This window comes from Argiope bruennichi, chromosome 4 (genome assembly GCF_947563725.1).
Source record: "Argiope bruennichi chromosome 4, qqArgBrue1.1, whole genome shotgun sequence".
Taxonomy (NCBI): domain Eukaryota; kingdom Metazoa; phylum Arthropoda; class Arachnida; order Araneae; family Araneidae; genus Argiope; species Argiope bruennichi.
The window spans coordinates 56,210,931-56,283,019 of record NC_079154.1 but is presented as its reverse complement, the minus strand read 5'-3'; the positions used below and the strand labels follow the sequence as shown (position 1 = coordinate 56,283,019).

The following is a 72,089-nucleotide window of genomic DNA, read 5'->3' as shown; positions in this document are numbered from 1 at the left end:
AGATAAAGGAATGAGTTTTATCTTATGAAAATCCTTGTTTTTAATTATATATATATATATATATATATATATATATATATATATATATATATATATATATATATATATATATATATATATAATATAATATAAATATGCGTCAATGAATACATTTGTGCCACTATTTCAAATTAACATTTTTTACAAAATCATAATGGTAAAATAAAGAATCAAAATTTTTTTTTGGTAACGTATTTGTTTTAAATACGAACATCATGAAAGGAATTAGAATTATCTATGGAAGCATCTAATATAAAACGCTTACTAATTTATAATCGCAATAATAATCCATTAGAATGATAAAAAATTGCTTTGGAAAAATAATCAAAATCTTTAATCGTGAATTTTTTTTCCTTGAAATCACCGAATATATTTAGAAATCAAAATAAAATTTTAATGATTTTCATATCTTATTTGAATATTATTTTTAAAAATTCTTATTCAGTAGGAATAAAAGATATTCATAGAAACATCTGATATAAAACTCTTCCATATTTTTAATCGCACTTATAATCCGTAAACACGATAAAAGAACAATAACTTTTTTTGGGAGAAAAACAAAGAAATAATTCTTTCAGGTTAGAAATTTTTTTTTGTTTTCTAGCATATTCAGAAATTGAAATAAAAATTTCAATTATTTAAATATTTTAAAAAAAATCCAAAACCAATATTTATTGTCTTATTATTATGTTAAGCTAAGTAAAAGAATCTTTTACTTAGCTTATCTTTTACTTACTGAATCTTTCTCTTCATTTTTTAAGAATGATAATCAACTCATTGTTTCTTGAAATTACAAACATATAATTTTAATAAATTAGCTTTATTCCAAAAGTATACTTCGAAATATAATTTAAAAAAATTTCTTTTGCGAAGAAGATGAAGCCAATGCAGCCTTTCACATAAACCAACACTCGCTATATCCGCAAGTTTAATCATAATGCCGTTAGATGACATATGGTAATAAAAATGCTCTCATCTTTTTGCTTGATAACTTGCACTAAAGTTACACAAATTTTCAATTTTTTTTTTATATAAAAGGCTTTAAATGTCGAAAAAGATCTGATTCATAATTTTTTAAATTATATTTTCATTTCCCAACAATGCGAGTATATATCACGATCGATTGCCATTTTAATGTGATTAGACTTATTCTCCCTGAAATTAGGTTTTAAAACTGCTATCTTATACAACAAAGCTGAAATTGCGTTGCTACAATTCTTTATAATGCATAAGCTCTATAATTGCTGTCACAAATATACAAAAAAATTAAAAAGTACTATTAAAGTAAAAAATAGTACCACATGTATTAAGAATGAATAGAAAGCTGCTATTAAGGTTCTCTATTGTAGTGAGAAAGAAATGATGATGATAGTTTCTTCTTGATTCCAAAATTATTGAAATCTAAACGTTAATCTTTTACGTTTATGTGTATTCATTATGGCATCCTATCATAATTCAGACTGACAAAATCAATACATGAATCCATAGTTCAAAGCAATAGTTTAACATAAATAAAATTCTTAGACCTACGTTTATAATTTTTTTTTTGGAGATTCTTCTCTTCTCGAAGAATAATAACCAATACATAAGAAGGTAGATAAAGGTAGAGAGAACAGAATAGTGCCTACTATGCCTAAATTATGTCTAGTAGTATGGTGATGATGGGATAGAATATATTCTTGTTATTCTGCACAAAATTTCACTATAAATATGCCATTTGGATCGATACTGAATGTGCTTATGTTTTAATATTTTTTTAATAAAATGTAATTAATATTTGAGGATCATACATTCTATTATTTCATTCTCCAAATTTATTTCAGTAGCTGCTTAATTTGTTTGATTTAATGATTAAAGCTATTGATTAGTAATATGAGATATTTGATAAGAAATAGCATTTAATTAAATCAAACTGAGCATCCTAATTTAGTAATTGATTTTTTGGGGGGCGGGATATTGACCTATCCATATTCATAATTCCTGTCATCGGAATTATGATCAAGATCAATTCATCAATAAAACATTTGAATAAGAATCATAACTGAAATTATAAAAAGTATTGTTTTAATATAAACTTAAAATATTTTTAATTTATTAAAAGTAGAGGAAAAACATCATACGGAAGTCACTAAAATGTTTAAAAATTTTTTAATGGCTCTCAAATAGATTTTATATAATTTTCTATCCCGAAATTTTTGAGAAAAAAACATTAGAATTTGGATTAATTTCTAATAAAAAATGAATAAAAATTTGAAAAGTTTAAACCTTTCTTAATGCGTACTTGTAGAAAAAAACTAACCATATAGAAAATATGATATCTCTAACAGTAAGAATGTCTTGAATGATTTTGAATCCTGTCCGTCTCATTATGCATATTGTATGACCTAAATTACAGATAAAATGTCAGCCTATAAACCTTATTTCTTTAATAAGTCATTCATTCTAAAAAGTCGGACACTTCAACTTTTAGATTCATAAAGGTCTGTTACTATGTTATGTAATTAAGTTTCTTGGGGTTAAAAAACGTCAAGGACTAAGCTCACAAGGAAAAAAAATATGTGATGAGTTTACTAAGAGTGAAATAGAAAACTGCTCAGTTATATCTTCAGTAGGTTTTTTTTATTTGATTTTGTAGGATATCATTAAAGTTGAGGCTCTCCGAATAATATAATTTATTATTTCTTGTCTATTCCTCAGAAATGAATAATATTTTTATCTGATTATGAAATTAATGGAATTCTCTCTTCAAATAAGATAAAATGTTAATACATAGCATTTTAATTCAACAATAATTTAATTAATTTCATTTTAATTCTTCAGATATTATTTTTGCATAACCAATATATTTGCTTTAATAAATTTCTTAAAATGAAATTTTCATCTAAATCAATTTTTTTTAAAATCTCTTCTCAAAAACAATCTTTTTTTTTCTGATGAAAAAGAAAGGTAATCAATGGTAAAAGATCAAATATAGTATTTCATTTACGACTAAATCCCAAAGCTGCAGAAACTTTGAGCAAAATAACTATAGAATACTAACTAACATTCAGAATATCCTCTTACATATATATCTTCTAACATTTGCAGACAATTTCTATTGTTTATTTTCAAAACTTAGTTGTATTTCCAATGGAACGTAAAATGTAGATATACCTCAAATTTGTTCTGATCACCAACTCATACCTCCGTGTCCACCCATACCGTATCCTCCACCCATGCCATATCCGCCCATCATGCTATGGCCTCCCATGCTGTGATACACCATCGGCATGGGTATGTACATAGGATGGGAACTCCCGCTTGACTTTTCACTGTTGCTGCCGAGCAGTTTAGCAAGAATTCCTGCCACCAACATGGCTTCCACACCGCTACTGCCACCGTGTCCTTTTTTGCCACCTCCCATCATGCCACCCATCATACTTCCAGCATCCACATTGGACGTAAGAAGGAAGGTCCAAAAGCACATGATAGTGATGGATAACAGGGATTTGCGTCGACCAATGAAGATCATGATTGATATGAATTTGTGCAAATTTCGGTTCCTGAAAAAGGAAAACTTTCGAGATTAGTTTGAACACATCTGATGAATTTCTAATCAAAATAAAAGATTGCTGTGTACAGCCATAAAAAGGGCACATGTTTAAATAAAATATAAAGAATTTAAAATATTTATCATTTATACCCTATACAACCTATACAATAAAGAGCGCCAATAAACAATTAATGAGATAAACTTTTATTGTATTTTTTATAAGCAAGCAACTTTTATAGTTATCTGCTTTTTAATGGATTATACTATTTCAAATCGGAAAAGCGGATTCGTCGGTAACATTTTATAAACTTTGAAACTATAATGTTATTTAAAACAAAATGCTATGGGAACATTAATGGATAAAAAAGGCCGTGGAACTTAAATATAATTTATTATGTATTGCTTATCCAGCAAAAAATAATTTTATTTATATGTCATTGTAAAAATTCAATTGGTAATATTAGATGAAATTCTACAAACGATAAATAATGTTAATTTTAGATTCTAGCTTTCTTTTTTTTTCTCAAGTCAACATTAAGCAATTAAACTGCAAACTAATTTATTATATTCTATCTGCAATTCATGAATATATTTTTTTCACCTTAGTTGAAATTTTAGCTGGAGGGTTTTCTCCTTGATTTTTATTATAGTGACACAGAAAAGCGTTTTGTGTTCCCTTTCGTAGTACAGAGAAGATAAAACGACTGTGCATTTTGGACTCTTCTTATTGACAGATAAAGTCTTATGTTTAATACTAACGATTTTGGTATCATATCATATCAAATTTAATTATTTTTACAGTTATGAAATAATTGAAATAATTTTCCTGCATTTTAGTTAAGAATCTTGCATTCATGGACTTCATGGACTGCGTCGATTATATTTTGTTATAAGATTCGTATCATTCTTTCGTCATTGCTAGCGTCATTGCTTTGTGCTAGTCGCTTCACTTGGCATCTAAATTAGCAGACTTTAAATTCACAGCCGTAATATATTATGTCCATACTATAGCTGGTATGCAAAACTGCTGAATGTCAACATAGTACATATACTTGTCTTCACTATGTCCTGTGAATGTTGATACTATTCCAAGTGTAATAAGACGAAAATTCTCTCGGTAAGGTGAAATTATTGTGGCTGTAAATATGTTTAGAAAGTGTATTCATTCTAATAAATACTCATTCGTCATCTCTCAAGTAAATGGAGTGCTCTATCAGTCGTTTTAAAACTTTCCTATATAAGAGTCAGGAAAGATTCAACTTCTGACTTCAGAATATGATCTTGTAGAATTTTTTGATAACCAGAGCTATAAGTCATGATGCCTGTTTCTAATATTAAAAGTATGACCCTTTTTGATTTTACTATTAAAAAACCAACAAGGGTTCTTCACCAGCTCCCTTCCTATTCTACATACTTGCATTTTGTATTACTACATTTACATATGCAAATACAGGCGGGTAAACGAATCACTAAATTTTAGGCACTTAATTCAAAATTAGATAAAAGGTGCGAATATTATATGCTGAAATTTACTGATCTATTCATCGAACGTATTACATTTATCGATTCATTGAATTGCATCGGGTTATAAATCTATACTAAGATTCTCCGTTGATCTGGGAAAAACAACAAAGAAACTTGCAACATTTAGTTAATTAATTGCTGAAGAATATCTTATTTAATTAAAATATCATATGTGATCATATGATTATTATTAGAGGATAATTTCTTTTTTTGTGTGTGGTTCAAAATTTCATAAATAATTGGCAATTCTAGCAACAAAAGCATATACCAAAATCCATCCATCAAACTCGCTTCTTTTTCGAATTATCGTAATTTAATGAACACGGAAAAACAGACAGAATTCACATGGAATAGTTTCTTTGGAAATAAAATATGTCTATAATATTGAAGTAAGAACAACTGTAGAAATTTCATTCATCTAGTTTGTTTCTCTTTTGAGTTACTGCATTCACAGTGATACTACGCATAGAGGCAAAGTTCCTAAAATGAATTTTTTTTCGGATTCTAGAATGCAGTATGGTTATCTTGAATATGAGGATTCATCAAAATCTCCAGTCAGAAATTTTGAAGATTACATTTCTGTTTTCTTTGTATGCGAAAAAGTTATTAAAGAAATTGGAACAATGAGAGGGAAATTCAATCTTTAAAATAAATTTCTGTTGATATTTCATTCAAATCTCAATAATATAATTTATGTCAATGAACCAGTTATATTAAACAAATTTTTAACCCGCATCCGCACCATTAATTATTCAAGCCATTCTCTTTTAATGAAAGCCTTAGATGAAGGGAAAAAGCAAAAGAATATTTATTTTATGGAGCTGACGTATAAGTTTCCGCCAAAAAAAATTCGTATTTAATTTATAATTCTGTTTCTGAATAGTGAATGAATTTATTTTCCACAGAGGACATTATTAATTCCAACTTATGAATGAATATAAAGTTTGGTCTTAGCTCATTACTAAGACGCATGATTATAAAAAGACTGGAAAACCAATTCGTTTATATAAATTTTAGTAAAGTCAACAAAAAAATGAGTAAATTTTAAGCGGTACAAATTACAAAAACTGAAATAAAGCCATAAAACTCATTTGATGATATTTGCTTTTATTTAAAACGTTGAATGAAGTTGTATTTATTTAAAAAATACTTTTATATATTGTTTTAAAAATGGAATCAAAGCTTATTATTTTTGAGGTTCTTGAGCCTTTTTTCTTGAGATTTAATAGAAAAAGAAAAGTCTCCTTCAAGAATGTTATGTTTCTTAAGAACTAGTTAACTCTTTCTAACGTATTCTAATTGTTTTAAAAATCTCTTAAAATGTCTTAATTTAAAAGTTAGTTCTTTTAAATATTTGTCTTTAAATGAACTGGACGTTAATACTGGTAAATCAACAATCAAATCAAATCAAATGCAAGGAAACAACAAAAAGCCAATAAAAATATAAAACCAGCAAACAAATATTAAATTAATTATGAAATGGTAAAATAAAACTTTAATTGATAACTACTTTCTGAATTGATAGGATTTTATTGGTAGTTTTAGTTGAAACGAAAGTTTGTTTTAAATTCTGTTTTAATAGATATTTACCTGTTAAATTCTGTTTTAATAGATATAGATGTTTTAATAGATATTTTAATAGATATTTATTATCTAGGTAGTTACCATAGATATTTAAAAAATTAAAATGGTTGTATTGATTAATTTTGCATTTATTAGAGAAAAATAATGCATTCTTTTGAAAAGTAATATGAACAGCTAATGGTGAAAGGAAAATAAAGTTGAAGTAGTTCAAAACCTTTCCTAATAATGTTTTTGTAAAAATTAAATTAATTAAAGTTATCCTTTAGAACCAAAATTAATAAGTTAGAAAAATAATATCTAAAATGTGCCATTTTCTGAAGAAAGTTATTTAATAATGTTGAAAAAAAATGATTGAACTGTTAGTTAAAAGTAATAAATAATGTTTTAAAATTTTAAGATTTGACATTTCTTCAATAAAAAAAAATACTATAATGAGAAATTAAATATTTTGTACTTATGTCAATATAAATTTTTTTTATTAGTATTAAAATCTGGTAATGTTCAGTTTATATATATATATATATAAACTAATTAAGATGTTAAAGTATTAAGAAATATAGTTTTTGAAAGAAAATTGCCAATTTTACAATTGAAAGTTATTGAATGCCGATGTCTAGTAGTGTATGATTTCATTCATTCTTATTTTATACATTCAGCAGAAAAAATTAAATAAATATCTTAAGACATTTGTAACAAAGATATTTTCGTAAAGGAAATTGCTATGAAACCTGCTATAAAAACTACTTCCTTAACATATTTAAAAAAATAAAATAATGCATTTTTAAATAAAATAGACATATTATGCAGTTATAATTTTTTAAAAAAAATTGCAAAGCAACATGGTAGGTTCTATTAAAAATTAAAACTAACATTTTGAGAAATACTAACCTTTCTTAATTTTCACTTTACCAACTAAGAGGTATTCGATTGAGGTATATCCCAAGTTGCAAATGAAATCCGACGGTAGAGTTTACAGACAACTTCTTTGGTACACAAAGTTTGAAGTCTGAATGTAATTTGAGCCCAATTTCTGAATATGTAACCCATTTATATACTCATCCCATTTAAATACATTTTCCAGTCATCAGTGATAAATGATGATTTGGCAAGGATCACGTGACTGACAATCTTTTTTTATATTTTTTTCTGATTTTCGAATCATTCTAACGAAAGCGGAAGATGCGCAAAAATCAATAAAACTCCTCACATTTGACACGGAGGAAATTTTGAAGTTGATAGATGTCCATTTCACTTTGGGCTCTCAATATTTATTAGACATGCCGAAGATATTTTTAGGTGGAGGTTTGCGTGTTAATCACTCGTTAAGGCTAGCTTCACTGACATTGGCTAGAAAGAAGACACTCCGAAGAAATTGTCCTCTCTCTTTTTATTTTCAGATCTATTTTGGACGTGAAATTCAAACAGGTAGATGTGAACATAGATTCTATTAATGATTTTAAAGCTGTATTAAATCTACGGGAAGATTTATTTTTATACAAAAGTGAAAGTTTTGATTCAGTCTTAAATATTCAATTAAGGCACAATCTTATATTTCGATTAGTTCAAGGATGCCAAACTGAAATACTTATTTGACCAAATAATAAATATTTAAATTTATGCGAGTCACATTTTTTTAGCCAGCATAAGATGATAATTTCAATTTCTATATAAATATAGGTTTGTTTCGAAGAATGTACAAAAGAAAAAAAAAGGACTTCATGACATTGGGAATCTCTTATTTGCAACCATTTTACTAGCTCTAAGGGATATCATTTTCATGGAAATTAATTTGAAAACTGACTCAAGGTGCATGTTGGCAATTCTGGATTCAATAAGTTATATTTCTTTTCATAAGCGAAAATCATTACTGTCAACGATAAATGCTTCCAAATTAAGTAAATACTCCACCGATTCCATGGATATACTTTTATGCATAAATCTTAAAATAATTTCAAACCAGGTTGGTAAATCTATATAAAATGATTCATCTGAGTCTACTGAATTTTTCCTTCAAATCGGGCCAATCGGACTTGATTATTTACGTATGCTGTTAGTGGAAGAAAAAGTGTTTCGATGTAACACAAAAAATATTTTCACTACAAATAATGTAAAGCGTTTTCAATATTTATTTACAAATAAGGATTAAAAATGAGAAATTTGTATAAAAATTTTATTACATTTAGTTATGTTTGCTGGACATTACTTGTTACAAGCCACATACAACTTTCATGTCCCGAGTTTGATACTCTTTGTTTAACTTCTTCTATTGTTTGGAATTCTTGTTCGCTTTTGTATTGCATAAAAGTTTTTTGAATTTTCATCGTAATTTTAACTCATGATCGTATAGTCCGAATAATAATATTTAATCTGCTAATGCATGTGTCCACCACCGCGTCTGATAATACATCCCTCTACCATGCTATTTAACCATTATTCTTTTTAATTTCAAAGCTATTTGTTTAAATGAAATTAATGCTTTTAACTTTTATTGCAATATTATGATAAAATACTTGGCTTAGATAAAAATTTATTTGCAAATGGAGTTATGGAGTAATGGAATAAAATTCGGAGTTAACTCAAGAAGAAAAAAAAATTCATAAAAAAAACTAATGATTTATTAAAAATTTCCTACAGAATTAAGGAAAAGGCCTATTTATAAAAATAGATAAAATCGCATGAATTGAACGTGGAGTGTGCAATACCCAGTAATGAATAATAAACAATGGTCTCCAGCTATGAGTTTGGCTACATATTTACAGACAATCTACGAACACTACAATTATAGAATAAATAGCTCCAACGTCATGCAAATTATGCAGAATAAAAGTTATATTAAAAAATTTATAGGAACTTAGGAATTTTAATTTAATTGCAAAATTAGTTATTCATATTATTATTCATTAATTAGTTATTCATATTATTATTCATTAATTAGTTATTCATATTATTATGTTTATTTTCTTATGCTGCCATCACTCTGTGAATATTCAGCATTAAATAAATGGGTGCAAACAGAAAAAAAGAAGTTTTGATATGGAATTTGAACATGCTCATTATGATGCTGTTCTCATAATTTTCTTTAGCAAACACTGTTATCATATATAAGACAAGAACAAGAGTTTGAACAATTGATATATGGATTTTTAATTAATTTTATTAAATATAGGATATAAAATAATTTGCATTTCAATTTTCCATATTTTATAAATTTTTACGTGGATGTGTCAGAATTTTTTGTATTTGACTGTAAAACAATAAGCAATTATTTCTAGAAACTTCTGGACAGAATTTTAGAATGATAAATTGATGAAGAGATAAGAATAGTTTATGTAGAGTCATCGCTATTATGTGAAATATTAGTAGATTCATATAAAAAGTAGTGAATACATTTACAATTATTTATACATAAATGAATACAAAATACTTGGATTTGACTAAAACAGCCTAAATTGTCACTGCTAATATATTACATGAAACAAAAGATAAACGTTAGTAATTTCCTTGAACATAGAAGCGAATACATTTGCAATTATTTATACATAAGTATATGTAAAATATGCGACGTCTAAGCTGTCTAATCTAGCTTTATACATATGTAAAACATGCGACGTCTAAGCTGTCTAATCTAGCTTTATACATATGTAAAATATGCGACGTCTAAGCTGTCTAATCTAGCTTGTTTAGTTAAAACTTTCTTTCTTTCTTTTTAAAAATTTGAAATAGAATAGCTAACAGCATAACTCTATAAACACGTTTTAAACATTTTATCTGATATTTTTTTTCATTTTAATTGAAAACTTATAACGTAGGTACAAAAAATATAATTCTTTATTATTTATAAAAAAATTCCTGAATATGATGGGAAGAAAATTTTCTAAAAGTTCTTAAATTAAAATATAATTTAAACAATAAAAGCATGACTTTGATTCTACTTGGTAATAATTATTAATGATTCCTTAATACAGATTATAACAACCCGATTATATTCACATTTTTTAATCTCAAGTTTGGTGAAACCAGCGGGGGTGGTCTTAACGAAACGTTTTCCCATATTCTATAATAAATGTACGTACTGAGCGTATTATTAATCGCATGCTATTGGTGAACAGTAGTTACGAAAGAGCCTAATAGAGTTCGATCGTTAAGAATATTTTTGGAGATTAATCGATGGGATGCGTTTAATACACAAACACTAAAGACTTGAATGCATATTTCAGAATCTTTTTTCTGAGAGATCGGACACGGAATTACAATTGTAATCATAAAATCAAGTACCAAATTTCATATGTTGCATTGCTGTTTTGAGTTTTCGCATTTACATGCTTGCGAAAGGACAGATCGACAAACGGTCAATCCTTTGAGGGATTTGATTCCAAAATTGTTACATATCTACAATTTAGGTGTTAAATCTAAGTATCAAAATTTATTCATCTAACTCTCTTCGTTTTGAAGATACGGTGTTTATTTATATTTGAAACACTGGATAGATAGACTATTTCAAGATGGAGTTCGTTCAAAGTTCGATAGAAATCTATAAATATGGAGTATATACCATGTACTATATTTTCTCTATCTAGCTCAAAGCATGTTTGAGCTTTCTTGTTCATAGACAGACATAATGCTAGAAATGTGTTCGGACTCAGTGAGGTTTCAGACGTGGATATTCGTCTAAATCTCGAGTTCGAATTTTGTGATGATTACAATACTTTCTATCTGCATATTTGAGATAGAGTTACAATACTTTCTATCTGCATATTTGAGATAGAAAGTTACAATACTTTCTATCTGCATATTTGAGATAGAAAGTTACAATACTTTCTATCTGCATATTTGAGATAGAAAGTTACAATACTTTCTATCTGCATATTTGAGATAGAAAGTTACAATACTTTCTATCTGCATATTTCATGTACTGGAAAGTTAAAAGAAATGCATGCGACTTTATATATCTAGTAAAATACAATTTGATTGCAAATGGAATAAAAAGTCAATTTCTTTGTCTTGTTTTTGCTATTTCTGATTGTCAATAAAATTTTATCTTTATATTTAAGATTCTGCTAGTTATTTCCTGTTTTTTAGTATTAACTGAAAAATTAGAAATCATTCTTGTTTTGCTGAAATTAATTTAATGATTTTAATTTTTATAACGTATATGAATGAAGCACATCGTTTTCTATTAAAATTTTATTATATCATATTGTTAAGAATTAAGTAATGAATCTATTAGGATCAATTTTTATTATTTAAGATTTCTGTACTGAATTGTGTTTAAAATTCTTAACACATCTAATCCATAAATGACAAAATAAATACATTTATTGAATGCTTTTAGTTTTTAAGGTATATATAAATGACGAACTCCTCTAGATTAGATTTTAATATATCATATTGATAAGTTTACAGAACATTTCATTTATTATCAAGTTAAACATTTTGATTTTTTAATAAATTGTATTTTGAACTATAATCCTTTAATCGCATCATTGTAATAATTATTTTTATATAATTTTCCTTTTTTTATTAATTATATTTATAGTACGTAGATTTTTAGAAATATGATAATAATTTAAAATCCTTTATCTAAATAATTTTTTTTGCCCGTAGTGATTTTATAACTGAAATAATATTAAAGTGTGGGCCTGATATCTATAAAACTCTAAAAAGTAATTCAACGATTCTTTTCATTAAGTTGTAAATAGTAATAACTCATTTATTAAAATATATGATAGAATTTTATTTTTATTTTATATAAGACCGTTATTCCTATAACACGATTGTTTCCCTTTGAGAGGATATGTTAAAATGTCAATTTATAGAATTGTAATAATGACACTTTTATGAATACACTGTTAAAATTTTGTTTTTATACATTTTATTCAAATATATTATTTTAATATTATTTCCTAATCAATAATATTATTTCAGTATTAAAGAACGATGTTCTTTAATGCAGAAATCATATTCTTGATTGGGTTATAGTTGTTTATATATGCATAAGTAGCCAATGAAGACATCACTGACATTTTTTTCATGAATATGACAATATAAATTTAAATTAATATTATGAAATGAAAAAAAATGCAATTAAAACATGATTCCATTACTATTTTTGGATTAGCGGAGCTTCTAAAAATAAGAAAGCACGCTTAAGAATCATTATATTTTACTTACAAGGTATTTTCTTCAGTACATATATTAAAATAATTAATGAATATGAGAATTTTTACATAAATTTTAAATATTTTAAAAATAAAAGTTTATTTCATTTCAATTTAGTGTTTAACTCCTATAGTTTGCAACGAAACGGTAACGATTCAAGCAAATAATTTATTTTAAATTTAAAAAAATTAAATTGCATTTCCTTATGCTATTAAAACTAATAAATAAAAATATTCGCTCAATGTGATGTAAGTGATCATTTATTTGAAATATATACACCATTATTTACAAAAACGACGCTTCAATTTCACAAATTTCAATCTTTTCTATACAATATCTACACAATAATCACAGGAATCATTGTCTTGATTCATTTCATTCTTAAAAAGCGTTTAAATTTATCATTTCCTTCATCTCCTGCGTCCGTGGTGGTGGATAGGAATGGGGATATGGTGGTGCTCCTCGTGATGATGATGATGCTCGCTGAGAAGTTTGGCGATGATTCCGGCAGCCAAAATTTCCAGAACTCCTCCGCCACCGCCGCCACCACCCATCATACCCATGTGGGCGTTGGCGGGTAACAAACACTGGGATGCAAGAAGGACAAGGGCAAGGACAAAGAGTGGAGATTTCATTTTTCTGTTGAAAAGAAAATACAAGAATCTTGAAGTCAAAAATTGTAAAAATATGTGTAATAAATGCGTATTATCAATTTACTAATGATTAGATTTACTTTATTTACTTAGTCTAATCATTAAATTTTAGACTTAATTTAATTTACATAGATTTACGACGATTGCCAGTAAAGATCTTAGTTCACAGTAATGATGGAAAATTTTAATCTGGCACTATCTCAATTCCCATTTTCAAAAAAATTGAGCAAGTAATTCAAAAGAAAAATTAAAGAGAAGAATCGAAGAAAATAAAAACTAATCAATTAACAACTTTAATTATTTTTAAAATTTAGAGCCATTAATGATTAAAATATCCTTACTATGAACTTTCTCTTTTCCTCCTTCTTCTTCAAAAAATAAATTAATAAAACGCATCGAATAATTTTACGAGAATTTTTTTAACTATTCAAAAAGAATTGAAAAGAAAGTGGAAAGAATAAAAAGTAAATTATTGTGAGGAGAATAATTGAATGGTTAAAACTTTCTACATCATATTTATTTTTTGTTATTTAAAATGAACCAATGTTCAGAAATCCGTATATCAACAGTTTAATTTTCAAAATGTGCTATAATGAGTTATTTTTATAGTAGGCCTAGTGGCAAATGTAATTGCGTTATTGGATTTAGTTTTCAGATTTGAATTTCCACTATAGTTCACTGAGAATAATTTTTTAAATCGAATTACATACAGATAAGTGAATTTGCATGTACTTTTCGAATCTTCAAACTGTATTATAATGATATAGCAACGTAATTTTGATTTTAAGTCTTCAGTCGGATCACGAACCTGCAACTTCGCGATTATAATGAAGAATCTAATCTAAGTTTCTCGATGATATTAAGCTGAATAGCTAACAATCAGCTGCATATTTTGGATATGTTTAGTTAAAGTATTTTTTTTCTGTAGCTATTTTTCTTACTGAATTTGGAGAATTACTTTGCAAGATACTAGATAAAATGGTAGGATTTGTAAAGCATTTTGTATGATTTTTTTTTCTTAATTTGCGGACAATATGTTATAAATATTATTATGTTAAATTTTTCTCAAAAGCGATTTTTTTAAATCATCATTGAAAATAGTGTTTAAATGCTGATATTCGACATAAATTTATTTTCTGAAGTGAGAGTGAAAATTCATTTCAATTTCAGTATAACTCTTCAGAAAAAAATCGTTCGGTTTATTTAACAAATTTTTCTAAAATTCTACTCTCTATATAAAACAAAAATAATCGAATAATACTTTCAGTTTTTTTTATTGTTTTTTATATTTCTTTTTTTAATTCCTCGCTAATTTTAAAATGAAGTGATTTTTTTATATTTTTATTCTAAGAAAAATTTTCGTTTAAATTAACCTTTTATTTAAAATAGATGATATTCAAAAAACAATATTAAATATCATTAAACATATACACCATTATAGGATTTAAATGACAATTTAAAAAAAAATTTATTTGAATTTAAACAGAAAGAACTAGTCTACCACATAGTTTATGAGACAAATCCGTTATTTCACGGATGAATTAAAGCCACACGCTTGGATGCTACTGACACTTATATTTATCAATATCTCCGAGAATTGTGAAAAATAAATGTGATGATATGAGCTTCTCACGCTCCTGTATTGATATTTAGGCCAACTAATAAGGTTGACTATTTTTAAATCTCATTGTTATAATATTGTTAATGTTTCTTATTTTGGAAAGTCTGAGGCAGTTATAAAAAGTTTTAATAATGATGATACGGATGAAATATTTCTTAAATCAATCATGTGTTTAATGATTGTTACTGAATAAATTTAGATAAACTCAAATTGAAACTTTAATTATTGTTATGAATAACAAGAATTTCCTAATTACATGTATAATTTTTTTATTAATGAGGAAATTTGATTTTCAACATAGAATTATCTGTGCTTTCAATTTAAGTATTATTTTACTGCGGAATGAATTTTTATATCAATGGAATTTAAATTTTTTCTAATATTTATTTATTTTTTTGCTATTTATTTATATTTTGTGATTATATCAATTTTGAAAATTTTATCTATCAGGCTATTAACTTAATGAAAAATAGCTATTTTCGAATTCTTATGAATACAGACTGTTTAAAACAAAACAATTTTAATTCGAAATTAGGCTTTCTATTTATCAAGTAAACACATGCATATGTGCAAAAATAATTATTGTAATTTAATTTGATATAAACCATGCATTTTTTTATGAAATTCCTTAGTGTAACTCTGATAAAAGTTTAAGAAATTCGTATTTTTTTTCGTTGAAATGATACAATTTTCCATATTACCATGTATATTTTAATATATCACTGAATTTTATCATAAGAAATCCTTTACATATTAACAAAATAAAAAAATGAAATTTTAAAATAATAATTTTTTTTAAACGTGGTATTGGTAAAATGTTAAATTAAGAAATTTTACCTTGTTTTTGAATTTAATGTATTAAGAGGAAATAAATTTTTAACTAAATGCTGTAACAGAAGAATCATTAATTTTATTTGGGTAAAAATTTATTTATTAATTATTATTATACTTTGAAATACAATGCTAATTTTTTAACATATAAACAATAACAAAAAAATGTTATTTTATCAAAAGTATATTTATATTTTCATAAATAATTTTTCTCAAACGAATGAAATGAAGTTTGGTAATTATTGTGATCTAGATATATTTTAATAAGTATAACTATATGAAAGTTGCAATTATACTAATATAAGTAAAGTTATAGATAATTATTAATAATTTGTCTCATTTTATCGATAGATATGCTTCACAGTAAACATTAAAGAAGTTAAAATTACGACTTGAAAAATTTTACATAAAAATTGAGTTTCATTATCAGTTAATTAGAACGTTGCTGAATAACAATAATTTCGTTTGAATGATCATATTTGAAAACACTATATGTATATCAAAATAAATTATTATACGTATAAAAATATATATTTAAATGCATACATTCTTCATATTTCTTTTAAGTTTTAAACTTTAGACAATAATTTAATTATTATGGACACTCTAAATAATTCCTAAAAATCATAAAAACATTAAAAACTTAAACAAATTTTATTTATCGGAAATATTTTCTTGGTAAAAATTTTACTTTAATTATATTTTATAGCAAACGCTTGATTGAAAAGTAGAGCATCTTTCATATTTTTAAAGAAATACGCTGAATTTTATAGCGTTTTGTTTGAAGTAGTCAAATTTTATGAAAAATCAACAACTCGAGAGACAATATTGTTTAAGTTAAAAAATATATTCTAATATTTTTTCCACTTACTTGGTATGTGTTTCTTCTTCGGATCAAACCTCAAAAGTGAATGATTATGACTGATTCGTTGTGATTTTATGCTGGTGTGAGTGCTATTATATATCCAAAAAATGTCCAAAAGCTTCTTTGGAAAACTGGAATGGGAAGATATTTACAAGAAAAACATCATTTCCGTTTTGGTCACGGAACCATAACGGCGGAAACACCTTGAAGTATTTTTCAATGATCTCATCGCTACACATTACTTGTTTTCCTTAAATGTCTTAACTCTGACAGTGCAAATAATGGCGGTTTAATAACCCATTTTACTTGCATGGACCGACTGAATATTGTTATCAATAATTACTTTTCCGAGCACGACAAATTTGCAATCATAACCTGAATTACGCCGATAGCATAATCAGATATTTTTCCTTCAGCATTGCATTCGCCTTATTTAATTTAATTGGAGTGATTTTTTTTATTCTGAAATTTTCCGTTTGTGGTAAAGAATTGCTGCTTGTGGGAGCGGTTTTGTTTTATTTTAAATCGAAAACTGAATTGTTATATTTTTATAAAAATTATTTTATTTTTATTCGGACTAGCATCAAAGTCTAATAATATCAAAATTTTTTTTTGGTGTATTACCAATTATTCAGATAATTTCTTACCTATAAAATAAAAATAACTCTCGTTATAGGATGCTATTTATATAACATATTTTTTTTATATATTTAATATAGCTAATAGTTCGGTTTGTAACTTAATTAATATTTTGTGGGAAAAAATATCTAATTATTTTGGAAGAATTTTCTATAAAAAATATCAACAACTATTTTTTTGCTCAGAAATTTTCCGGTTGTGATAAAAAAAATTATTATTTGTAAAAGTAGTTTTGTTTTGTTTTAAAATCCATAATTCAATATGGATAATTTTATAAAAAAATGCTTATATTTTTATTCGAAATGATATCAGAATTTAATGATCTTAAAGTTATTTATTGTTTCACAGCCGAAATCATCAAATCATTTCCCGTAAGTTTAAAATAAAAATCTTTATAAGATGTCATATATATAACATGATTTTTGATACATTTAATAAATATATCTCTGTCAATAATTTGGTTTATTATCCAGTTATTAATTTGTTGATTTTATTAAATGAGAAAAAAAAATCTAGATTAAAAATAAAAATTTGGAAAAAAATTAAAATTAATTAACTATCAAAATTAAAGATTGGCGGAAATTTTCTTGTGCAACATTTTTAAATTACTGTGGCAGGAAATCGTTTTATAATAAACATGCGAGATAAAAAAAAATTCCACCATTCCTTATCAAAATTATACAGAATGATGGAAATTTTCTGCCTTTTTAATTATTTTCTCTGGCAGAAAAATATTTTATTATAAATATGTGAGATAGTATATTATTTAATCATTAAATTTTGAACTTACTATAGAAAAAAACATAAGCGGAACTAAAATTTTAATATTAGTCAACTATTAATAGACATTACTTTATTTTCTCCACAATGTAAAAAAAAAAATATGAACGGGAATTGTCATATGACAGGAAAGGATTAAGAAAATAAGTCTCTAAGAAAATTTATGGACAGTTAAAGAAAGGATTAAGAAAGTTTCGTATTGTGGCAAATAGACGCATCACTGAACATATATTATGCTTTAGAATTTGACTTCATACCTATAGTTAAGTCAAAATTTAGTTCTACCGAAAAAATTTGTACAATATTTATTTATAGTTTCAGCTTTTTTATTTTCTTGTATATGTAGTATAGATAAAATATAGTAATCGCCAAAAAATTCGTACTCGAAATTTTGAAAAATATCCACATTTTAGACTTCTCTGAGTTCGAAAAACATATTTTTTGCAAAATGTACAACTACCTGTCTATCTGAGAAAAAGATAACTCAAAAACACTTTGAGTTAGACATATGGAATTTGGTATACAGATATAAAATCAAATTTGTATATTTCTGTCAAATTTTACGAAAAATCTTTTCAATGGAATTCAGTCTGTTTGGCTGTTCGAATATAAGCTAACACGATAGCTAGAAAATGAAGTGAGCTAGGTAGAAAGTATTCGGTAAACAGATTTAATATCTCAAAATCTGAGACCTGTCAAATTGTGAGCCAAATCTGACTACGGGTTAAAATGTCTGTCTGTCTATAATTTCAGAAGCATGTAAACATGGTAATTCAAGAATTCAGTTAATAAGTATATCAAATTTTGAATGAGATTTTGTGACTACAACTGCAATTTTGTGTCAAATTTTTGTTTCAATCGTTTGAATAAGAACGTGTCTAAAACACAAATTCGATTTTCAGGTACTATTAACTACATGAAAGGGATTAATCGCCAAAAAACTCACTAAGAATAATGCGATAGATTTAGTAAAAATGCTTAATTTAAGTCAAAAGTTAATATTTCTTAACTATTGTACGCCAGTGCTATGCAAGGCATTCTCTGGCATGACAAGTTTATTAGAGGGTGTGCGGGAAAATTTTGCGGAGACCACTCCTCTGGTTTATTTGTTTAATTGTTATTTAGCAGTTGATAACGTTAACAAAAATTTACATTTTCTTTTATAATTAATTAAATGCAAATCCTTAAATTACTTCCCGAATTTCAAAAAAATCATCGCAATTATACTTGTTTCTGAGTATATTGAATTTACTTGAAATCATGATAAAAAACGTAAACTTTCTCTTCGAAATGGTATATTATTATTAAATTAAATGAATGTCCTTATGACAGCATGCGAATTTCAAAAATTGCTTTTAGTTTTAATGATTTTTGCATGCATTATTTGAAAGAAAGTAAAGTAAGACTTGGCTGTATTTTTTCTCCACATGAAATGTTGTGTTTAATTATAATAGTTTTTCGACCTATTTGGAATTAGTTCTGCAATAACCATTTCATTTCAAATGTAGGCAGCAGGCACGAACCTTTGTATAATAAGATACCATTCCAACAATTACTATTATGCTGCAAATTATTATTATATAACTTCAATATTATTACGTCAATATATTAGATTAAAAATAAAGATGCTATAGTCCCTTATTTATATTACATATAATGATTCTCTGTACGCCAAACAGATACAGCCATTTATTGTAATAAATCACAAATAAAGCATTCTTTCTTCACATTATAATTAGTACTTTAAATATTAATTCAGAAATTTTGATAACCTAAACTTGCAGATTTCAGAAATTTTTACATGGCAATAAAATGGAAAAATAACTTCTTTTTAACAAATCCAAAATGATTAACAATGCAATAAATAGCAAATAATAATTTAAAATTTTAAAATTATTATTAGTGTACGTTACACCGTTCCTATCTTTTGGAATTTTTATCTATAATAATATATTTTATATCTTTTACTCATTAATCTGCCTTATTATGCAATGGTTGGTTAACATCTTTTTGTCTCTCTGTATGTTATTTGAGAATGGATTTGCAAGAGCTTTTATAAAAACAAAATTTGCCAACAGTATACTTCATATCTTCTGCTTTAGTGAGACTCAATGTGTTTCGAAAAATTATAGAAAAAGCAACATATACTTTTCTTTAAATGTTACCAATATGAATAACATTATTTTATAATTCATTCAATCCATTTTTAATTTTGTTTTACTTTATAATTGGCACGATTTTTCTTTATATTATTAATTGATTCATAAAATATATCTGAAATTTCTTTTTAATATGCAGTTGAATCCAGGTCTATTTACAAAATAAAATCCCAATTGATGTATTTTACTTAAAAATGCTTAATGTTCTTTCAGAAATATTGAGATAATTTTTGTACTTTATATATTTATGAAACTGCGTTAAAAAGTTAAAAAGTAAAAAAAAAAATCCCTAGTGTTGCATTTTTGACATTCTGCTTGCTCATTTTGCAAACAGGTTGCATGGATATTGAAAATTTTTGTATAGCTTTATATATATAGCCACTTGCTTGTGTTTCTATCATTTCACGAAATTTATAACACCAGTTTAACATCAATCGCAAATTCAATTCAAATTTTTTGATTTATTATTGAAATAAAAAAAATATAACAAAAAATTTTCAATGAAAAAGAAAATTTTCAAAATACTCGATAAAATGAGGTTTGTTTTATTTTTGAAGTAAAGAATAACACAATTAAAATTAAATTAAATTATTTAAATCTTTAAAAATTATGTTTATTTATTAATCTGTCTATATAATATATAAACTAAATTATCTAACTTCTTCACCAAATGTTGTTTAAACGTACTTGAAAATATTGTTTACATTATTTTATTTAAAAATATTATATTTATAATAAAAACACATTTTTTAAGAAAGTTTTGTTATTTAAAACATGATAAGCGAAGAATAACAATTGTATCAGAAATCAATCTGGTTGAAATGCAAATAAATGTATGATTATATTACTAGGTTTTTGGAATTATTTGATAAAGGTTTTAAATTTAATTTCGAATGACATACAGAAAAGAAAATTTCGATAAATATTTTAGTGTCAACACATTGATGCATATTTGTGTGGGATGCAGTGAAAATTATGAGGAAGCCTATAAAACATATTAACTAATGTTTAGAAGTTACAATATGTTTCCTCTCTAAAATATGTAAATTAATAATTATTCTTTGCAGCATTTCATTAATATAAAAAAAATTATTCTTAATACTCTTAAATACGAGATTCTGTTTACTGCCGTAAAAGTTGTTTTCGTCGGCAAACAAAAGTTAATTGATTTTAAATGTTTCTTGCTTCACGGTTCAAGTAAACACCATTATCCTCACTAAAATGGTACCCTGCTTCAATGTTACCTTTGCGTAATGAAGGATGTGATTTCCCAAAAGAAGTTTCTTTCCGATCATTTTGTTCCTAAAAGTTACATCATTAAATTTTTCGACTGATGTTCTTAAAAATATGCGTTTGCATGATGTTTTAGTTGTGAATTTATAGATTAAATGACATATAATGATAATTTAAAAACGAATTCCAGAATTTTTGTGATCGTCTTTTGAAAATGTTGGTATGAACACTCTACAGATTATATATTGTCAATTTGATTTGATTTTTTTCTTATAAATTTGATTTAAAAATATTGTTCCATATTTATAAAGATTTTCCCAATAGAATTCTTTTAGAAAATATTATATGTAAACAATTTCTTGTAAATAAGTAATATAGTTTAAATTACGGAGTCACAAGAATTGTCTATTTGCCATTGAAATGAATTTCAAATTTTGGGAAATTATTTTCTGAATTTTAAAATATTATCAATTTAAAATCTGAATTTTCCCTTTCGCTTGGTAAAAACGGAACAGAAAGAATGTGTTTGATGAATTAAGGCAAATAAGAGTACAAAATTAGTTAGTTTAAATTCGAAAATAATTTTTTAAAAAGAAAACATCTTAAAATGATTGTCGATTTTCTTTTTTTCTTGTGGGAATGAAGAAATTTCTTCCTCCCCGTTTTTATCGATTTTCTTTCAAATATATAATAAATTTCGACTACATTACTGCGAAAGCAGCATTAGAAGATGTTATTTTCATGCTTATTTGATAACATTAAATCCACTCCACCAGTCTAATTTTGGAGTTGACTGCGCATATTTCAAGGGTGGGGTAACCAGACAAATTCACAGTCCATATAAAACAATGTGCTATTCAATGTGGATAATATGTAAAATTGCACTTGCTTATTTCTATACATGAATTGATACTTTATATCTTTTAAGATTTGTTAAGGGTATTTTTTGTTTAATATCTTTGCATGGTTGACAGAAGAGAGGATAAAAATTTCGTGGAAATAATACAATTTTCATTCATTTAATGTTAGATAAACAAAACTATTTCTAAACAGTATTTGACAGATAATTTATTAGATAATATATATTAAATATTGACAAATAATATTATTTTAACCTATGGGCATATTAAATTTGTACAGAATATCCGATTAACACAGAAAATAAAGGAATTTTATGCAGCCTTTTTTATATTTATATATATAAAAAATAGGAATGTTTTAACATTGTGGAAAGAAAATATATTTTCTATTCTGTTTTCTAAATATCATTTTGATTTGAAACTTTCCACTTGAAGTTGATCTTGTACTTCAAAATCGATCAAATAATAAACAAATAAAAGGTCTTTTAGATAACTTAAGCTTTTAGTTCTTTGATTAATAAAATATTCAAACTCTTCCTTGACGATTTTAGCATATTTTTTGTTGTCACATTTTTCTCTTTTAATTTCCTAAAAATATCTTGAATGGCCATTTATGGATAGTGGAATTAGAATAAAATTACGAAATATGCAAGAAATGAGTGGGATTCTATGCTTTTTGATATATCTTGGTAATTATTTCTAAAAAAAATAATTAGGCTTAGCAGAGGATTTCACATGGAAATTAACTGGTTTATTTCACCTGGTGATGATAAATGAAAAGAAATAACGCAGTTTTACTTAATCTATTTTCCATATGTTTATAAGCACTTTTTATTTTTTCAATCTGAAATCAAGAACTTTAGCTTTCCTTCACGGAGAAAGGCAGACATTACCTTAAATAGAATAGTATATTATAAAATTTATTTTTGGACGAAACTGGGATAGATTAATAAATTTTTTATAACATTTATGGGAAAAATACCTATATTAGCCTTTATAATATCTATAAATGCTAGTTGATTATTAAAATTTTATAATTTATTGCCAAAATTCAGATTGCTTAGTTATTATCAACCAGATTTTTGAATAATTCAGTATATCAAAATTATTTAAAAATTACTATTGTCTTATCTCAAGAAAAAAAATTCAAATATTAGAAATGCGGTATTCAAGTGCTAATGCGGAATATAAAGATTAATTTAAATCAATTTTTTTGTTTGGACGCAAATTTCTGGTTCGATTATTTATGCACATAGTGTTCAGTATTCAGGAACCTTGTAAAATAGAAGAATTTAAAAGGGTCTTGATAGAGGATAGTACTGATTCGAATATGAAAGTGCTTGTTTAATGCAGACTTTCCTATGTCTTATTTAATGTTCGTTTCTATGGTTTATTCTTTAATGTAGACGTGCTTGTTTAATGGCTTTTTCTTTAATGTAGACGTGCTTGTTTAATGTTCCTTCCTATTCTAATCACAAAAAAGAAAATTAATTTCTTTAGAAGGTTTGATAATATGGAAATGAAAAATTTAATTCAAGATGTATTCTTATTTGTAAGAAAATTTTTATCTGATGAGGGAAAATCAGGCTTTTTGGAAATAAGGAACCATGCCAACATGACGAAACAAACAGGGATTATAATAAAAAATTGTGTGGTGTTTGTAAGTGTTTATTTAATGCACATGTTTTTCCACCATGATGCTACCTTCAATAATAACACAATGATTTAAAATTTTGCTTCGATAACTCAATATTATTCCTTGCTATACCAATTTTTATAAATGGAAAAATTTATATTTTTCCTTAGTAGTTTGTTTGACAATTAAAACACTGAACTTTATGTAATCATTATTTGTAGTAACAGGACGTTTATCACATTTTTGAAGTAATTATTAGTGATATTTAGAATTAAAATCTGATGATCCGCTATAACTTACGTAAAAACTTTTCATTCACTTTAAGAGGAATAAAGTGAAAAGCATTTGACATCTTAGATTTTGAAATGGTTAATCAAAAGTCTCAAAGAACATTTTAGACGGAATCTGATTTATTTAAACTTCTCAATGTGCTTGAATCGATCTAGCTTTGATTTGAAATTATATTTTCTCAAAAATTTTGATATTATTAGCATAACGAGTTATTAAGATATAAAACATTAGTTTAGTTATAATATGCAATGCCATTTCATTTTCATCAAAAGTAATGATTATCTTAACCCAATATATAAAATGCAAGGAACAAAAATGAATGAAGAAATTATAAGTATTAGCTTATAATTTTTGTACTGCAGGCAGAAATAAATAATCATGAATTTCAGAGTTTCACATGAGACCGGCTAGTATATGAGAATTATTCATCCAGGATATCTTCAATGGGTGTTCTATACTTATCTATAAAACATTGATAATGGACTACAAGTGTGTGGGTATTAACTTTAAATGTCTCTCTGAGCAGATATGATCTGAAAAGTACATTTGTAAGGAAGCCGTTGAAAGGTAGATGAAATAGCTTTTTTTTCAATCAACCAAACATTATTCTACTATCAATCTTTAAATACGAATGAAGACATTGCAACTACTGACTTTTAGCAAGATTGAAAGTTTTGTGATAGACTACAAAGTGTTTGAGGAAATGTTTTTTCATTTTAATTTTGTATCATATATCAGAAAAAAATATTTATTATTAGATTCTATGTCACCTTGTAGATACGATAAGAAAGATAACTAATGCCTGTAAACGAAGTATGAAGATGATTTCCTTTCACGATGACCAGATGTTTAAATATGCTTCTACTTTTCCCTCCTTTAAATATATGAGAAAATTTTAATTTATACCATCAATCTATTACATTGTCTTCTAAATGGATTACATTCTTTCGAAATAGCATTTTCTGTTCTAAAATGATGCGAGCCAATTAGTATCAAAAATGTGTTAAAGTCATAAATATATCTTAGTTGCTAATATTCACGCACCTCTTATATTAAAATTGTAATTTAACTGATACTAGATTGGTTTCTTAAAAAATTATAAGAATAGAATAAAAATTGGAGAAAAATATTTACTTCAGCATTGTAACTTGTAAACAGTTTTTTTAAATACTTCTGACTTGACATAATGCAATAGCAATAAAAATGAGAAACATATATTATTTATAATTACAAAAATTTCTTTTATTCTAAAACGTGTATTCTATAAAAGTTAATGTATTTCAAAAATTCAATTAAGTTTCATATTTTAATATCAGTTTCATTTTATTTTAGAAGATGAGAAATATATTATATTTCTCATACCATTAAATTAGTACCATTCGTATACCATTAAATTACTATGGAATTATTACATAACTCAGCAATGAATAGTATCTGATGTACTTTATTAAAGATATATTAAAGAAGTTGGAAACATCAAACTAAACATTTTGATTGCATGCTTTTAGTATCTGAATCATTTATATTAAATTACATCAGATAATATTAAATGATACCAAAATGTAATAGTTTTAGAACTTGTATTGTTTTTTATAAGAAACTGATTAAAAATCTTCTGGATTAAAATCTAAATTCATATTTTGCTTTAAAATTCCTCCTTCCCCAAAAAAGGGGAAAACTGTTATTGATGAGTTTTATCGATTATATTTTATTCTGATTATTCTATTCAAATTGCAATTTTTTAAAGAACTTGTCTTGATTTTTTAAATAAGAAGCTAACTAAAAATCTTAACTGTACACTTAAAATTCATCTAGCGAAAAAAGGGAATTACTGCTCTGGATAAATTTTATCGACTGTATCTTATTTCAATTATTCAACTCAAAAATCAGTAAAAAAATTAAACGGTTTGAATCATGAATAAAAATGGAGAAAATTGATATTTTCGAAAAATTTAACTACTTTAGACTTTTTCCTTACTTACTATTATAGATTAAATGAAAGGTTTTTCTCACCAATGGTGTATTTAAATTGAACTGACCTGCTATAATTATTAAATTTCCCCTTTTTAAAAGAGAATTTAAAGTCGTATAGAGAATTTTATTATTGCATTTAAAAGAAACGAGATTAGAAATATCGAGAACTCCAAGGCAGTTTGTGGATTTCCTTAGAATGGCTTGAGGCCCATTTGATGCGGTTCTTTGCACATCTTCGCAACTGTATGCGTTTTCGTAATTCAATTTCCCTTGAGAATGTCTTTTATGACTTTTCTTAAGCTTTTCGCGTGATGCACTTTTTCTTATTCATTCTCAAAATGTTCCTGCCAATCTAATGACATTGGTTGGGTACGCCGAGAGTGATGAGTTTTATCTGAAGTTTCCTTTCGTTTTACGCGCCAGTGCAGTTCCTTCGTATCTGTAGTGTTTCATTAAAACAACTAAAAAGTTTTGAAGAAATATCATATTAGAAAATGTTAACATTTTCATTAAAATTGATTTTTGAAACTCAGCCTTTACTTAAGTTTCGTTTCATTTTATACATCATTTTCATGTCTAATATTTCATTGGAATTATTGAATAAATTTAGAAGATTTCCTTTCAACTTTTAAATAAAATAAGTGTTGTTTCTATTGCACAGTCCTTAGCTATAGAGCAGAGCTATAACAAATCTATGAAATTATGCACCTTTAAGAAGTCCAATATTAACAATATAATGTCAATAAGATTCTACCTGGAGAGGCCCAGACAAATGAGATTGCGATCAGGTGAAGCCTCTTCCTTAAACCACTTGGGACATACTTCAAAATACTTAGAACCCTTAGAATATTTCATAATTCTTAGGTGCCCACTGAGAAAGCGAGTAAGAGTAGTCTGATTCTGCCTATTACATACAATCAAGAGTCAGAGAGCCCCCCTGGAGCTCCCTAGTCTTATACCAGTTATGTACTGGTGGGAGAAGTCAAGGAGTTTTTATTTCGGCTTTTAGCTCTCGAAAACATTTTCATGCAGGTAAGAATTTCAGTAGGCACAGAGGCATCACTAGCTCCCATTTTAACCATAGTATCCGTAGTTTCATTATCCTCGACGCCAACATGAGGCGACATCCATTGTAGGTGGATTTGAGGAGACAAAGAAATGCATGCTAGGTTTTTGAGTATATTCACTTCCACATTATCCCTCACACTATGCCAGGTGGCCAAGTGTTGAATTGAGATTCTACTGTCTAAAACAATCCAGATTTCATTTTTAAGGGAGTTACTTGAGCAATTCCAATAAAATAACCGAATAAACTTAATAATGTTCGTTCATTTCAAAGTTAGCGTTTGATTGAAGCTATTAGAAAAACTTAGATCAAATTTTTTATTTCAAAATAATAATTAATGGAAGACATTTTGTTATAAAGGATGTATTAGTTTTTGTACTAATGGATTTTTAATATAATATTAGAATGGTTTATAATATTGTAAAAATAAATAAAAAAATCTTTTTTATTTAATAGATTTCCAATTATTTAAAATAAAAGTTCTTTATTGATGATAAATCGTCGTTCTTGTACTAATTCTGAGATATTAAGGAATATACGAAAATTAATCAATTAAGCTTGAAAGTAAAGATGATATAATAGTTTTTTTTTAACAATAAGTAGTTAATTTGAATCGCAGTGAATGAAACAAAATGTAATTAATAAATAACATTTTGCTATAAATCATGTATCCTTTTTCTAACCATTGATTTTTAATAAAATATTTCACTTATTTATAATAATTTGGACAATGATAAAAAATCTTTTTTATTTAATAAATTTCCTATTATTTAAAATAATAGTTCTTTATAGACAATAAATCATCGTTCTAATATTAATGCTGAAATGGTAGGGAACATATGAAAATTAATCAATTTTCAATAAGTAAATAATCATATAAGTAAATTTTCAATAAGTAAAGGCAAAACAATAGTTTTTTTTAAAAAAAAATAAATAGTTAATTTGAATTACAGTGAATGAAAAAAACGTTGTTAACATTAAATTTATAATATATGAATTCTAATCTTTCCACTTTAATATATACATTATTACAAAGTTTCGTTGAGAATCTTCATTATCCTAGATGTCGAACCACTCAATATTGGTAGAAATAATCAAAAGCAAGAGAGAAATGATGAAAAAAATTATAATATTAAGTTAAATAAATAAATAAACTGCTTTTTTAAATTTCATTTTGCAGAAAGTCTTATATTTCTTTCACTATCGTTATAAGAAAAAGAAAAGTACATTTTACGCATGGTGACATTTTAAACTATTGTAACAAAAGTTTTTAAATTAAATTTTTATCTTCTGTTATTATAATGTGCTCTTAAAATTCCATACGTTAAGTTCTAGTTATTTCCTGAAAGTAATATTTAATATATTACTTTTTATGATAGTTTATGAAAATTTAACATGCTTTTCAAACCAGTTTGAGTTTAGATAAAAATGTGATAAAATGATAAATTATCAATAGGGAAAGTATTTATTACAATTTCAGTAAAAGAATTTTTGTAATGAAAATAAATAACCACATTTAAATATTATTTTCAGTTAATTAACGCGATAAAAGTCAATGACATATTTATTATACGAGTTAATTTGAGAGTAGCTTTATTTATAAAAAAATTGTATTTCGAAACTAAGGATATGCGTATACCTTTTATGTAAAATGCACATACATATAGGAATGTTAAAATTATCCATTTTTTTCAGTGAATGAAAAAAATGGATAATTTTTGTTTTGCATTTCATGATTGATGATGATAAAACAGAATTCGGTAGAAATGAATATTATCTTTTTTTGATGATAGAATTTGCTATTAAACCTGAATAAAAATAAATAAAACAGTTTTTCGAAAGATCATTAATTAAGAGGTAAATACTTATTTAAAGGAAGTAAATATGTACTACAAACACATGATTATTTGCATACCTGTTTGGATAATCTCATGTTGGCAGTAAAGCGGATTTGGATTTTCCAAAGTATTCAACTTTAAGTCATCTTATATAGAATCCTGCTTTACTTTTCTAATTCATAATCTTGATGAAATTTTTAAGCAGTTGAGTTGTCCTCAAGTATTTATTCTTCGATTATTAATGAAAATTTTTCAATTTAGTGCCCCTGAACACCTTATTTTTCTTTTTAATGGTTTTTAATCTGTCATAATGTATGGATGTATCAAGGGTCATCCGATAGCTATCGTACCGTATATATCAGCCAAGCAGAATTTTAATGTATTTGTCTTGGGTATGCCTGAATATTTTTGTGTATCAGTAATTAGTATGAATCATAAATAAATAAAAAACGGTTTTAAAATTGCTCTTTGTTAGCGTACCAAAATTTGAATGCTTTAAAGCAGTTCACTAAGTAGAATAGATTATTTTTTTTCCAAAAATATCAAAAATTTTCTTTTTTAGTAATTGATTTCTCATAAACTGATTGAATTTGGCTTCTAAATTTATCCTTTGGGAAATTACATGACTTTTGATATTTGCATAATACATGTTTTATTGCTATTTTACAACATCAAATGCGATTTTCTCAAATTCTAAATTTTGTCAGAAATTTCTCACGGAAATCATGACAAATTAAAATCTTATACACTTTCATTGTTAAAATTTTTGCATTACCAATTTCTTAAAATGCTCTGCAATTTTTGAAAGAGAGAATAATATATTTGTTCATTTAAAAATGTTTTAATGTTCCATAATGTAAAAAAAAAAAAAAAAAAAAAAAAAAAAAAAAACTGAAAATTTCAAGTTACTTGTCTATCGAACGTGGATATATATATTAATATATATATATATTGGATAGAAAGAGAGCTTCTTTCTTATTCAGGAACTATTATTTATTGAGCTATCTTCAATATTTTGAGCAAATCATTTGATATATTTTTAAACTAAAAAGTTTTTGCTTCATACTTCTTTTTAATCTAAAAACTCATATTTTTTAAATTTAAAAAGCTTTCAATATTTAAATAATATATATTTTGGTCATAATGATGTGTTTTCAATATATTTTACCTAAAAATTCCTCATAATTTTGCATCGTTTTTCAATAGAATTCCTCTCGAACGGAATTAATTATTTTCTGTTTTTCGGTTATATATATATATATATATATATATATATATATATATATAATGTCTATAAATATTGTGAATTTTTTCTTAAATTCTTTACCCTGCCTCAACATCAACATGGAATTAAAATTTAGTTGTATTAATGAATAAATTGATAATAAAAAATAAATTGATAATGAAAAGTCTGAAAATTCTAAAAAGGTGCATTGCTGTTTGAAAACAAGTATTTAAAATCTTAATACTCTTGTGCATCAAGAAGTAAGAAAAAATTCGATTAAAATAATTCTTTCTTTATAAAAAAGAAAAAAAATTAAGTTGAATAAATATATACTAACATTTTTTCTAGATTACTAAGAGGATTCAAAAGTCCAAACGATTGATAAAAATACAGAATCAAATAGACGATTGAAATCTGAGGCTACATTGACATCATTGTAGGCGGCCCAGTGAAACACATAGCATTGAGTAAAATAGCTCAGTCACGCAGTGTTGGTCGGAAAAAGGTTGAACTTTTTCAATTGAAGCGTTCCTTAAAACAACGAAAGTGTTATTTTAACGCAGTGTCTAATCCCTAAATAAGAGATTTTTTTTCTTATAGAACAGTATAAAGGGTAAGATATATATTCACAACAATCTAAATATACATAACAGAAATATTACACACTAAAAAAAAACTCGGGTAGTTTCAAACAAATTTCCTCAAAAATATTATGAAAAACGTCAGTTCAAGTGCAAAGGTATACTTTACTTCCAATGAAGCTAAATGAGATGCTATCTTCTTAAAAGGATTTGAAAGCGAAATATTCCTCTATGTACTAATCATTTTCCGTTAAAGAGTTCATTTGTCAAATTATTAATCATTCTACTGTTCTTACCGCATCCTGTGTATGCGAATTCCTCTATTTTGGTATTTATTTAAGTTATTTGTCAAGGATTATTCATAATTTCTCAAAAAACTTTTGATATACTTTTTTTAACGTTTTGATAAGTTTTAAATTTTTCAATAAAACAATACATAACATAGAAATCACATAGTTCTTGATACATACACATATTTTTGAAAACATTTTGTACACACACGCATACATATATATATATATATATATATATATATTGAATTTTTTTAATTTGATATATATATATATATTTCAAAATTTTTGATAAGTTGAACTGAACCAAAATTCTTCTCATGTAGAAGTCAGCAATGTAAGAAGTCATTTTCTCTATTTTATTTTTTTAAAAAAAGAACAAACAGATATTGATTTTCATTTTTTAGAAAGTTACTTTTTTTTTCTATATTTCGATTTAAGCACACATTCCACGAATTATTTAACTATCACGAATTATTGTTTTGTAAATATAGCACACTGAAAACTGTAATTCTTTAATAATTTTTATAGAACTGTCTGTAAATATCTTACTTATTACTTTTCATATTTGATATTATTGTATTTCAGTTGTTGAGAGAGCTTACTTCCAATTATTCTGGGTATACGGAATTGAAACCAAAGCATTAGATGACAAGGTTTATATAACTTTTTGTGTTCGAAACATCTTCTCCAAATATTCTTGGCAAAAAAGTATTTACGTAATATTATGCCACTATATTGTTTCTGTATTTGTTAATACTTCGGTAATACTTTTAATATTTTCGGTATTTGTTAATACTTTTAATATTTTCGGTAAGTAATAATCATTTAATCTGCAAATTTATTTAAATTTTTATTGTATATTAGCGCTTTCTAGAAATGAATTTGAGGAAAAATGAATTTGTTTGAATGTACTGTAATATTATGTAATAAACTGAAATTTTAAAATTAATATAAATAAAATAAAATAACCTACATTTTAGTACAACTAATGTGATTTTAAGAAATATTATTATATATATTTCTTCCTACTCTCCAAAATAAACTAGACTTACAAATATTGAACCACTGCAATTCCTTGAAATTTATTCAATTTTTTTAGGTATCTAAAACGAATCATCTTGGTAACTCTGTATTCGACAATTGTAAATACCTTTTACTTTGGGACTTGCGACTACTACACAATTCGTAAGACGATATATAAGTTTACATCATGCGAACAATTATTCCAGATCAAAATAGCGCCCTAAAATAAGCAATTACATCCAAAAAAAAAACTTTCCATGCAACCGTTTTCCCTAAACATGGAAATTGCGGAACTCCTTGTGGAAATAATAGTTTTAACGCTCCATGACGCAAACGATGTTCGGAAGCGGGGAGATAAAATATGGAGGAGGAAACGTCTAATTGGTCTCAAAACAAGGGAAATCAGTCCCTCACTTTTCTTCTTCAGAGAACTTTTTCCTACTTCCCACCTGTTCCACATGAAAGAGTTTTTTCCTCCTCCCACGATAACGATTTCACACGTTATCGGGTACCCTCTCTCCAAAGACCGTGGACACGCTCCACTGACTACCTGTTGATTTCAGAATCAGTCGACTTAAGGGATTTAGGTGGCATCTGGTACTTCTTTATTTGTACATTAGGTTGCGTCATCTTGGCCGACATTTCACTGCATCAGTGGGGATGAGACACCGGGAGATGAATCTTTTAGAATGAATAGAAACATGTTTATGGATTTTTTTCTTTAAATATTTAAGCCATATGAGTATTTATAAAATGAAATATTGAAAACTATTTTCACTTGTTTTTCGGTGCTTATTATACGCGATGCACTGAGAGAATATTTGTATTCGTCAAAAAGATTTTTATTACTTTTTTATGTAGATTCCTATAGGAAGACTACTTATTGCAATCGTTCTCACAAGAAAACTTTTGGAAATTTTCTTCAGTTCTTCACCTATCATGATCCCTAGAGTATAACTATGCATAACGCTTTGCTCATGCTATCTTGGGACCAAGATAACTAGAGTAATTTTGTTTGGAGTTTAACTGGTTTGGAAAATATTGTTAGAAATGTGAAAATCTCGGACGAGTTCGTAAATTCCCCATATAGGCCCATCTGTTTATTTTCTCTCAAAGAAGTGTACGTTGAGTAGCAATATGATATAGAGACTTTAAAATCAATCGAGTCTGAAGAAAGCTAATTTTGGAACATTATCGCATAGTTCAATGTAGAGATTTTAATGGATATAGAGACTTTAAAATCAATCGAGTCTGTAGAAAGCTAATTTTGGAACATTATCACATAGTTCAATGTAGAGATTTTAATGGATATAGAGACTTTAAAATCAATCGAGTCTGAAAAAAGCTAATTTTGGAACATTATAATCAATGGCTACGAGTCTTTCTTATGTGAGGAAAAAACTGCAATATCTTATTGAGTCGTCACATGATTAGGTTTTCAAAATTTTTAAGATGAAAACATTTGCGAAAGTTCTAAATTTCTATTTTTTGATATTAATTATTCTTCAGCTTTTAATTTAGCTATGTAATGTGGATAAACGATCTATTTTATACTTTCGGGTTTTTAACTGCAGTAGTTCTTACGCTTATTAGTTTGTTCTCATACAAAAAATTACTTTTATTACAATATTTAGTTTTGAAAAAATGCAATATTAAAATTTTTTGCTATTTTTAGAACTATAACTTCTAAGGTAAAATTGGAGATTGTTCTATTATATGACTGAGCTTATCTCTACTAATAATGAAAATGAGTGTCAATGTCTGGGTGTTGATCTTGAGTAGGCATCTACTGCCCGGAATATTTAAAAGAAAACATTTAAGATGAAAATATAAGTAATTAGAAATTACCCAAATTTTCGACGGTTTTCATTGATGAAGTACAGAAATATTATCGGATAAAACTGATTTTCACTCTGCCCCAAAATAAAATAAGTTACTGTTATTAATTTTATTGTTGCACAATTTTTTTTTTCAGAATGTGCAAATTTTTTAATGCAATATTTGTGACTATATTTTTCATCGTTACGACGAAATTTAAATCTTTCTTATTAATTCTAAAAATATTAACCACGTGTGTTCCTTCCATTCATAAGAAATTATGATTTTGTTCTTTTTTTATATTATTTGACATCTTTTTTAAAAAGTCTTACTTCTTATTCTGTTTCATCAATTTTTATGGAATTTTTTTCATGTAACCTTTTAATATATTAGATAAAATATCCAAAATGTTGGAAGGTAATACCGACTTCTCTTTTATTTTTTTAGTATGTTAAAAACGATCTAATGTGCTGTCAGATGTGTTCATGTATTAAAAATAAAATCCGCTGCACCATTTTAATTATTATTTTGTGTAAGAATAAGAAAGGGACATTAAATCTTTAGACAAGTTACAATTAGATGATAAAATATTTTCACACAAAGCATTTGAATTAATTCCGTTTAAGAACTTTACATACATGATAAGCACAACAGATGTGAAGGGATTAAAATAAAACAACTTCAGTGCTTATCATTATTTGATGTTTAAAAACACATCATTGAGGAACCATGACTGCTCCGTCATGCATCAGAAATTTAATTGTAATTAATCACAGTTAATATTCCCTGCATACTAGCTGGCTGTTTGAAATAAAAGTAATTTTTTTATCTATATTTTCTTTAAAAACAGAAATTTAAAGGAAGAGGAAATCGAATTTTGTTATTAGTTTCAACGAGCAAAGAATATTTTTTGCAAAGTTTACTTATTTGAATGCTTTGTTAATACATACAATCATTGTTTTAGATTTTGATTAGATAGTACTTTCCAGACTTCCTGAAAGAATTAATTTATTCGCATTCTAATGATATAGCAGGACTTAAGCTACGAAAATTAGCCTCATAATAATAAATATTCGGAATAATGCAGATTAAACTAAATACTCTAAAAGATAACGAAGTGCTTAACAATTCAAACAAGGAAAACGAAGAAATATGTTTCGAATGGTTTGATGTTTTTATAATTCGGAAGCAACGTAAGAAAGAAAAATCGTCATTTACAATATTTTAATGAAAATGAATTATTACAGAGATTTTTACAGAATCTATGTACAGTGCAGAAATGTATACAAGTATCTACATATAATCAACGATTGAAGCCTATGACTTCAATTTTAAGTATTTACCAACCGTGGCCACCATGCTCTAGTACTGGAACGGGAACAAAATGATGATGGACATGATGCTCTGTAAAGAAATACAAATTATTCTGAATTTTATTTGTAAAATATTAAGGTTTACTTTTGTATAATATATTGCAGAAATTGTATGACTTATAAATATTAATAACTAAATTAAATTCATTATTTCTTTTCAATCACGATTTTCAAATGATAGATTTATAAGCAAATTAAGTCAATGAATTTATATAGCAGGCTATATTTTGGTGCCTGGGAATTTTAACCTGATATTTTTCATATGCGCTCAAAATAGATTTGTTTTTGATTTTCCCTTTCAATGTTTGTTTGTAGGATATGATGAAAATGTTATTCAAGTTATATCAAATTTAAGTTTCAGGCAAATACGTTAAATTAAAAACTCCTTTCTCTAATAAATTGCGTAAAACAATTCAACCGATGAAAACACTTGGGCACAGTATAGAAGGGATTTTGAAATTTTGTTGCATATTATTACTGTTCTATATGACGAATTGTATAGTCACTACCATGTGAAACATTCTCTATACACTCCTTTACTATATTCATTATTGCATGCTGAGAATGTGTTATGATAGAGTCTATGATGTGTCTGGTGACATGAGCATAAAAGAAATTACTTCAGAAAATTTAAATGGAAACACTCGCAACATGCATTAATGGTTACAAACATCTTTACATTGTTTGAAGTAAATTGAATATGTATGGATATTAGTTGTGCGACAAAGGGCAATTATTGCATAAGAAGAAAGGATTTTAAGTTATTTTCGATTTTGGATCCAAGCTTTTCTTATCGTTGTTTTAATTGGTATCATTTATAATCAGTTCAATTGTTTTCAATAACCATTTTATTATTATTTGCTTAATATGATTCGATTTTATGATAAAACCAAGCAATCATATGAGATACAGAGGATATTGAAGAACGAATTACAGTAACGACTTGAGCACAAATGATACTTTAATATTTTTTTGTATTAAAAGTAACTTTATTTTAATTAATTTTAATTTACTTAAATGGGATTATTAATATGAAATTGGTTTTTAAATTGCCCTAAATTTTTATTAAAAATATAAATAAGAAATTTTAATCTTTTCTCTTTCTCATAATTTTGATTGACATCTCCTTTTGTTGTCGAAATAATAATAAAATAATCAGATATGTATAAGTGGTTTTAACTACTTAAACTGGCATTGCTGCTAAAAGTTTTAAAATATTAAAGATATTACTCGATACGTTTGTTAAGCAAAAAATGAATTTATTTAAAAAATACTTTGCATTCTAAAGAAAAAAGAACGCTTTTGTTTTAAATGAGAAAATAAATTAAATGTTTATAATGTAACAGTAAAAATGTATTTTTATATTATTAAATTCTTTTCAAGTTTTATTACATAGCTAATTTGCAACCCCGAATATACGGTTTTAAAGAGACTTTATCAGGTATTATTGCGAATTATTCACTTGGAGTTACGGCATTTTTTTATGCATATGTATTAAAATATAAATGCGTCAAATTTCTTTAAAAACTTTTTAAAGCTAAAATTAAGAGATATATAATCTTTTATAATTTCAAAATATTCCAGTTGACTTAATTTTCAAATTTTCAAATTATTTTTTCCTTATTAACCAATATAAATTTATCTGGAATAAAACTGTGTATGATTTTGTAACTCCAATTAAATGCTAACTTTTTTTAGAAATATTTTTAGGTGCATTTACTTAATTTTCGTAAGAATTTTATGTTTTTTTCGGAAATAAATTAATTTTTTAACGTGCTAAAAAATACGAAATTTAAAATGCGTACCACATTTTTTAAAAATTTTTTATCGAAATCGTTATTATCAATTCTATCTAATTTCTTCAAAAATTAAAACACCTCAAGCATTTTAAAGATATTTAAATTTAATTATCACATCATTTTGAGGAAAGTAATTAATTGTGCTTTTTCTTTCTCTCTCTAAACCTTTGAAATACTCATTTTATTGAATAATATATCTTATAAAATAAAATTTCGATATATCGATATATAATGAAATTTAACATATCGATAATATTTAATATCCGATATATGATAAAATTTCATATATCGATAATATTTAATATCCGATATATGATAAAATTTCATATATCGATAATATTTAATGCATCAATATATAAGAAAATTTAATATATCGATAGTTTGATAATATTCAATGTATCGATAAAATTAAAATGTCATATTTCTGTCCATTTTTACTTATTTCAAAGCCCACTGGCACCTTAATGAGATCCTTTAATGCAAACACAATTAATAATCACCTTTATGCCCTTGCAGAAGTTTCGCGACCGCTCCGGCTGCCAGTAAAGTTGCGATACCTTCACGTGCTCCACCATGGCGTCTCCCGCCTTTGTAGATGAGTAAAGGACCGTGGTGACTCTCGACATTTCTACATACCATAGCTAAAGTGAGCAAAACAGCTAGCAAATGCAGAACCATTCGTTTCCAGGATGCCATGCTATAAAAATAGACAGTAGAGTTAATATTTATCACTACTAGAATATGCGATTTATTTTTGATTATCGAAAAAAGAATTATTGAATATAAACAATAATTGAAAATTCAGCTTAAATAACGAGATTAATAATCACTGGAAGGTAACAGAATATTTTTATCATTTTTCTATTTTTATGACGATTCATTGATGTAATTATAATGCACTATTTAACTTCATATCTTTTTAGTTTATTTGACTTGTAGTAAATCATATCACTAAAGACTCTTGATAAAAAAAATCACAATAATGAACTTTTTTAAGTAAAACTTATCCAATTATGTTTATCGCCTTTTTTATTATTATCGTGATTTCTTGGTTTTTGTTCAGCACTCGAAATAACAAATTTGAAGTTTAGTCAGAAGTATTTATGTCAAGCTATCTGGCCCTGATACATTATCTAAAAAAAACTTCCATTTTTTTTATACAAGGGATTTTGTAGAAGATTTTCCACAGGGGATCGGTTCATGGAATTGCAGAATTTATAATTCATTTTATCTCAGCATTTTCCTATTGTTAATCACAAATGAATACTAATATTATATTAGAAAATTTTAATTGATATATATTCCTTGCCTTTTAATTGTTTACTAAAAAAAACTGAATTTCATGACGCCAATTTATAAATATGCCAATGGAAATATAAAATAATTTCGATTATAAATACAATTAGTGCAAATTCATTTGTGCGCATTCTTTTAGATTTATATAATTATCACTAATGTCATAGACTCTGTTGAATCTATGTTGAAGTGAATATTACATTTTAAATTATTTTTTTAAGAAACATTATCGATTTTGTCCTATTTAATATAAAAGACGCATTTTCATGTGATTTTCAGATGTTAAGTATCATTGACATCTATATGGATAACTCATTTTGAAAATATAGGAATAGCATTTGAGAAATTACTATGTTATGATCTGTATTATATCTTTCATAAATTGTCCTCTCTTCTTTGTTGCAATTTGAGCGAGTGTTTTGATAAAATTAACCACAATTAAATGATGATGATGTAGTTATATTTATAAGCGAAAATCCTTTCATGCTGCCATCTAGTGTTATTTATCCGAAACAAAACAATATGTCGAATTGTTGATCTAATGGCATTATCTATAGATCTATTGATAATTCAATATCTATAGATAACATCTAATAAAGAATATATTTTTAAATGAATAAAAAATCTTTCTATGCAAGTTTTGTCTTATTTATAAGATCTGTGGCCGTAAGAATTAATGTTGTCTTTAAATAAATTTAAATTTGAATAAAAATCATACTAATAACAATTGTTAAAATGTATGAGAGTTAAATATTTTATTTGAAACCTGCAACAACCAAGTTAAAGGAAAGAAAAAAAAATGTTATTCTTCGCATTTATTTATTTATTCAATTGACACATTAGTGGCAGGAAATCGTCGATTTTCTATTCATACAACAAGAACGAAAATTGACAGAATAAAATTAAAAATTGAATTTAATGAGCATTAGAAATACTATTCAGAGAAAATGCAGCACTTTTATTTTAGCTTTAAAGAACAGAAATAAAATGCATGAAAAAAAACACATTTTTTTTGTTATTGGGTTTAATTCTTACGTAAAGAATTTGTAGATTTTTTTTATGCTTATTGGAAATGTCAAAGATCATACATGTAGAAAAATAAAGCAAACATAATCTATGAAGTTTCAAAATTATAAAAAAAGCGAATTCTTCACCAAAAACAAAGGCATATGATTGAGCTTTAACAATTACCGCGTCATTGCATTATTTACTTAAGCAGCCATGTTAATTTTTGATTTTTGTTATTTGGTATAATTTAGAGAAATGAAGAGTACCTCTTGTGAATTTTTAATAAAACTTAATGTTTGACATAACATTTTTTTATTCTTTTTAAACTTGATGTAATTTGATTTTTCACCTTCTTCAAAATCCAGTTCTGTCTTTTTTCAACACTTTTAATTTTAGCTCGATTTGTAAAGAAATAAGACGCTATTTGATCAATGTATTTTTTCATAAGAGGATTTGTCAGTCAGTTATTATAACCGTTTGTCTAATGAATAATGATTACAGCTACATTATTTATAAAACAATAAACATCCAAAAGAAAAAAGATACGACAAAAAAACTTACAGCAAAGTTGCGTACATCTCTGAAATATAAATAACAGATTCTCAAAGTTCTGTTAACGCCACGAATTCCAAACGTTGAAAACAGTTGCAATAGTTTAAGTCATGCTTTCATAAAGTCCGATGACAAAAAGATGCAAGACGAACTTCTAACTTATCTCTCACATACACGCATCTGAAGGTAGACTAAGCCATTAAAAGTTTTTGATAATGCTTCTATCGAATGTTTGATAAAATTATATATTTATTTTAATTTTATATATAATATAATTATAATTATATTTTCAATTTATTATAATATATATTTAATACAGAATAGAAAATGTGTTATAAAAGAAACAATATCGTTAAAAATAGTAAATGGTAATAATTAATTAAATATTAAAATTTAAAAATATATAGATAATAATGCAAGGAGATAAACTGAAATGAGGAAAAAAAATGCATTATCTGTGATAAAAGGATCGCGATATTTTCGAAATAAAAAATATTAAACCATACATTGCACTGAACCCAAACTTTACTTTCATGTGGATTATATAGTTTTTGTATGAAGGAAATAAAATGAGAGCATAGATTAAGATGGCAAAATGATATCCATTTATGTAACTGAAATAAATATTTTTGCTTTGTGATTTTATACTAAGATTTTCTCATAAAATGAGAACTTATAAATTTATTTAGATAGGTAAAAGTTTCTATTACTATAACTTATTTAGATGTTGTAAAAAATATTACATAAATAAATAAAAAAAACCTTTCTTTCACAGAAAATATTTTGGTTATGAGTCTATGTCAAGTTGGTTTAAAAAAAGTTTCTATGAGTCTATATTTTTTAGATCCATTTATTTATATATAAATGAATCTGGTTTTAATCTTAAAGCAGCACCTTTAAGATTTCCATTACATAAAATTCAAAATTAAAATATCCACATCTTTATTTAGTTTAGTTAAATCAATAACACTACACAGCAAGAAAATTTTTATTTAGTTATAGTAATCAATATAAATTAGTGTTTTTAAAGAATGCAGAACAAAATAATTTCAAGAATATTCTGTTGAAATTATTTTTAATGAAAAATAATAGACAAAATCAATAATAGGACTATTCATTTCTTTTTACTAAAGACCTTTGATTCTATAGGCCCAAAATGTTTTCAATAAATTAATTTCTCAATCGATCATTAAACAAAATGAATGGACAGAAGAAAGAAATCGATTTGATGCATTTGTGACTTCCCATTTAGTGTAAGATTATATATAACTTCGAAGCTTTTTGGATTAGTTTCTAAGGGAGAATTTTTATCAAGACAAAGGGTTTCCATTTTCAACTCGATAGTCTCCATGGCTTCTAACATGCGCTTATTTCATCATTATTGATTGATATTAAACCCGTAAGGAGCAAGTCGTGAATGAGGTGAAAATAACATCTCCGAAAATTATTTTCACTCATGAGAAAATTTTGAAAAATCTAATCCAATGAAAAAAAAAAAAAAGATTATTTAGGAAGAATTACATTTACTATATATTTCTGCGGATTTGATATTTTTGGGATTAAAGGAAAACACCTGAGGAAATGAATTTTCTGAATAGGATAATAAATGCCTTATTCCCTTTCCCATCTATAGTAACGTTCATTTATTATTTTAATTTAGATATCTAGCAGCATAATTTTTTCTTCAGTGTTTAACAACAAGATTTTTTTTCTGATGCATGTCTTTCTCGCTCATGCTATTTTAATTGGTGCTGCATTTGAAGATTTGTTTTGCTCTTTTATGTCTTTGAAATTAATCAATTTATCAAAAAAGGCAAGGTAGTTATGTCAAGTCTTTGTCTGATTACAAAAAATTATCACGAAAGATCCATTGAATATAATACTGTTAAATTTTTACGATGGAACAATCTTGTTCTTAAATCTTTCGAGAGTCCAACAGATAGTGCAACCAATGCAAGAAATAGAGATTTTGCACTAGATTCTTATCAAAATAGCAGTAACGAAGGAAAATATTCAATACATTCTGAATTCAAATTGGTTGTTACTTTTCAATATCAGTCATAGAGTTACATAAAGGGTAGAGTATTTACAAAGCCAGTTGAAGATATTGATACAGTCAAAGTTAGGATCATAAATACTGTATCTAGTGTGACATCAGAAATTTTGGGCTATTCCTGGTGAAAATTGATAGACCGTATTTACATATTTCAAGCTATCAAGAGTGCTGACATTGATTGATGTAATTAATTTTATCAAGCGCTTTATAAATATATTTATAATATATTGAAACCATATGACAAATTATAATAGTTCCTTTACAAATAATTTTTATTGTCAAGGAAAGACTTTGTAATCATTCAGCACTTAATCTGACTTAGCATTAAATTATAATTTTTTTTTAGTTCTCCATACATAAACTCCTTGTGTGCCTACAAATATATCACATGGCTTACAAACGTAAGTCAGCGCACAACAGATAGCGGAAGAATTTTCAAATATCAAGAACGTAGGTACAAATGCAAAGCAAAATGGGGAAAACAAGAAAATGAATAAATAAAAACAAAGAATAAAACCAAATTGCTCACATACTAACGGAAACATACAGTAAATGATATGGTACAATTTGAAAAGCATGATCACATAGAAATAAAATATTGAAAATTCAAATACAAAAAGTATGCAAGTATATATGCAGATATAAGTAGGCAAACGCACAGAAATAAAGTCTAAATAATACGAGAAAACATACTATTAATATACGTACAAAAAGGAAAAAAAAAAGAAAAAAAAGAAGATGATTTGTTCTGCACAAAGGCAGATAAATGAAAAGGCCTATCTATATTGATCTTCAGAAAGCAACTTCTAAGTTTACGTCTTTCGGAAATAAATCTGGTGCATTCAAATATTAAATACTTGGCATCCTGGACTGCACCACTGTAGCCTGTCAGTCGGTGACAAATTGAAGCGTTTTAAATATGCTTTAAAGTTTCCATGCCCATTCAGAAACTGCGGAAGCTTAAAATTAGACTCGAAGTAGTTAGACTTTAAGCGTGTTTGTATGGAAGGAAAAAATTCCTTAGTGAACTGCTCATTATTTGATGTTTGATATAAGGTATTCCATTCAGTTATAATCTTATCTTTAAAGGCATTCTTTAAATAAAATTTCGGAATGCTCATAGAAATGAAATAAATTAATTTTATAGCTTCTTCGGCAAATAAAATTACACATTTTTAAAAAGCAAGCTCATATTTTATCAGTCAATAAAAATTATTTATAAAAAAACTAATAAATATTTAAATAATAAATTAAAATAAGTGAGCGCCATTAAAAAAACCCGTTAACTTACCTTAATGAAATTTCAGTCTTATCTTTCGTCAAATTTCGCGAATTAAATGCTGAAGCATGGATACTGCCCGAGGCTTTTATATGTGTCTCCTAAATATTATGATATTCTATATAATTTATTTAGAGGAGGATTTGAGGAAGTAAGATCATTGGTTCTATTTCTCCGGAAGTAGATCATTTCCGACGTTTTCCCCCGTTTTATAACCCATTAAATTATATAACCAACAAGTAAATAAACCAAGTTAATCACTCTCATTTTTTTTCTCTAGTTCCATCAGCGTCCAATTGTCCCGCAGTTCCAATCCACTGCTTACTGGACCACGAAGATCACTTTCTACTTACTTATGGCTATTAAAACAAACCTCAAGGAAGTTTTTAAGAATGATTCATTATTGCTGCTGGATGGTATGAGAAGAGATCTCATTTATGCTCGTAACAAAGATGCCAAATTATGAGGAAGTTGCCAATTGAGAAATGGCTTATTTGCTGGCCGCTGTCAGGAAAGTACTTTTTAAGTAAATAATTGGTTTTTAACGCATTTTGGGACAGAGTAATTACCCGAAACGTTATTGATTGATTTTGTTGAGAAATTGATTTGATTTAGGGGTAATTGAAGAAGGCATTTCTGATGGCTTGGTTCGTAAGTGGAAGATTTTATGTAATCTGGTGATGTAGTATCTCGCCTCAAATTTTTAAAGATCTATTTCGGAATTACAGTTTAATTTTTGGTTAATAATTTAAAGTATGAAATCTCTATGTTGAAATTGGCTGTCATTGATAATATACTATTATGAATTATATAAATTTTGATTAAAACAATGTAAAATTCTTTGAGCTTGATAAAACAAATTTTACATTGTTTTGATTGCTATTTTCAAGTAGCTGACATTTTCGTATAACATGAGTGCTCTGATTTTGACTTTCGCGCAGATTTATATAATATTGTTCAGGTTTTATTTTAATATATTTATTATAATGTTACTTTTCCTAATATAGGGTAAATACTTTTGATATATTAATGGTCAACCGGGTTAAAAGTTTTACAGAGATTTGTAATTTTGATTTCAAAATTACAGATCGAATTAAAGTCATCTAGTTATAAACAATTTTAAGTTATTTTGCTCAAAAAAATCTATACAGTTAGACAAAAATGAAAAAAGTATTTTATTTTTTCTTACTCAGAAAGGTCTAAAAAGTTAAAATTTATCAAAATTATAAAGCTAAAATATAGTTTTGGTACTTTCTTTTTGTGTTGTTTATATAAGATAGACTATAAAGACTTAAAAAGTCGGAACTTAGATGTTTATGTGAAATTTTGTCAGTTATTTGTAGCTTCTATTAATTAAGAAAGCAGAAAGAATACGCCAAGATAAAAGACTCATGTTCTGTATGTTATTTTGAGACTACATCTGTATTTCCCTGTCAAATCTTGGTTTCATTCGGTTGGCGAAAAGGTCTTCAAAATACATATTCACACGATATATAGATGAAACTATTGTCTGCTAATGCCTTGCAATTGTTGCTAATGATTTGTAACTTTTCTTAAGGTCCATACTTTTAAGCGTGGAGAAGAGATAAGTTTTAATTGGAGAAAGCGCAAGAAAAGTTTCCGAAGAGCAATCAAGACGGTTTATATATTACTTTTCACTAACCCTACATCATTTATCACAGAGCTAGAATAAAATAATTTTCCATGTTTGGTGGCATCTGTAGCTAAGAGTAATGAAGTTAAATGAAATAAAGTTTCATATGAAGATTGTGGAAAGCATGTAAAAATGAATCCTGCAAAAAAAAAGTTGATGATGTGATACCTTATGCACAACGGTAAAATTAGCATGTTTAAAATTTAATATTGATTAATCAAGAAATATTTTTTGTAAGTTTCAGACTGTATGTCATTTATTTCTGTATGTAATTCTCTTATCACTTATTGGTGATTTCTGTTATCATTTTTTTTGTTATGGTTTTTTTACAGAAGATTTTGTTTTGCCATTCTCCTACCTAGATTCGCTATTACATACTTTTCAAAGTCTGCATATGATTTCGCTTCTTTTATTAGTTTTAACTACAGATGACTCGAAGCAGCGAAAATTATTTTATGGGCAGCTTGAAATAGTGCCTTTTTTAAATAAAAATTAAGAGGGTTTTGTGGTCCGCAGACAATAAATTACTGGCAAAAAAGATTACGCCTTTTTTGTATTCCTATACAATATTTTAAAAAAGCTGAAAATGTGCCTATGAAAGTTTTGGGATAAAAATATCTACGAAATCGATCTGATTGAGTAGCAGAAATTTTCGAGCAACGTATGATCGATGTATGAGCTTTCTAAATTACACCATTGCAGAATCTGACAAATGGAGGCCATCATTTTTTCTTAACTTATCTGAAGTCTTTTATCAGAATCATAGAAGAAATGCATTACAGTTTACATATGATTAAATATTCATTATTTGCTATTATTAAAATGTAACTGAGATATCATTATTATTTTATGTTTAAAAGATTGTAAAAGTTAGTTTGTATAATAATTTAAAGCAAGTTTGAGTCGGTTGTTTTGCTTCATTTCATAATATACTGTCTATTTTAAATAGAAAAATTTTGGTTGTTACTTGCATTTACTTGAACGAAGTTGTTTCAGAGTTACTACTGAGTTTAGAATAAACTTTTGTTTCATTTTTATTAATTTAAGTGAAGTAATTAAATTATGTCTAAATGTTATGAACTCAATCTAATTTTAATTCTATGTTGCTATGAATTAGTAGCGGATTTGAATTTTGGTTGCAAGATTTTTACATATTTTACTTTACTGAATAATAAATAGAATTTTTATTCGAATGTTCTAATGACATATAAATTAATTTAATCCCACATTCATTTCTTTTAATCAGATGTGTATTTACATTATATATTAGTAATAAATTATTAGGAAAACAGGAAATAAAAGATTCAATTTTCCAATTCGGTATAATCTCAGAAAGAGAAAAATAATTACAACTATTCATTTAAATAAAATAATTATTTTAGTTTTAGAGGATATTCAATTACACAACCTTTATTTACCGTTACTTTGAAATACATTGCCTCTTTGAATCTGCATAAAAAATGAATTTTTTTTTTCTAAATTAGGAAAAAATATTTTACAATAGCGAGCAATTAATCTCTTGTTAATCGTCTAAAAACAAATAATAGTATCGTATAGCAATTAATTTCATCAAAATAAATTTTAAAAGTCTTTAACTAACGGAATATGTCTATTTATATTACCATGAGAATTAATTTTTTCTCTAAATAGCTAGGAAAACAATGCGGATTTCTTTTTACGTTTCAGTTAACCTCCGAAATAGAAAGTCAATTACAGTTATTCATTCTACATTGGCTGGCATAACATTTCTTGCGGTTTTCCTTCGTCATTTTTAACCATGAATATTTTAAATTTATAAGTGGAAAATTTGAATTTTCTTTTTGGGAAAAATAATGCTTTCGTATTCTTAATTTAACTTTTTACGTTCATATTTTAACAAACAAGAAAACTAGCTACCCCAGAAAATGTAATATTTACAACATATTTTTTGATATAGCATTTTAGAGTTTTTTCCGACTATTTAACTTAATAAATGTGTATTTGATCTTCGTCAATATTATTAGAATAATTGCTAGATAATATTTTATGGATACATTATTAAATCTAAAGTAAAGTCTATGAAATTCCACTTTGTAATAGGTAAAATATATCTTAAAATCCGCATGGATTTTACACCCACTTTCATGTTAGAGTCATATGTGAGTGCACACATTACAATATCTGAAAACCCGTTTTTAGTGATTATAAAAATTGAAAATCACATGGAAATAAAAAAAAACAACATTATCCCTTTTTGAATTACTTTTACATCTTCTCTTGTAAAGATCTTCCTCTTATAGTTAACCTCTAATTTTCACACGTTATGTATATTCTGTGAATGCTTTGGGAGTTTATTTGTATATATATGCAGATATTACGAAAATGGATTATATCATAAGCCTTTAACTCTTGAAATTTTTATTTATTATAACAAATATTTGTGTTTAAAACAGCGATTCTGTTTGTTAGTGTATGAATTTAATGAACTGCGTCTAATAACTCAAGGTAGCATGACAATAAAATAAATTCTATTAAAGATTCAAATTCCGATTTCTTAAAAATTTTACTGTGATTGCTGTTTTATTTATTTGTTATTTTTTTTTTTTTGCCGTGAGCTAAATCCGATGACTTGCGCGAAAACACTCCTCTCTTCCATACTTGTGGTACTAAATCTCGGATCTGAGAGCTTCATCTCCGGGATTGTACATGTATCTCCCCGGAGAGGGAATGTCTGATGTTATTAAAAGTTTCTTTTCTGAATAACTCTCGTGCTATTTTAAAATGGTCATTAAAATAACTAAACGAACTGAGTAGAATAGATCTATTTCTGTAACTTTACGAATATTATTTCACATTATGTTAATGCAATTGAAAGTAACTTGGAAAACTAATTAAATGATTTTCGTTTTATATTATCATAATCATAAAATCGAGTATGCATAAATTCAGCTCAATCTTATTTTTTAGTTTAATATAATTGCATAGAGGGGATATTAAATTTTAAATTGTTGTGAATTTTCTATTTTACTATTTGTTTACTGAAATTAAGTCACCAAATAAAGAGAAAAAATTATTTCAATGTCATTTATGCTCACTTTAAATTTTGGTGTTCTTCGTTTGGGCATGGTTTATTTTTTCAAAAAAGAAACTATTTTACAAATCCGAATATAAAAATAGGTGAATCTATTCGATTTTCGTTTTCAATTTTTTTTTTAATATTTTGAAATTTTTTCCGTATTTATTTAATAGCTTATATTGTTAAATTTAGCTTTGGTTCATAAATTAATTAACTTCGTTTTCGTGCATATGCTTTTTATTTTGGTAATTAATGACTATTTCATTTAAAGTTACATACTTTAATACAGGAAAGAGAGTGCAAAATCAATTGCAATACAAGCAATTTATTATTTTAGTTAAGTTTTCAAAGCATTTTGTTCATATATCTTGGGATATTACTTTAGGTTTAGCAAGTGCTTTTCGTGACTTTTCAAAGTTAAATTTGTCATTGAACACGGGCTGAGTTTAGATGTTTCAATCTTTTTTCCTGTTTTATTATAATATTGGAAGATTGTACGGAAATTCTTAAACAATAAAATTGATTTTGAAAATGCGTATGGATGATTTTGTTTTGTCTCAATTTGCTTTAAATATTTTGGAATAAAGATCCCTGTAAAGAATTTATCAGGTAAAAAACAATTTTTTTTCTTTTATTTCAGATACCAGTTATTTTTTTTTGCATTATTTATCAGTAAGTTTAATTTTTTATTAATAACATATTAAAGTGCTTAGCATATGTTATTGAGTTCCAATTTACCTAGAAATGATAAACATATCTCTTTTCTATATAAAATATATTGCTAATAGTTTCTGGGATGTTTTTTCCCAAAATGTCTCTTGAAATATCAGCATTTAGTTGACTTTAAAAGTAGAAACTTATCAGTTGTTAAAAAATGCTCTATAATCGGTACAATTACGATTTAAATTAAAGTTTATAATATATACTGCTTGTTTATCGCCATTTAATGTTATATTTACTCTATAACATAAACAAAATAACTTTAAACATTCGTTTTTTTCAAGTCTTAACTTTGCGGTTTAATGCCTGTAATAATATTTATTCACTGGAACATCTTGCGTTGGGCAGTGTAGCTTCTTTATTATTCCTTTACAGTTGGGTAATTATTAATACAGTTCGCAAGTACATGAATAGGAATTAGTTTCTGAATAAAAATTTTTAGATTTGAAAATCGTGATTAAAAATAAATATTTTCATGAAGGAAAAAAACAACAATAAATCACTTCTAATTGGAGGATTAAAATGATTTATAAATTAAGATTCTTATTCGTCCTCAGATTCTTGAAGATTACATTATTTATTAAAAAGAACCTATACTGGGATTCTCAGATTATTCAATTTCTTATTAAAATAGTTTTTTCACTATTAGTTACTTTTTATTGTAGTGGTTATAAACTTTTGAAATTGTATATTTGATGGGCATTCAGAGGTTGTGAAAGGGAACAACTCTAGCATTCTACCTTTCTTTTAAAATAAAAAAAAACTTTACATGGAAATAGATGAAAAAATATGTACGTAATTAATAATAAGATCCTAAAATAATTATGTTCATATCGTATTTAATGAATCTCATTCTTTGGAGAGGAAAAATTTTTTTGTATTTAAATTTTATTTCGCATAGTTGCATTACTATTTTATTTTAACAGAACATAATGCATAATAAAACAAACAGTACCCTAAAAAAATCTCGGATTTTTTAGTGAATATATGCGTTAAGTGAATCAGTTTTTTGAGATGATTACCACATTAGTACTTATGCCATTAAAAGTTTGTAAAACTCTTAATGGCATTTATCTCATAATCTCTTTCATCTCATTTTCTAAAAACTCTTAATCTCATTTTATAAAACATTATTTGCACAAAATCAGCTTGAACTGAGAATTGAAATGAATTATATTTTTATTATACACATGAAAATATGTACAATTGGATTTACAAAATATTTTCAAGGGATCTGCACCATGCGTACAATGCTCATTTGGTTAATTTACATAGAATGTTGCGTTTGTAGGGCTGAGCGTATGCATAGTTACAAATACAAATATATTTTAATTGACTATAAACTACATTATAAACTTGAGGCTATGCTTTATGATGAGATTTAACCATGATGGTGGTGTTGTTCTTGAAGAAGCTTGGCGATGAGCCCAGCTACAAGAAGTTCCATGACGCCGTTGTTGCCTCTTTGTCCCATATGCATGGCGGACACGTGGTCAACGGCCAGAAGACCAATCAGAAGGATGGCGAAAATGACGCAAACAAATTTGACAGAGAAGTTCATGGTGTAGATGAAATCTGTATAAAGAGAAACAGAATTTTTTTCAATAACACATTGTGGCTCAATTTATATAATTTATTATCTAATTACTTCGAGATTATTAATAACACCAAAAAAGTACTCTTTTTTTCATTGAGATTTTAAACCGACAATGTATGAAATATTATGTACACATAAATAAACGCACATCTTTCTTTTAGCAGTATATTTAATAGAATATTTTGTTCCTATTACTTTAGTTTATGTATTTCCTTTGTTTATGTATTATATTAGTTTATATATTAGATTTGATTACTAGCTAAATCTAATATATAAACTTCCATACAATACTAATAAGAATTGTTTGGCAAATTTAATACTTGAAGCAATTTGAATTTTAAGAAAAAATTTACAAAGTATAAGGGAATCTTATTTTAAAACATATATCTTTATATTGGTAGAAAAGTTAATTAAGATTTTAAACAATAATATTATGGTCTATAAATTTAATTGACAGAAATAACAGAAATATTTATATTTTTATTGCATGAGTCATTGTTTCATTTAGAAAGGAAAAATAAATATTTGCTAAAAACATCTTTACACAATGATAAATAATGACTGTTTTCAGTCCTGAAAACAAAAAGATGTTAATTTTTGTACTTTTATTCTGAAAAAAATTGTAAGTGCATAGATATTTTCTGAAGGAATGAGTAAGGAATTATTTTAATCATTAATGCATGGTTATTAGATGGATTGTTTCCGAAATAAAGATGTAACGATCTCAAAGTCAAGACAATGGATGGAGATTACTATTTTTACTTTTTATTGTTTGATAACCAGGATCACCACCACATTTTAAGTTTTTGTAGATATCATTGCATACGTTAGTTAGCAGTTTTTATCACACACACACACACACACACACACACATATATATATATATATATACATATATATATATATATATATATATATATATATATATATATATATATATATATATATATATATATATATATATATATATATATATATAAAGAGATATATATATATATATATATATAAAGATATATATATATATATATATATATATATATATATATATATATATATATATATATATATATATATATATATATATATATATATATATATATATATATATATATATATATATAAAGAGAGAGAAAGAGAGAGATGGGGTGAGAGGAAGAGATTTTCTTTAGGACGACATACAAAAGTTAAAATTATGTCAGGGAGAACCTATTTGCTTTTATTAAAAAAAAGGCTCTAATTCGTCATTCCATTTTTCTCACACGCAATACAAATTTTTGTGCTATAAATTTCGGTTTCATTTTATTCCAAGATTATAATTACTCTTATATAGATCAAGTCTGTCTAAATATGTTCACCCATAAATTACAAAACATATTTAAAGATACGAATTTCTAAATTAACAACCAAAGAAAAGTCACACAAAAAGAAAAAAAAATAGCAATAAAAAGTATAGCCCGAGTGATGAAGAAAATGGTATGTTTCGATACAATTGCGGTTTTCCCCTTCTTTTTAATAACAGAAAAATGGACACGCTTTGCTAAGCAAATATTTGGAGCGACATCTTTCAATCACGAAGCTTCAGAAGGAAAATTAGTATCCTACTACCACCACTTGAGCCATAATGTTATGATTCAATTTTGGAAGCAATATAATTATTTGAATAAGACATTTTGTTTAGTTCTTTTCCTTAAATCTTTTTTTCGTGCCATGTACATTTTCCCTTTGTTACTGTTTATATTATAAACGGAGTCAATGTTCAAATAGTAGCCTAAAATAAAATTAATATCAGAAATGTTACAACTCACGCATGTGAAAAAAAGTGCTACAACTATATGAAAGAAAATGAGGAAAACCATTTCAGTTAAATTTTAATTCACCTTATATTAATTTGCAGATTTTTAATACAACTTTTCTGTTATTTTTAAATAAATGTTGCTCTACATTTGATGAACGACCTTTCTTTGATGATTCAGTGTCATCGCTTGCAGGAAAACCCAGAGGGGGTGTTATACATTTTATGCAAAATAAAATAGATTGTATTTATCATTTCAACAATGAATGGGATTCCATTTTTAAATTAATATATATCAGACATATTCTTAATTATAAAATGGCTCTTATTTGATGATAAATTTAACATTCTTGTAGTATAAAATAGGAAGGATATTTTATTTAATTATATTTTTAGACTTTATACAATTGAATAATGCTATTTTAATTATATTATTTACAAAATGAGTAAGGGATGAATCGATATAATTTATTAATTGTTTTCTTTGAAATGGGAAATAAGATCTTAGACCTAAATAAGATAAGACCTTTTAAATAAATTTCTTTGGTTAATTTAGATTAAGTTAAGTGCCTATGTTGAATAACTTATTTTTTGCGAAAAACTAAAGTATAATTTTATTGAATATTATTAATTTTTGATCAGTTTTCATCATAACTCGCTTAAATTTTATTTCTAATTCAATCTTTTTGAATTTTTATTGATTTTTATATTTTTTAATGCACTTTTCAATGCTATTTTTTCAAATTCTTAATTTTGGTAGAAATCTTTTACGAAAAACTTTTTTAATTAAACTCTAAAGCATAATTTTTATTCAAATTTTGTTTCAAAATTTCTCAATATGTTCTGTAGTTTCTTACTAGAGAATGAGCAGTCCATTTACTTAAAAATAGTCTATAGATTTAATATTCGATAATGCGAAAAAACTTGAAAATTTCATTTTATTCATCAGTCGAAACACCATATTCCAAGATTAAACAGAAACACACCTTATTCATAGTTCAGGGACAGCATAATATATTCCTTAAGCAATTTACTTAATCAAGTGGCTGAACAAGTCATTTGATGAACTTCTGAAGCAGAAGGATTTTTCTTTGCATCTCTTTTTAGCCACCCTCTTCCCAAAATACATGCAGTTTTTAGTATCTAAAATCATTTTGGGTTTAACTGTTATATTTTGGTTTCATGCATGTTTTTTTTCTATTTAATATATGCGAAAATAAAAAAATACAACGATTTTCAAAACATCCATCCAGAGGACAGTCACATACCTTCATGTTCTAATTAGATACTACATGAGAACCGTTTTGGAAGCTTTATCAGATTCTGAAAAGGACACAGGAGCCATTCTTCTCTTTCAAAATTTACATACCATATCAAAAAATTGCAATATTTCGAACGATACATCTTAAATTCATCGAAATTCCCATAGGTTTTAAACCACTGAAGACCAAATTAATTCATATCCTAAATTTCATTAAAATGTTTTTAAATTATAAAGCAATTAAAAAATATCTTCGTGTATCGAATAATTGCAAAAAAATCATTTAGAAACTTGTTTATAGATAAATATTAATAAATTAAAAAAACACGTTTTAAAATATCAAATAAATAAATAAAAATAATCGAAAATATAACAAATTTCAAAATGATGAAGTTTTGATTTCAAAGTTTGGAAGAAATTGGAAACACTAAAAAAAAGAAGCTATGGAATGCGATTGGTTTAATTATGGTAACGAAATGGAATTGTATTGAAATTAGAACGATGAAATGTTAATAAGAAACATTACAGACCTTAGCATGCGTAATTGGTTTGTGGCTTTGAAAACGAAACTACCCATTATCTGAAGCTTACTATGATTCAAAATGAGATTCAGGTAACACAAATCCAGACATTGCTTTGGTTAAAATAAAGAAAAAAAGATATCTACTTGAAGAATTCTTCCTCCAAAACACCACAACCCAAACAATTAAAAAATTAATTTTTTAAAAGAATTTAGATAGCTATAATTTATTTCCGAATAGTAGTTTCCCTTATAAATAAAGAAACATCAGTAAAGTCATTTCTTTTCTAATTATTAAATTAATTTGTATGAATCATAAATTTTCCTTACCATTGCTATGCTAAAGATGAATTCTCTTCTTTAAGTGTCTTTTGCAATATTATACTGTTATTTTCGTATGAATAAAATAATAATTTTTTTTAAAATATTCACGATTATTCAATATTATTTTACGTAAAAACAAACAAACAAATTTAGCTGCATTTTATCTAAACATTATATAAATATCTATGCATATACCATACTTGAACATAAAAAGTTAGATTAATCAACGGAGAAGATAAAGAATAAAACACTAATAATTTGAAAATATGTATTCTTCATAAAAAGACTTTCATAAAACAAAAAGAATTCTATCTTTCAAAATCTACTGAACGTTCACTGATAAAACAAAAATCCTGTTTTGTGGAAGAATATTTTTCAGAATAACTAAAGAACAAATAAAAAACAAAGTAGAAAAAATATTATATAAACAGAATTAGAAAATGATAATGCATTTTAAAATAAATTATTCATACTTTTCCTAGCAATTTTTATTTTAAAATGACATTACTTTAATAAATAATTTAAAGACATTTTTTGAATTGGGATCTTGTAGGAATAAAATATTTTTTTTCACTAAATAACGACTGATATACATAAGTACTTAACTGTATTAAAACAAAGAAGAAAATAAAGCAATTTAATCACAAATTGTTTTTAAAATTAATTTTAGAAAAATGAAGTTAAACTATTTTAGATAAATATTTTAAATTTTGCTACAGCTGAAAAATAACATTTAATGAAAAGTTATTTTTTTACAGTTTGTTTACATCACACTTAGCTTTCCAGATATGTTCGAAAAATACATTCGTTTCGGTTTTCATGTATAACTTTAAAAAAGTCAGAATTATTAAAAATAAAATAATGTTTGTTTTGTTAATAACATATAAATGAAATATAGCATACATGAAAAAGATATTTAGTAAAATGTTTAGTTTTAAAGGCATGCTAAACGTGAAAACGCAATTTTTCCTCAAAAAATGATTGAAAGATATAAGTATCGCCATTTTTTATCCCATTTTTTAAAAATAGCTTAATTAGATTTTAAAAATATCTTATTTTTGATATTTTACAACTTTTATTAAACACAACTCTCTTTGCTTTTATCTTAATTAAAAGTAAACAAAAATAGTGTAGTCAAATTGTATATATAAAGTCATTGCATATTGTAACTCAAAACTTTCTTTTCAATTTCTTTAACAATGAAAACTTTTTATTTCTGAAAACCAATTGGATATAAAATTATAATTACCAAAATTGATCACATTTTATAAAAAAATAATAGCGTTCTTTATATCAGAATATGTATTAAGAATTTATATTTTAATGAATATAATTCCAAAATGGATAGAAAATACTGGACGACAATTTAATTTAGAATTAATAAAATAAAAGAGAATAGTAATTTCTAGACCATAAAATAATTATTACTTCGTTCGAAAATTTGTATTTAAAATTTATGATTATCTAAAGAAAAGTATTATGTTTTATAGAAAATGGATTATATCGAATTATTAGAAAAAATAAAATTAATTTTAAATATTTACTTGTAAAATTTGAATACCTATATTTTATTTCCACATTTATTATTTAATATTTTCTTAAATCGATAATTATTATATTTACTGTCTTACAAGATATGTGACAACAATTACTTCCAAGATTTAATTTGATATTTAATTTGCAATGTTGTTCATTTTAAAATGAGAGAGAAAATTACGAAATTTTCAACAGCCATTTAATTTTTTTATTTAGTTGCTTTTATATTTATTATTTTTTCAAAAAGCAAGAAATGTAATTAAATTAAAGTAATTTGATAACTGATATCATAAAAAAAACTGATGTTAGACATAAATATTTCGAACTCAGAACTTATTTGAAAATGTAAATAAAATAGATTATACTCATTTACCTTTCAAGAGTAAACTTTTCGACTCGAGCAACAACTTGCGTGTGTTTCCAAAACCAGAAACAATTTTCCTTTTATACCTTTTCTATCCAAAACCAGCTGCTCTTAAACGTCAATAACTAAAGGAAAAAAGCAAAGCAAATATGCTAATAATAAAAACAAAAAAAGCATGACTGACAAAACAGCGTCCGGAATTCATTAGAGATCTCGATTCGATTGTGATCCAATTTAAGCCTAATAATGATTTCTGGAACATGCAAAATGGCGTGCAAAAAATACCAACAAAAATAAAATAAATAAATGATTCAATGTTACAACCGCTGTCACTGAGAACGATTTCATTTTTTTTTTTTTCGTTTTTTACTTCCTTCACTTCGGTTCAAATGATGCTGAATTTTTGGAACACCTTTTAATCCTTTTGAGGGAGAACCCGCGGAACAATTCGTTTCGATCTGGTGATTTTTGAAACAGCACGATCGGACAGGAAGTGATTTGAGAACAAAAGGAAATGAAAATTTGGTCAATCTCGGAACTGTTGTCTTTTTTTCCGTTTTGGGCAGTCAGACATGACATCTTGATGAATGTTAAGTTCAGGTGATTAATATGCAGAAATTATTGGGGTAAGATAAGATATTTTGGTTAGCTAAATATTGACAAGAGAGAAAAGCTGATTAATTAATTTAAATTTATCTGCCGTTCTGCAGATTGCATAACATTCCTATAGGATTCAAAATTTTATATTGATTTTCTCTGCTTTATAATCAGATTAGTAGTTTTTTTAAATAACAACTCATCTTATTGTATTGCCATCTTATTATACATTTTTTTCCCATTTGGAGCGAAGGATTTTCCTTTGAATTTTCATTTTTTAATAATACGCTGGGTGCAATAATACAATCTGGTAAATAATAATTATTTAATAAATGTCGGTGTAATTATTACAAATTGTACCGCTTGTAGCGTGCTTGAAAAATTTGATTGTACGGTAGAAAAAAGAAAACTCATAGTGCAAATACTTTTTTTTTTGTTTTATTGGCATTAAACCATTTGTTGGCTGTAATATGACTGATTATATGCTTCACTTCCGTCTGTCTAAAATAAAACAATTCAATCGAGAACTTAATTAAAATGCTTGTAAACTGAATTCGGAAAGGTGGTAAAAATAATGTTAAGCACAGTATAAAAATAAGTAACTGTAATTGCAATAATGTAAAGCATCTAAAGTTATTTGAATCATTTCACCTTCATTTACATAACACTTTCTTTTCGGTTCTTCTTATAAAAATCTACATATCTTGAATGTATAAAGCCCCGTTCCGATGGCCTGTGCGCGTCTTGAGACATGCGCATTTCCCCCTCTTGCCCCTCTCTTGTGGTTTACTGGTGGGTTTTGATGTCTATTCATTTTACCGACATTTCGTGGGAAGCTCCAGATCGATGTCCACAAGTGGGGGGTGGCCTTACAAAGGATCAAATGGCAGATTTACGACCATATCTGTAAAAGTAACAGGCCGTCGGAAAGGGGCTTGATGGGAGTGTTGAGATAGACAGCAAACTTTTGAAGATCAGAGTAATTTCACGAAAGGGAATCTCTCCACTTGATTTTCAGATATTCTGATGATGAAAGTATGAAACAAATTTCATTTATGCAGCTCTTTGCTTTTTTGAGCCATCCATTTGGTGTGCACTATTGACAGACACTAGTGTTAGGACTACGTGTCAAATTTCTTTCTCTTAACTCATTGATCTTTTGTGAATAAAGCGCTTTCTTCATAGACATTATTTTAAAATGTTTTTTTTCGGTTCTCAATAGGAATTAAAATTAGTCAAAATAATTCTTTTTTGTATTTTTTTTATTTAAGGGAAATTTTAAAAGATGATAATCTGTATTTGCAGTTGGTAGGCTTTTGGAAAATTTTTGCAGTTGGTAGGCTCCTGGTAGGCTTCTTTGGTAGACTTCCAAATTCTTTAAATGAATTGAAATTGTAAATTCTCTCTTTTTTTTTTTTTTTTTTTTGCAAACAGTTGGTACAATAACATTGTTAGAAGAGTTTCATTTTCTTTAATGCAATTATAGCTCTTCTAATATACTTGAGATGCAGCCGAGGGTAGGATTAAACAATTTAGAGGTATGGTTTAGAAAAATCTCGTGACATCACAGTCATGTATTATACCTAATATCTCAAAGAAATCTGACAAGTAATATCACCAGAAGATACTATGGTATGACTTCAAAATTACAAACAGGTAAGATACAACAAAAAAATTATAATTTTTTTAAATTAACATCGCGTGGTGCAATTCATTTGTTATATGAACATGAATTGGTTGCATTTAATAATAATATAAAACTCATCTCTTCCTTATCTAACTATTTTTAAGTAAGTGCTAATTTTTCTAATAAGTTTATCTATTTTTCAATTTATTCGAACAAAGTAATTTCAAATACCGTTTTAAAAAAAAGCTAGTCCCAAAATAAGGAATTTGAAAATTTTTTCAGCTAACATCATTAGGAAATGCAATTTGAGATCGCTACTAACTTTTTAAATAGCTTCCTTTTCGGTATAACAGAATACACCTCAAAGAATATGTTTTCAGATAGCTGTTTGCAAACGAGGAAGTTTTTTCTTAAAATACATGCTAATTTCTTTTTAATGTATGATAATTTCTTTCTACAGTGTAATAATTTCTTTTGAAAGTTTAAATCTTTAGAAAAGTAACTGAGTATAATCCGTCATATGCAGCAAAAAAATTGGGAATTTTAGCAATGCAGAATGGCTTTCAAAAACTTAAAATCAATAGTTCTCACTGAAATTTATATAGTATATTTAAGTATTAATTTTTGCTCTATATATATCGCAAATATATATACATAAAGAAAATACTCTAAGAGTTAAAAAAATCTGCTTGTAAATTGCCTACTTGTCGGTTAAATCTACCGAAAAAATTTACGGAATCATTTTACTGTGGTTCTGGCTAATGGTTTCTATTATGCAGTTTCTCTTACTGTTAAACATTTTCATGGATATTTTTTATTTCTAAAGGTAAAATGATTGAGCTACTCATATTAAATATTAGATTTCACTGTTTACATCCGACCTTGATAAATTTAGTAATTAATTTGACACAGTTTGAAGCTTATAGCGGGTGTTGAGATCTTGCTTCAATCTAAGTAAACGTTGAAAAAAAAAACTGCATCTTTGTGCAGTTCGAATTATTGTGGAAACTTTATATCTCTTGCCTGTTTTATTGAATGTCAACACTTTGTGCCTGAGGATTTAAGATATTTTACCTTCTGTCTGATCGTAAATACATTTGAGAGCTTTATTTTTTAGAATTTTTTATATTAAACATCTAATTTTTTTAATGTGGTGTTTTATCATTGTTTGTAAGTTTATTGTTTTGTTTTTTACAACTTACTTCCTTCAGGAATAATCAACACAATAACTCAGGATCACAATAATTTATTATTTTATTTGTTCTATATTTTAATACAATTATCTCATGTTTCGCAAATTGAATTTTAAATGTCTTTCCTACTTTTATTTGTTTCTTTCCTACTTTAGATTTCTCTTTAGAAAATGACGAGCATATTTTAGACGAGCGCGCTTAGCTTTTCCTAAAATTCTATCGTATCTATCTATCGTATATTATTAATCTCTTGCATATTTATTACAAAGTAAGTCTCTATCACCTCACAGTTATTTTCATGCATTCATGAATTAAGAATGCGATAAGGGAAGACGGTAATTTTCATTTTGTTATTCAACAGTATACTTGCAACCAAATTGCTATTATATTTACATTTTTCTGGTTTTTCATTCTGCTGATTATCATGTAAAGGCACTTTCTATTCGATAATATACTTTCAATACTCAGTTTAATAAGTAGTTATAAAAATTAATTCGACATCAATAAGTACATATATACACTAGATGTTACACATTATATTTATTAATTTATTGAACATTAGTTATTACAATAGAGAAATCCTGATGGGATTTCTTAAAATTAGTATTTGCTTCAAAAGTAGTTGAATTTATATTTTTCTGTGCTACAAATCGAATGAATTGAAAAAATAAAGCCTCGCCATATTTTCCTTCCATTTTTGTTTTATCGAAAAATTTGCATTTTTTTTTTGTCATTTATGAACTTAGGCAATATCCTATTAATGGGCTTTACATTATTCCATAATTTTTCTTAATTGCATGCGTCAAACCATCAATGAACACTAACTATATAAATTTAATAGAAATCATGAATTAGTAATAAAAATGTAAAAAAATTGTAAAGTAGATAGTGAAACAAGGCTTTTCGCAGTCTGCTTTTTTCATTAATTATAGGCACTTATTCTTTTCTCTGGATTACTCAACTTTCATTTTTCATTTTTGTTTTTAAATTTTTTATGATGTTTATATATTACTTTCTAACACTATTATTATTATGTTTATTTGCTACTTTCAAAACATTCTCTGTTCCTACTTTTTAATATAGTGTTAGATTAGAATAGACTTAAAACTTAACATATTTCTCTTAAATAATTAGATAACCTGCAAGAACTGGCTAACTTCAGATATATGGAATCGATTCGAGCTATCCGGGTTAAACATTTCATGCCTCTGTCACTTTATTTGTAATTAAATAGGAGATTTCTATTACTTTCTTTCCAATGGTTAAAAAGTACTATTGCTGTAGTAACACAGCGATAATTATATTTATAAAATTTGCAAACTAATCTATTTAAAAATAAATTTATAAAACGAGATAAAAAAAAATAAGAGTAGCAGAAAAGTCAGTAAAATCTGTGAAAATTTTGATGGGCTTATGAAAAGTTGATATCGATGTCACAGCCCAGTATCTGTTTCAGTAAACCCAGAATTTATAGCTATATGCATTGCAAATGAAATGAACATTGCATTTTTCGTATCCTGCCCATTTTTATTAAACTGAAAATAAATTATTTAAAGCAGTTTTTAAAATTATTATTATTGTGTTGAAAGAAATTTTTTATTTTGAATTATTTAAATTTATAAATTTTTCTTTTTTGTCCTTTAATTATATGAAAGAGGTAAAGTTAGTTAAATAAAAATATAAAAAAATATTGATATTAACGTATTTTTCCGAAAAAAAGACAAGATAAATTTGTATTATTATTATTAACGTATTTTTCCGTATTATTAACGTATTATAATTAACGTATTTTTCTGAAAAAAAGACAAGTTAAATTTGGGATTATTATTAGTAATTATTGTTGAATTAATAAACATTTGTTATCATTACATCAATTACCATTCTACATTCACCTCTTCTATAACAGGATCAAATCGTATTTGTATGGTTATTGTGCAGAAGGTAATATGTCAGGTAAGCAGTATTACAGAAAGGATATCGAACTTTGTACATCATGTTTTCAGAATGTGGTGCTGTAGAAGAGTTATTTTTGTTTTTATGCTCTATATTATGAAATTGCATATTATATGGCAAGGATATTCCATTTGTGTTCTGTGTCATCAGACTGCTGTATTGTAGGAGGGCTACTACTGCTATTACTGCCCTGGTTTGTCAACCGGGCCTTGCGTTTTCATGTGCAATGCAGATATTTAAAAATGCTGACTGCATATGTGATTAAAAATAATCGTTAAAAACTAATCACTATTTAAATGTACTATTTTATAACAGAATCTGAGAATTGAATTTATAGTGATACAGAAGTAAACCACTTTTGGACATTTTATTTATCATTAATTTTCTCTTTTATATAATGAACAGCAGATGTTGTACTTTATATCCTAAAATGTTAAACGTTTTCTTTTTTTTTCTGTCGGCTTTTTAAGTAAATTAAAGTGATTCAAATGATATTCTTAATTCATGATATAATACTCCATAATCTGTTTCTACTCATACATTTTTAATAATAAATGTGAAATATTTCATGGCATCACATTTCTTAAAAATAAAATAGATTTTTAAAGACATTTCTGTGCTTTAGAATATAAACGAAAAGAAAGTTAATTCCGAATTTCAAATCTGAAAAAGGAAAATATTTTTTTTTCACAAGAAATTCTATGCTAAGCTAGGCTTACAGATAATAATATAGTTTCTAAACATTAAAATCCTTTGTCGGCATTTAACTATGATTTAAGAACTGAAATCGGCATTTTTAAATAAACGGGTTTAAGAAGCATTGAAACAAAGAAAAAAAAAATGGATCCAAAATATATAAAAAATTGAAATGGTAATGTCAATATAAGAAATAAATCCTAATTCGAATTAAAATAAAAAAAGAGCTAACGTTTGATGCTGTTTTAAATAATACGGTTTCCTTTCCGATCGGGAAAAGATTATCTTGAAAGCTCGTAAAATCAAATAATTGGAAGTGGAAATATGTATAAGAAGATTTCCTACATATTAAACTTTGCCTATCAGATTTATTTTATCTCTCTTTCTTGAATTATTAACAAAGAATCATAGAAGTTATGACTTTTATTTGCTATTAATAACTGAATTTTCACCATGATAACCCTATAATACATCAAAATAGTAAAGCTATACGTTAAAAAAACTCATAATATAATGACCTTCATTAAAACTTCTTCGAAAACTAACCTTCATTTCTTTATAATCATTTTAAAAAAAGAATTAATAAATTGAAAAATGTTTGTATATGATGATCGTCTCACGTCTTTTATATTAAAACAGTAAAAACTAAATGGAATTCTCTTTCTTTTTTACTCAAAATGAGTACACGAAATATTTTCACTTTGTTAAAATTATCGCAGGGTGCAGTAGCGAACATATGAATCACAGAGATCGCATAGAATTTTGGGAAATATGTGTTGTTCAGTTTTTTTTTTTTTTTTTTTTTTTTTGCGCATGTTTGTGATTTTAATGTCAAATTAATGATTTAGTCAATTGATTTCGGATTTGCCTTTTTGATTAGCAATTGTTCAGTGATATTAAGACGCTAGGCATATTGTCATTGCAAGCAATTTCGGGCAATAATGAAATATTTGTTGCTGTTCATTTTGATTCTAAACACTAGGTATATGAGGATTATGTGTCATATATTGCAATATTAGCTATATGTTTTGATGACAATAAGTGTTTTACAGGATTATAAAGTAATATCAAAGGGACATTATATTTCATTACATTATAGGAAGAGAGCCTTTAGGCTCTAAAAACAGGGATGTAGATGATGTAATGTAACATGAATTGACTCTCTTTTCAAATTCTGTAAAATGGAAGGAAATCTGTTTACATTTATAATCATGATAAATTGGATATGATAATTATTAATTTAAGTAATTTGATTTTTAGGATAGAATATATAATTCTTCAAGCATTGATTTCAACTGCCTATTATGTTTATCTTTTATCTGTACATTCAGGTCTGTACGTGGGTTACAATTTATCAGTCATGCTGGATAATTCGTTTTCGATGGGCTCGTGGTTTAGCTTGTGTTATATTGCTGAGTTTAAACAATAAGCCATTTTAATGTTATTATATTTGGACTTATTTGCAGCTGCTGTATTTAAACTGAGCTTAAAACCCCCCTTTGTAAGTTTAAGGTCCTTTTTAAAATATTTGAGAGTTTTTGAAAACATATCTAGTAATTGAACTTTTACTTAAAATATCTAAATAAAGGCTTTACATTAATTAGTAGTTTTTCTCTGAATAGTATTTATTTGTATTTATATTAATAAAATGTTAATAAATTAAACTAAATCTATTTATTTGCTTTACAAATGATTTTTTTTTAAATTGATGATGTTTATTATTTCTACATTATCAATAAATTGCGTGTTTCTAAAATCATTAAAAACTCTTTACAGGACACACTGTTCATTCATTACATTTTATTATACAGTGAATTTTTCAATGATACTTAACATCCTCTCATGTAATTTTTCTTTAATTGTAATAAATTTTGTAAAGTTTTTAAATGCAAGTTATAATAATGACTATTTATTGCTGTTTTGAAATTTACACTGTATAACTATTTCATTATTTGTTTATTCATATACTCTGTCGTATGTAATAATAGTATAACAAGAAAAGGCTTTCTTTTAGCTCATTAATTACAAAGCAGAACTATTGCTTTAACTGTTGTTAATATGATACACTTTTAGGCTGGTATTTTGTTAATTGTTGTTATTTGTTAACTAGTTGGTATTTTGTTAACTGTTGTTATTTGTTAACTTGTTGTTATTTTGTTAACTGTTGTTATTAAACTGTTGATAACTGCTGATCGATAGGTATTAAATGGACCATTGGATACTATCAAGAATGATAAATCAAGCCTACAATCTTATCAGGTTATGATTTTTCGAGCTTGAGATTTGAATATTCTTTATTCATTTTTTTTTCCTTTTAGAATTGTATCATAAATAATTCGTGGATTCTCATTTGTCTGCCAAAATTGTCTCTTCTTCAATAGCACAAAACACTCAACAGAAATAATAAAATAGTTATAAAAATTTATATAAGATATCTTGATTATTAAAAATTTCGGAAAAGAACTGTGTCAAAGTCAGTTTTATGGAATAAAATTTTTGGCCGCAAATATTTTTGACTATTAATATTTCACAAGCCATTAGCTTACTGTGTGAATAAATTCACACAAACTCTATTTCATCTAAATAATTTTAAGATTTTTTTGTATGTGTGGATTTGATACATATTAAATCCTTTCGGATCTATATTATTGTGAATTAAAAGATACAAACATAGGTAAAGTTCAAAGCGTTAGATAAATTTTTATCAGACCTTTTTCATATTTGACCCTGACTCAAAACCGTAAAATATTATTTACAACTAATAATTTTATTTTAAAAATTAAAATGATTAATTTTTCTAAGATGTGATTTGTATCAAAACGAACCTTTTTATATTTATTTTATAAAATAAAGCTACATGCATAAGCGTTAAAAAATTTATTAAATTGTTATATACAATATACATTTACAAAGCGTACAATGAACATTTACAATGACTAGGTGACTTGTTTGGGATTTGCGTCACACCCATACTTGTCCTCCATATTGTTGTGGATCATATCCATAATGAGGCAAATGTGCATCGTGACTGGCGAAGGAAATTGGCATAGGATGCCCATAAGCAGCACCTCCACCATGTCCACCTCCATGGTGTTCATGATGACCTTTTTTGACCATTTCCGCTAATACTTTGAATGCCAATCCTGCTGCAAGCAGGCCCATTGCTCCCATGCCATTGCCATGACCATGGCCTTTGCCAGCTTTGAAGATGATCATTGGGCCATGATGCATAGCCTCTCCGGGGCATGTATAGATAGCTACTAAAACGCACGCCACAAGCAGTTGGAAAAGTCCCAGTGTGGTTGGTTTAGATATTTTCATTGCCGTGGAAAACTGAAATAAAAAACACAGATTAATTTTAGGCATTGAAGGCTTACTTAGACATTTGAATACAATCATAGGAATTAGCATCAATTTAAAATGTAAGCCTTTACGTAGAAGAATGTTGCAGAAAGTGATTTTCAAACTTTTAGAATATGAGCCTCACATTTTCTATATCGGCCTTGCACGCACACTGTTTCAATTATTTCTGTTGGATGAATAACTTTTTATACAGGATTTTATGAAGTCAAAATAATTCTTACATATCTTAGAGTAACTGCCTATAATTAAAAATGCCTTTAAGTGCTTACATTTTCTTTACTTCCGCGTATATAAAGTATCCTCATAGAAAACATTGAAATCATCAAAAAGAAATGCCTCTATTTTGATGAACTTCCGTCTTTTACATCTATCATGGATGGAAAAATAATCGAACTTTTTTATAATCCTGTCTGTTTGAGAATATTATAATTTAAAAGTGAAGCGAGTTAGATGAAATATGGCGAGTATATGGTATTTGCAACCAAACTTTACATATTTTAATCGCATTTGGAACGGATAGTAAAATTGCCAAAGTTCAGATGTCTCTACTTGTACTTGCAACCGCTTGGATTGAGAAACATAGAAACAAAGAATCTATTTCGTTTTAAAATCCATGTATTTGTCTAAAGTTCCTTAAGTTCACTGGTTGAATATAAAAATTTTGTTAATTTTCGTTAGAAATTTATTTAAATTAACACTTGCATTAATTAAAAAAAGACGCTTATTTATTTTATTACTATTAAAGTAGTCCAACGCCCTGTTTACTGTACCTTATAGGTGTTTTTTCTAATACAAGTCTTCAGGCGCAAAAGTTTTCAAAATTTATCGATGTTAACTCAGGAATTCTTTTCTTTTTTTTTTCTTAGCACAGCTTATTGAACGGACAAATATTTGCCAATATTGAACAACAATAGCCAAACATTGAAACTCGACTTTTGGAACTACTGACAGCTTATTCCTTTTATATTCTTTAACAGATTCAATTTATGTCACATTTACATGAGAGACGTAAAGGAGCATTCATTTGACATCAATTTACACATATTTGAGACTTTTTTTACTGTAAAATGCCTATCGGCTTCAAAATTAAGCTAATTTAGACATTTAATGAGAGTTGTATGAGCATCAACAGACTGCATTATAATACAAAAATAAATAAAAACATATATTAATTTGAAACATTTCGTTTAAAGTTTTCAAATAGCTGTGTCTAAATTTCCTTTTATTTTTTAAAACGTACACAGCTTGCATAACAAGTATCCACGAAAATGCGTCTAAATAAATATTTATGAAATTTGTATCCCGTATAAGCATTTGATTGATCAATTTTGATATAATTTGCCATGCGTGAATGCACGATGAATTCACAAAGCTTGGTTTGTGAGTTTCCTTATCAATTATTGACATAAAAGATCCCTAATTTATCTTTGTAAGAAATACATTGCTTACAAATGTTAAAAAAGGTTTAAAAGTTCAAATGAAATATTTTCAGTTTAACTGTTTAGTAATGATTTGTAAAAATTATAATTTGTATTTACATACAAAGGATTTATATGTATGAAACAGATACATCATTTAGGTATAATTTAAAACAGAAGTATTTTCATCTATTTCCATACTTTATTTCTTTCATACAAATTACTTTTTAAAAAATGATGATGTCTTTTTGTGGAAATAGAAAGATATTTACAATAGATTTTAAATTTTTAAAGTAGAATAATTAAAATAAGCTCCTTATTGTTTAGAAATATATGTCACGGTTAAAAGTTCTCGATCCATCGCAGAAAACGACATTAAATATTAGAAGATGCAGTATTAAGTTTCTAAATTATTTATTTCTTAAAAGTGTTCCTTGATTCAAATTACTCATATTCGTAATCAGATCTTAAAACAAACCATTTTCAAACTATTGAACTCATTTCACAAAAAAAAAAAAAAAAAAAAATGTTATGAATTCACTATTAGTTAATTCATATGAAGGCAGGATTGATATGTCAATAAAACAATAACCATTTTTGTAATAAAAAAATAATTCGAATATTTATTAGGAAAACTAGAAATTCTAAAAAAAATTCTGTTATGGATTTTTTTAAAGAAATTTAAACAAATAGATGGCAGCACTCAGAGAATAAATAATTTGCGCATTTTCTAGAATAAACATGATTATAATATTTAAGCATTAACAGAAAAGTCGAATATATACTATTTCGAAAATTAAATAAATGCCAAAGGCGTATGAATGAATAAGTCAAAAATATTTATATATAATTTTATACAATAATAATTATTTTAATTTTAAGCCTAACTTTAAAATATTATTTATTATCCCATTATTATAAGTAAAGAGCAAATTTATATCAAATATAAAAAAAATGAGAAAACAAAGTGATATATATATATATATATATATATATATATTATATATTATATATATATATATATATAATATATATTTTTCCTATTAACTTGATTCTAATACTTTTGTATATATATATATATATATATATATATATATATATATATATATATATATATATATATATATATATATATATATTCTTTTCAAATTAGACTTTATAAAATTAATTTCAAAAAGTTAATAATCAATTCATTAAAAATGAATTTGCGTTTTGTTTGAATTGAAAGACAAAATTTTTTAACATAACATTTCAATTCAGAATCATGGTTTAATACTAATCACTAAATTAATTAATCAAAATTAATTAATTAATCACTAAATTAATTAAGTTAAATTCAATTTCGACAGTTTTTTTTTAATTATTATTTTAGATTTTTAAGTTCTCATCTATGTAAGTGTGCAAGATAGTATTTAAAAAATAAAAGAAATTAAGTTTAAAGTGGTGACGTAATTAGCGTATTGCAATGAAAGCACATTAAAATTTAAGCATAGTTTTTATGGCAATTCTAAAATTTCAGTGAAATCTATGAATTTCTATTTTTGCAAACTGAATTTTTATTTTCCACAGAATTTATATCTTTAATGTTTTTATGCAATAATGTCATATATACTTATAGTTAAAAATTTGTTATTTAAAAATATAAATATAAATATTTCCATAATATACTTAAATATTTTCATAAAATTGGCTAGAAAAAATTAGTTATCTATAAAAATTATAAACAGTTTTTATTAACTAAAAGAATACTCTATACAAATTTACTTACTTCAAAAATTAATCTAAACAGGTAATTCTTTTTCTTGAATTGTATTTCACAGTGCACGTCTTTAGCGTGGCTATAAAAAAAAGATAAAAGTTTTTTAGATCCCTTATTGAATTCATTTTGGTTTTTATTAAAAATTAAAATGGATAATTGTGGGAAAATGTGTATCGAGAAAATAACTGCTAATAATGAGAAAGGCATCCAAGAGTCACTCGTTTTTGACGCTTTATAATACTACAAACTGGCACTCTTTCAAAATTGGATTTAGCATTCAGCTGACGTTTACATGAATTATATTGAAAGCTATTCTATGTTTCAATTCTATTTATTTGTTTAATAAAAAACACAATGTTATACTAAATGTCTGTGTAAATATTTCTTCCATGCAACTCCATAGCAACAGGAATTAGCAGCTTCTACAGCAGTTGATAAATCATGTGATTTCCAAAAGTAAACAAATGGATACGATGTGGTTTGAGCTTTTTTCAGTATAATTTATGAATGAATTTGTATTATTAAATATTACTAAACGATAAAGAATTCGAAATGCTGGAATTTTTAAAAGTTATTCAGGTTTAACAAAAATTACATATTTCAAGATGTTTAGCTCGTTTTCTTTATTCTGTTAACTAATAGGTGTTATGGACATGAATATAAGATATGACTCAATAATCATTTATATTTCGGTATGCTATGGATTTAATCATTGTAATGTTTATGAATTATTTTTGAAAATAATTCATATACTGTATACTATATATAATATATACAATATACTATACATACAACAACAAAGCATTGATTATTTATATAGTTATTTTTTTTTCTTAGAAATCAGTATTTATAACTCTTTTATGCAATTTTTTAAAATTACTGTTGAATATGTCATCATAGCATTCATTATAAAAAATCTTTTTAGGAAGAATAATTTTATTCTGTTTTAAGTTGTTATTCTGTTAAGTTATTCTGTTGTAAAGTGTCAAAATAAAATCAGTTAAGAACTTGATTAATCCTTAAAAAAAGTTTTTTATTTCCAAGAAAGCGTACTTCAAATTCTCTATGTTAGATCTAAAGAATTTATTCTTAGAATCCTTTTTATATTTCCTGAAATTCCTACCTATTTTTTACATAATAATTTTTTTTACAATTTTGGTTGTTGTTTGTATTTGAATTTGCTTCTGAAATGCTTATATGATGAAGGGAAAAACAATTTCAAGGTAAAAATGTATGTTCTCCGCTGACTTTAGATGTATCATTCAAAAGAAACAATATAATCTAAACTATAATAGTTTTCACTACAATTATTGTGCTTGGTAGCGAAGCGTTCTCAACGTAAAGAAAATAGTTTGTGAGCAAATTTAAGAATAATTGCTTAGCAGTCTTTCTAGAGGTGGGAAACTGTTATCAGCACGGAACAGGACAATTAATTTAAATTAATGCAATAAAAAGTATTATAGTAAATCAATATAATGGAACACTTATAATGATAAACATTTTGTATGCTACTTAACATTCTTACAAATTTCAAAAAACTATATCTTAGCGACATATTTAAATTTAAAAAAAACTGCATATTTAATATGACAGAAGACAATGAATGCAAGCATTAAACCACATGGAGATGAAAGCAAAAATAGATGATATTATTAATTTAGAAGAACAGCGGAAGATGTATGTATTTTTGATCGAAAAAGACTTTTATTTTATTTCATTTATACTACCATTTCTTAGAATTAATAAGCCAAACTAAAAATATTAAAAACATTAAATATCAAAGAATTTGAAATAGAGCAACTACTCCATTTTGTGCTTAAAAATAATTTATCATATATATAACCACAAATGAAGCTATTCTGTTCTATCAAGGCAACCTGTATTAAATAAAAGATTAGGCCACCATGACAATATAGCCAGGTACTAATATTAAAGCAAAATGTCCCTTATTATGGTGCAACCATAGGTCCACCACCTAGAAAGGGATACGACCCGGTATCGATGTGAAGGCAAGTCAAGCCCACACCATTATAATATCCAGGGGGAACTGAAAACCTGCGTATTTACATGACAATATTTCCTCCCTTTATCTGAAGAGCCCTCAGAGGGATTTAGCATATTGAAATAAATTATTTTTGCAACTAAAAACGAAGTCTTAAACGCTAAGAAAAATCAGTGCCATATCTAGGGAGCTCTTTATTAGCACAATGTAGGATTATAGACATACAAAAAATCTTCCCCTATATATATTCCTTATGAACAATCAAGATAATCAGTCTTTCATATTCATACCGATCAAGGAAAAAAAATATTTTAGTGCAGATGTTTTCAGGTGTATGCTAAAGAAGACGTGAGAAACAATAGCTCATCTCTTTTATTGAGTGAAAAGAGTGATAAAATTTCAAATAACAGCACTTCCGATTTTCATAAAAATGTAATTTTCATAATGTAAAAGGGTAATGGAATAATACCGAAAATATAGAAAATACCAATTCCAAGCAGAGATTAATAAAAGGAAGGAAAACAATCAATAAGGCGAAAATAATAATAGAAAGCCTTTTATTTTATTTTACACGTTTTCCCAAGTATTTCAAAGAGTCATGAGAAGACTGTTCGCATATATAGGCAAAATTTTCTGATCAATAATATTTTATTAACAAAAACTCCTAGAAAGCGACCGACTTTTGCATTTGAAGATTCTTGCTCTGCTATAAAAATAATTTATTTCTATACATCCCATACCTTTAGAAACAATCTGAAAAAGCAATAAATTATTTAAGATAAAAAGTAAAAATATGTTGAAATAACATCTAGCATTTGTTCAAATAACATTCATTGTTCATTTATTATAATAGGAGGTTTAATTACAAATTCAATTAAATAATAAAATAAATGAAATCTAGAAAGCACTATTTGATTGAAGGTCAAATAAAATTTAAATATTAATAGGCTGAGAGTTTTTTTCATTAATGTATTGATAATGATGAAAATTTTATTTATTTGATATCAATTATTTCCTATTGATAATAATTATTCTATTATTGTTTATCAAATTTAACGAACATTCATTACC

At 26.0% G+C, this 72,089-nt stretch overlaps 1 protein-coding gene and 1 long non-coding RNA gene across 2 annotated transcripts in view; both read right to left on the bottom strand.

Annotated features, from left to right (window-relative positions):
• Positions 1–50,177: 50,177 nt before the first annotated feature.
• LOC129965351 (uncharacterized) lies at positions 50,178–56,461 on the bottom strand. Its single transcript, XR_008784202.1, has 2 exons — positions 56,420–56,461; positions 50,178–50,591 (listed from the first exon to the last, which is right to left on the bottom strand). It is a non-coding gene; the product is annotated as an uncharacterized LOC129965351 (long non-coding RNA).
• Positions 56,462–65,338: 8,877 nt separating this feature from the next.
• LOC129965416 (uncharacterized) overlaps positions 65,339–72,089 on the bottom strand; it is a 6,882-nt gene continuing 131 nt past the window's right edge. The window contains exons 2-3 of the mRNA XM_056079270.1: positions 69,026–69,095; positions 65,339–65,809 (exon numbers count right to left, since the gene is read on the bottom strand). Of these exons, the coding sequence (XP_055935245.1) occupies positions 65,438–65,797 (360 nt within the window). The 5' untranslated portion in view covers positions 65,798–65,809; positions 69,026–69,095 and the 3' untranslated portion in view covers positions 65,339–65,437. The remainder of the gene's footprint in view (positions 65,810–69,025; positions 69,096–72,089) is intronic.